Consider the following 72089-nt stretch of genomic DNA (forward strand, 5'->3'; position numbering starts at 1 on the left):
AGACAGGGATTAATGTTGGGTGTATTTATGCAAATCTTGTAGTCCACTTAGTTGATTGTGTGCTTTTGGATTAAGCTTTACTAATAGATTAGTGGATGACTAAAATACATATTAAACATTTGCAATACAAAAAGTCACATCCAATACTGCAAAAAGCTTCATCTTCCCATGAGATTTCAACAAACAAGGAATAAATGCATGCAACTTATGAGAAATGCTTTTGTAACCAAAGTAATATGTATCATACTAGTGGTTAAAATCTTTTGGTTAATCAATAAACTGAACTGAAATAATAGCAAGGTTTCCACACCCCATTTTTTTCAAGACTGTGCCCAAATTTCAGACATGCCACTCAGCCCTGGTTTGAGACATTAGCTGGCCTAGATTTTCAGCTATCCTTGCACAAAAAGAAGTCTGAGGTCCTTGCAGAATCAGTTTTTGTTTAGCTTTCAGTAGCTTGACAACGTATTTACTGAGAAAGAAGCCTAATCTTCCACTATTCTAGCCCATGTTTATCACAAAAAAATAACGTAGGATATTTGATCAAAGATTTCTTGTTATTATGCCTTGTTTAGCCCTAAGGCACACTGCAGAGATACATTTTGAACTCTCCCTAACATATTGTTATGAGCTTCTGGGTACCAGACTCCCCTAAATTTCTGGCTCCAGAAAATGTTGATTTCTCTCACCTTCAATTCCATATCATAATTGCAGAGCCCCTCTTAGAAGCTCAAATCCTATATACGACTGACAACCTTCTTTGGAAATTAAACCCATGTTCAGACATTTACTACAGAAACTTACAGATGAATTTAAACATAATATTTACTGTCACTTTCTTCTCCAAGCATGGGTTTGCAGTCGCTGCTTCTAACTTCCAAACAACTGTATTTTCCTTTCTTTCCAGAGCTCGGCACTCAGCCTTCTGTATCTCAGTTAGGCTATGCCTTGCAGCTCCTATGGGAGATTTCCACTTTTACCTTCTCATGCATCCTTGCTGTCTTTCAAGCTGAGAAGAACTCCAACACTCTATTCACTGTGTTCACAGTGGATTATAAAACACAGCCATCTTGCTTCACATAAAATGGAATCTCTCCTTCACTAGACACCTCCCATGTGACCAGTGGTAGCCGATTACATGAGAACTAGAAAACTCTTTAGAATTCAGATCCCAACCAATCATATTTAAACACATAGCAATGCATACAATCAATTACAATTTCAGTGAATTAAATTACTATACCTAACAAGGCCAGCATAGCCAATGGTCAGGAATGATGGGAGTTGTACTCCAGCTACATCTGTAGGACAACAGGTTCTCTACCCTGGTAAATAGCTTCACAACTTGACATGCTGGCCAATGTGGAGTTACGCTTTTATGTCATCATGCATGCTTCTGGTTGTTGTTGTTGTTTAGTCGTTTAGTTGTGTCCGACTCTTCGTGACCCCATGGACCAGAGCACGCCAGGCACTTCTGTCTTCCACTGCCTCCCGCAGTTTGGTCAAACTCATGCTGGTACTTCGAGAACACTATCCAACCATCTCGTCCTCTGTCGTCCCCTTCTCCTTGTGCCCTCCATCTTTCCCAGCATCAGGGTCTTTTCCAGGGAGTCTTCTCTTCTCATGAGGTGGCCAAAGTATTGGAGCCTCAGCTTCAGGAACTGTCCTTCCAGTGAGCACTCAGGGCTGATTTCCTTCAGAATGGAGAGGTTTGATCTTCTTGCAGTCCATGGGACTCTCAAGAGTCTCCTCCAGCACCATAATTCAAAAGCATCAATTCTTCGGCGATCAGCCTTCTTTATGGTCCAGCTCTCACTTCCATACATCACTACTGGGAAAACCATAGCTTTTACTATACGGACCTTTGCTAGCAAGGTGATACTCTAGTATCACTCTGGTACTCTAATATAAAAAACATTTCTCAACAAATGAGACCTTGCATTTAAGGTGTGCATAAATGTAGGATGTAGTTTTATATTTTAAAAATTTCAACCATTTACTATGCATTATTATTTTCAAAACTCATCTGTAATTTACATTCTTTCCTCCACCGAGATGCTGCAAATGATAATAATTTAGCAGCTGATTTGAGATTTTATACATATATTCATACAGGGAAGTACACTCATTTTTAATCAGCTTTGTACTTAACGACACACTTCGCTCCAAGGATATTTGTTAAGTCTGTTTAGCATGGGTGACAACATACAGGCTGCAGGTACCATCTGCAGCTTTCACGGCTGCAAAGAAAATCTTGCAAACCTGATTAATGAACATTTGACAGAAGAAGCATGCACTGAAACAGACACACAATTTCTCTGCAGCCTTATGGTTCTTCCAGGTGGCACATGAGCATCATCTTACCTGTGTGAACTTAGTATGCATCTGTGTTGCCCACACTACAAGTGATATGAAGGTTTACAATCAGGATGGTGCAGGATTAAGGCCTTCCAGAAGCTGAGTAACAAGATTAGACAAGATCCGGTTTCCTTCTTCTTAGTAAATGATATTTAAGTTTGGAAAAGGAGGAGAGAGTCTTGAGACTCTTTGAAAACTATCTTATTCCCCTTAAAATACTAACTTTCCTAATACAAGATGAGCACGGCTTTGGACTAGAGCTATAGTCCTTTTCAGCTTCTGCCATTGTGTCCCTAACAAGAGATTCAAACACAGAAATTGAGCACATTGAGCTTTTCTCATTTGTAGGAAAAGCTTCAGATTTTAATTTTTTGATTTCTGCATGTCGGGTTGTTGGGAAAGGCAGGATTCTTCTCTGTGAAAATAGGAGATATTGGTCCCCATTTTAAGTACTAGCCCTTTTCAGGTGTTCAGTGAAGATAATGGAAGCTTCTAAGACATAACAGATGACTTGTATTTTAAAGTTTTAAGTGTCTATACACTTATCACATGTATAAATTTTAAATTTACTGTTGTACATTGGTGTGTTTTATAAGCTGTCTCCGACCATAATAAATTATCTATCTAGATGACTTGTAGCCTTTTTATCCTCTTATAACTGTATTTAAATTTGACAATTCTCCTCCCCCCCCCCCCAAAAAAAATTAACTTCCCAGAGAGAAACCTTGAGGATGTTTGTTCAGCTGTAAATAACACTGAATTCAATAGAACTTACATGCAGGCAAGTATACATGAAATCGCAGCTTCAGTCTTCCATTGGTCCTGCACTTGAGACGGATCTTGTGATCCCATTGAAGTCAGAGTAGATAAAGAAATGATTCAAGTAAATGGGATACAAGTTATACAGATTCCAGCTGAGTGGCTCCCTGCAAGGATTAATGAGAAGCTTTTAAAAAGTACTTTATAGTATACCATCAAAAAGCTAGGAATTGTGGAGGAAAAATTGGGTAGGAAAAAAATGTATAAATTCCAGGTGGTATTCAACTTACTCATCGGCATGATTTCTGTTTGTACCATGGAACTTTCCCCTCTCCTCCCCGTGTGCACCCCTTAAATCAGTTCTGGGGGTTCCCCTCAACCATACAGAACAGATCTGAGGAGAGTGCAAGGTAACTGTAGTTTTTTAAGGGTCCTGAGAGTTATTGGAAAACCAGACCCTCCAAGTGCCCCTATTTTCCAGGGACAGTCCTGGATTTACAGAAGCCATCTCAGTTTCTGATTTGATCCCGGAATGTCCCATGTTTTCTTAGTCCCTATTTTCATCGGAGAAATGTTGACGGGTATGGGAGACCCTACTGTATTCCCCTCACAGAGCTTCAGTTCTCAGAGTGTTTAAACAGTCAATCTCCTCTTCCCAGTTCCCTGGATTCTTCGGAGGAAGCCAAGACTGTTTACTATGATTCAGCTTTAAATGTATAGTACAGGCGAGACCAAAAATGCACAGATAACTTGTTTTATTATTAGCACCAGGAGATATTCTGCTTTCAGTCTTCAACCATAGGGCAATATGCAGCACTGTCACTTTTGTATGCCTACAGCAGCAGAGTCCCTGGCGCCCTGACGAAAGCTAATGAAAATTTCAAGCTACAAAGCTCTTCTTTAGGCCTTGTGGAAAGTGATGGGCCTGTCAGAAACAGGATCATAAACAGGTGTAGCTAAGTAAACCCAGAGAGGGGAAATGAAAGATGCTCCCTCCGTAGCCGAAATAAACTAGCTTAAAAGCCAAGCTTTAGAAAATAAAAGAAAACCTCTGTTTATTTAAAATGAAGCCATCTTCTCCCGCACTCAGAACGTGTCTTCCCTGTGAAAGAAGCGGCAAACGGCAGCAAAGTGAAAAACTTTCTGAAGGTCGGAAGGAAAGCCTTTCACATTAAACATTTAAAAGTCTGTCAGGCTTGAAGAGAAAACATACAAATATAGATGGCATTCTGTGTCATGCAGCATAAATGCCTCCAATACTGAGACATTTAGTTATACCAGTTGGCCTCAAAAAGAAAGGGAAAAAGAAACCAGAAGTATAAGGAAGGAGGAAGGTTTAATTTTCATTCTGCTGATATGAAAGGGTTTAAATCTGAAATCCACATTAACAAGAAGAGTTAGGAATTTGAATTCCTAAGGCAGTACTTTGAAATACTATCACACACACAAAATGTCAGGGACTCCGGTAGCTCCAGTAATTGATTTCAACTATTGGGGCTCATGTCTTTAATATATCACACTCAAAGGCCTAGTCTTGGTTTTGCTTGAGAAAAAGAAAAACAATCACTGTGTTATATAGTACAGGACAGTTGCAGTTTTCAGCAGGGAATAGCTCACAGAAGTTATACATCCTCATATTTTTAGAACTGTTACTTATGTGTCCATCAGAGAGGGAGCAACGAGTCATGCCCAGAGCAAGGAAGGTTTATTACTGCACAAATTAAATCATGGATTATTGCACTGCAAAACATTACTCTGCATACTCTGGATGTACAATAAAGATATAACAGTAGTGATAATGCCAGCCAAAGGAAGCGAAGGCGTTTTCTTCTCTTGTCTCCCTTAAGAGATTAAAACAGAGGGTAAGTTGTTTCCCAACTTCATGTGGCATCATATGCAATAGGAAGGCGACATTTATTTATAAATGTTTATTTAAAATTGGAAATGTTCATCGAAGAAGAAAAAAATTACCCAATTTAAAAGGGTCATCCAAAATATATCTAGAATGTCCACTCAGTATCATGTTTCAAATTACTTCTCACTGAAACAAAGGAATAATAAACTTGAAAAATATGTATCTATGGGTTTGATATACCATTTGCAATATGAATCAGCTCCCAACATCTTCAAATTCTAGCATCTTTACAAATATACAAGTTGAGAAATTTGGAGAGCAAGCAGGCACATGAAGAATTTATGCTTTTGCAGCAGTAATTCCCAAAAGTAACAACATACCCCAGTCCCTCCTAAAGACAAATTTCTTGCTAGCCAGCTGCAAAAATAAAATGGTTTATGTTGTTGTTGTGCAGAACGTTCACCTCCACCCTTCATTCGGATCAAGTCCAAAGCTCTTTCGGCTTTTTTCCTTCCATCCAGGCAGGCAGGTGAGTATGCCATCCCCAACTAGCCTTGATTGTAACTGATTATTGACTGTTTGTGAACATATGCAATTCAAGTGCTTCATCACTTAAATGCTGGCGCTTTCCATAAATAAGAGCCGTGTGTCATAAAATATGGATTCGCATAGCCACGCCAAATTAAGGAGAGAGGCTAAACGACAGAAATCTGGGATTAGGTGAAACTAGAAACACTGTTGTCTTTGAATGTGATTTTAAGTAAATGTTGCCCTTTGGTCATTCATCAAAGATTATTAACTTCAGAGTCACTGGCCCATGAAAATACAGGGAATTTAATAGTTTAAATTGATAGTTTAAGAACAAGATTTTTTTCCCCTTCCAACCTTCTTTGTTGTTGGCTCATCACTGGTTCCATGGTGGAAAGGGATGCTAATCTTTTCTCTATTCTGCACAGCCTTCAACAACAACAACGACAATGTATTATTTATACCCCGCCTATCTGGCTGGGTTTCCCCAGTCAATCCGGGCGGCTCCCAACAGAATATTAAAAACATGATAAAACATCAAACATTAAAAACTTCCCTAAACAGGGTTGCCTTCAGGTGTCTTCTGAAAGTCAGATAGTTGTTTATTTCCTTGACATTTGATGGGAGGGCATTTCACAGGGCAGGTGCCACTACCGAGAAGGCCCTCTACCTGGTTAAATAAATCAGATCCCTTGTAACCAGAATGTTCTAATATACATTTTGTATCAGTCTTCATGACGTGGTAATCATTCCTAATTCTCTTTTATTGGATTCTTAATATGTACAGCCCTTCCAAAGAGCTTGATACACCATACAGATTCCCTCCACATATCGTTTTATCTTACAATGAACCCTGTGAGGTAGGTTGGGTTGACAGATGATGGTGGTCAAATCATCTTCATAAGTGTGTATGGATATTAACCTAGCCAGGCTAAAGATCATTCAGGACTTATGTGTGTACTCGCTTTGGTATTTTAATCTTGCCATGTCCTGAGAAGAGTCTTAACTTGAAAATTTAAAAGGGTAAACACAAGATAGTTTAAACGTAATGCAGATATAGATAGTCCACTTTGCAGAATAGATAGATAGATAGTCCATCTTTGGCTATAGATAGTCCACTTTGCAGAAATAGATAGATAGATAGTCCATCTATGGCTATAGATAGTCCACTTTGCAGAAATAACGCTCAAAAACCAGCTGAAAGATTGCTGAGAATGTGTGTCTCATTTAGCAACAGCCCCACTGTGTGGCCTATGTGAGGAAATGCTTCAGAACATATAATAAATAAGGTATGATCCAACAGCCTGTAATGTTTTCAGACCCAGCTTTTAACCTCAACCCCAATCTAAGGCCCATTTTCACTATTTTACTCTGTAAAATTTTCACTATTTCATTTTCACTATTTCACTTTCTCCATCGCTGTCTAGAATGATCAGATGCAAAGACAAATAGGCCTCCTCCTGTATCTTTAGCAGTTGAGTGAAAAAAGGGATTTTGGCAGGTCCTTATACCTGAAATTTCTATTGAAAGTAACAGAACTTTGTCTATTGAAAGTAACAGAACTCTGTATATCATTTGCATCTATTTACCATTTCTATTTGTCTCTCTCTTTCTAAAAAGTATCCTTTGGCAGGGGCAGTTCTCCAGCATATCTATGTGTACTGTGCAAGGTAGAGTGTGCATTAAAATGCATATTTTTGAGAAAACAAGATACAGAATTGTATTACATTAAGGAAAACATAAATACTGAGGAAAATATGCTTTTAAAAATGTGTAAGGCAAAATTTCATCCACAGATACATGTCTCAGGAGAAATTCACACTAAAATGACTATGAATTTTCATGATGGTTTGGAAATGTGGAGAACAGAATTTAAGATTGGAAAACTGGGAAGCTGAAATTGACAGTCACCCATCTTCACGTCTTACACCATGTATTTTACACTGAGTTCCTGTTCTTTTCACACATCTGCAAACCTATTTATAAGCCTGTTGCTTCAAGGGAAGCAGTAGTGTTATTAGCATTAGTTTATTCATTAACATGGAGGCAGACATGTTTTTATTTGCACGTCTCTTTGAAAGCAGCAGTACATCACGTCCATTTGCTCTTAGGTGAACATTGCTGTGTTGTTTTTCAACATGCACCACTCACCTAAGGTGGCTATAATTACTTGGGGGGGGCAGCCTTAGCACCACCTCGTAAATAGTTAATTAATAACAATCCATTCCACCCCATTTGTTCCTGTGTGGATTTTTCAACGACGACAAAAATCCACACAGAAAATGGAAGAGAGTAAGCTTCACTTCAGTCCCATCCAAAACAGGGGAGGAACGGATTATTATGTACTCATCCCTAGCCGAGGGTAAGAGAAAATACTGTAGTTTGCATGTGGCCACCTAGCGAACTGATGGGGACATTAAATGAGCTCTCATTACATATGTAATGTGTAGCACAAGTGACCTTTAGCAACCTGTAGAGTTGAGAATGCAATGAACATATGAAGCAACAGTTTAAATCCAGGACAGGAAATAAAAGTGCCCAGGACACATAACCCTTGAATATTTGCAAATATAGTTCACCTGCTAGCATGACAAAATTAGACCTAGAAGGTCAATAATAATGCTTTGTGTTTTGGAATCTCACCAAGGAGCCTTTGATGCTGTTTGCTAAAAGTAACAACAAAACATAACACTAGCAATGGGGGGGGGGAGTGGCGTGCCAAGTTTAAATACAGAAATGTCCCAGCAGAAATGATCGCTTCAACTATAGCAGGTCACAAAAATAAGTTGCGATGTTCCCGTGTGAAAAACGGCAGTGTCGGGAATCTAGACAGGAGTAAGCATATCAACAAGAGAGCTTGTTTCTCCTTCTCGCCTTTCTCAAGAAGCAGAAATCAACCAAGGGTTGAAACAACAAATAATCTGGAGCCACTTCACACTTATATTACAACTGACAGTGCAATTAAATCTGCGCAATTAACTGCACAATTGACAAGCCAATTAAAGCTGATTTTTTTTATATAAAAAAAATCCAAACCACAAAAATCCTGTTCTGTTAAGAGACAAATCACTTAAAATTCCTTCTTTGTTAGTGTCCTGCCAGTGAGGATCTCCTTTTACTATGCAATCAACTCGAGTGCCAGTCCAGAAATCAGAGCGAGAAAGGGAAGGCTTTGTGATTTCAGCAATACCATCCATTTCTCCACACAGTTCACCAAAATCATGCGTAGGCCCAGTATAACTGAAGGAGCATCTCCACCCACCTCGTTCTACCGCGACACTGAGGTCAAGCTCTGAGGGTCTTCTGGCGGTTCCATCCCTGCGAAAAGCCAAGTTACAGGGAACCAGGTAGAGGGCCTTCTCGGTAGTGGCACCCACCAATGTCAAAAAGAACAACTACCAGACTTTTTGAAGACATCTGAAGGCAGCCCTGTTTAGGGAAGCTTTTACTATTTCATGAATTAGTGTATTTTAATGTTTTGTTGGAAGCCGCCCAGAGGGGCTGGGGAAGCCCAGCCAGATGGGTGAGGTATAAATAATAATAATAATAATAATAATAATAATAATAATAATAATAACAACAACAACAACAACAATAATAATAATAATAATAATAATAATTATTATTATTATTATTATTATTATTATTATTATTATTATTAGCAACGGTGGCAGCTGGTCCCCATTCTGACAGGTAGGATGGGAGGCAGGGGAGTCCAAACTGTAGGTGGAATCAGGGGCAATGACATGGAGAGCCAACTAATTCTGCTTTTTTTCTCTACCCTCCTCCCTGCTGAGTTATGCAAGGGTAACACTGATACTAAAGAATAAACTGTCCCAGACTCATCTGAGATTCTTCTCCACATGCCACCTCCATGTGAGGTCTGGAGGGTGGCAACACGAGAATGTGCCTTTTCTGTAGTGGCTCCCTGTTTGTGGGATGCTCCCCCCAGGGAGGTTCACCAGGCAGCTTCATTATATATTTTTAGTCGCCAGGCAAAAATGTTCCTCTTCAACCAGGCCTTGGGCTGATTAATATTCTACAGCCTTTTAAATGTATCTGTGGGAAGGGGGTAATTATTGTTTCAGTGTAATTATTTGCTTGTGTTTTATCTTGTTTATTTTGTTCTGTGAAACACCCTGGGATCTCTTGATGAAGGGTGGTATATAAATTTAATAAATAAATAAATAAAGGAAGGAAGGAAGGAAGGAGGCAGGCAGGCAAGGTCTGTCTGAGGACCGACAGAGGCTAGGGAAACAGTGTCCCATTTCACTGAAGGACCATCCACCACTGGTAAATAACGTCCCGTGGTAAACAATGGGATTGTAGAATTGAAACACTATGGATTCTGTCAAAGCGCATTCTTGAAATGTTTGTTAAGCAAGAGAGATCAAATGTCACTACCCACGATAATTGGACAGGATATCACTCAAGGCCTCATAGAACTGTAGAGTTGGAAGGGGCCCTAGAGGGTCATCTCAAGTGGAGCATCCATGGCGTAAGATAAATTCAAAAGATCCTGAAAAGATTGAGTAAAGCACTGGCGCATATCATTCAGAAAGAAGCCTTTTTATGCTGTGCTGTACACCAAAGTGTGTTGCCTAGGTTCCTTTAACAACTACCTACACTGAGTAGTGAACTGTTTTGCTTTGCAGTTTCTTCCCAGGTGTTTTACAACGCGGACATTTTCACAATGGCTTAGTCTAAACCAGGAATGGGGAACCTCAGGTTGGTGTGTATGCAGGGCTGTCTTAAGCATATGCGAGTGCAAAGATCTGCTTGGCGCCCCCCCCCCAGGTTGCCCAGTCCCAGACGCGCAGGAGGGCAGAGCCAGCCAGCTGCCTCAGCATCTCACTGGTTCGGTCACTCCTGAACTCACGGCGCAGAGCCACCTGCAGAAGAAGAGCCCACCGCAGCGCTCTGACCGAAAGACGGGCTCTTCTCCGGACTCAACTCTCAGGCCCCGGACTCTTGGCCTGGCGCCCCTGAGAGCCCAGCGCCCGGGTGCCCCACACCCCTAGTGCCTATGGGTAAGATGGCCGTGTGTGTGTGTGTGTGTGTGTGTGTGAATTTGGACCTCAAAACTCATCCTCCTGAGTCACACCCCTCACCACCAGCCCTGTTCGTCACCCTCCCTGAGGGGCTTTTGTCTGACTGGAATGTGTCCTTGAACTCTCCCTCAATGGAGGTAGAACAGGTACAAAAGTGCAAAGAAACTAGTTTATTGCTCTTCTCACTTTTGCCTCGCCCCCCACTGACCCATGGCCCTCAAAAGGTTGTCCATAAAGGACTGTGACCACTGGACTGAAAACTTTTCCCCGCCCCTGGCCTAAACCTCTAACCAGGGCGGAACTAGTGGAAACCTTCCCAGAATGCCTCCCTCTGAGGAAGGACCCCCACCAATTTTAAACCAAGGAGGGCTGAGAGGACGAGGTGTGAGGACTGTGGTGGGACCTATGCAGTGTGCACTCTGGGGAGTTCTGCAGTAAGGGATGCAGATGAGTGGCCAGTGAGTGCAATTGGCCCCAGGCCCTGCATTGCCATGCTAATCCCCTGCACACAGATATGCTCCAACTTAAATCTAAACCAATTCCTTCCACTCAAAATATATTGCATTTCACAAGATGACTGTGCTTTTCATTTTCAAGGGGCAGCATTGCAAAGCCAAAGAATTACAGTTAGCAGTGATCCTCTTAAAACAAACAAACAAACCTATCTGGTTTCCCCACTATCACTAGCAAAAAAAAAGCTTTGCTTTCAACGCATAAGTCAAAAGCACATCGGTGAGCCATTTGTGTGGGCTGGGTTCACACATTCCCCGTGTTTCAGGAACTAAACCTCTAAAGGAGAAATGCATCTTTGGGTCTTGAGCCAAGAGTCGTAAGGTCTCTGCATAAACAGCCAGACCTTGCTAGCATGGGGAATTAGAAGCAAGATGAGGAGTAATCAAATAACTCGTTTGTGACAGAAATAGAAAAATCAATTGATTGCACAGAGTATGCTCTGATTGGGCTTACAACAATTTGGTTGAATCTATAGAGGGGATCAGGACAGATAGGAAAAAAGGACTAGCATGCTGGTACTATAATGAGGATGGAGAGGTGGCGGCAGTGTTCAGAGTGAAGTGAATCACAGCAATGACAAGAAAATGCCTACTAGGGGTGGTGAAGGTTGCAAGATCTACTTCCAGTTCCTAACACTTAACATGCCATGCTAATTTAGTCATTAAAAATACACCTTATATATCCACATTTTATGGGGTGAAACCCAGGGTAGCTTCCAACAATCAACTCAGGGTAGAAGTTACCAATGCACAACATGGCTGACTATCTAGCCAAACCCAATAAATGCACACCTGGGTATGATACATGACATTCACTCAATATGTGTGAACGAAGACAAACTAATTCGAAACTAGTTTCAAAGTGTTGGTGCTGAACTTTAAAGCCCTAAACAGCCTTGGCCCAGTATACCTGAAGGAGTGTTTTCCACCCTCCATCATTCAGCCCAGACACTGAGGTCCTCCTCAGAGGGTCTTCTGCTGATTCCCTCACTGCGAGAAGCAAAGTTACAGGGAACTAGACAGAGGGCCTTCTCGGTAGTGGCCCCCTCCCTATGGAACACCCTCCTTTCAGATGTCAATGAGATAAAAAAATTATACAACTTTTAGACGACATCTGAAGGCAGGCCTGTTTCAGGAAGTTTTTAAGGTTTTATGTTTTTATATACTGTATGCTGTAAGCTGCCCAGAGTGGCTGGGGAAACCCTACCAGATAGGCAAGGTAAGGAGGAGAAGGAGAAGGAGACGGAGAAGGAGAAGGAGCAGTCAGTCATGAGCTTAGCTTGGCAAAGTTGACAAACTGGACTTTAGAATGGATAAACATTTAAATTCCACTTAATCATCTGAAAGGATCTGAATAAACAAATGCCAATTTTGTCCATTAGATGGCAGCCTAATTCCATTTTCAGGCACCTCTAAATCAGCCGGGTACAGTTTTAGGTTTGTTCCGATCTGCTTTTATAGCACCTGTTCCTTGGCAAATACTCAGCCGATGACGACCGCTCAGTCCAGTAAAAAACATTGCATGAGCCTCCGGTCTTCAAGTGGTGCTTCAAAGAATGAACTGTTTCAGGGGAACTGCATGTTTTCAGCTGCTTTGTTACACAAGGGAGTAACACTTTGCTCTATCAATGGGTGGCCAGATACAAAGTAAAAAACAAAGCATAACAAAACAAAGCAAAGCACCTTACAGGGCTCCTGCACATTTAACAGTTGTGTAAAAGGAAGGGACTTCAGCCTGCGCAGCCAAAATGCTGCTGCAATTTCATGGCTACATAATGGTGGTCACTACCAATGAAGTTTCAAAATAATAATCATTTGTTCTATTCTTATTATTCTTGAGGCATTAATCACCTTACAAACCACAATCTCAAGGTGATTTATGAGGAAGCTGACTACAGGCAGGCTCAATTTTCTGGTCATCAGAGGTGAATGAAAGCTTTGCAATTGGCTGATCATTCAGCAAACCAGATTTTCAACACCATCCTGGGACGGTGGCCGCAGAGCTCTGGGACATCCTAAAGTGTACAGTGGTACCTCTAGATGCGAACGGGATCCATTCCGGAGCCCCGTTTACATCTAGAAGCAAACGTAACCCGTGTCCACGAGTCTGCACATGTGCGGGTCACATTTCGGCACTTCTGCACATGCGCGTGATGTCATTTTGAGCATCTGCACATGCGCAAGCAGCGAAACCCGGAAGTAACGTGCTCCATTACTTCCTGGCTGCCATGGAGTGCAACTCGAATGCGCTCATCCCGAAGCACATTCAACCCGAGGTATGACTGTACATGAACTTGGACAAAGATACCAAAATGGGAACATGTGGCTACTGTGGACTCCAATTTAAGCCGCAGCACTATCACTGAAAATTGTCTTTATTATACTATAATATTAAATATATACATTTTTTAAAAACCTACAGAAGACAACTGAAGGCAGTCCTGTATAGTGAAGTTTTTAATGTTTAGTGTTTTATTATGTTTTTATGTATGCTGAAAGCCGCCCAGAGTAGCTGGTGTAACACAGTCAGACAGGTGGGGTATTATTATTATTATTATTATTATTATTATTATTATTATATCAAATTTAATCTAATACAGTCTCCACAGTTTGTGAAATTGGTGGGAGAAATTTGCTACTTCACTTACATAAGAAAAGAAGGGGACTGGGTATCTCTTTATAACACCTTTCGATACCCTAAATAGAAGCCTTTTTCATAGGGGAAAGGGGGGACTTTTGATATATTGGATGCAAGATTTTGGCACAGCCCTAACTACTAATTGCAACTACGGCTTGTGCTGGAACAAAGCTGTGTTAAGCAGCATTACCTTGTTAGAGCATGGCTAGAACTAGAAAACTATTAGTTGTGTAATCATCTGATTACTTTGTCCAGATGAGCCTCTAATCATTGTCATAATGAGGTTTTCAGTATGCAGGTTTCTAATGGGCTCTGTGTCACATTTTAGGACTCAGAGAAGGTGGAATTTGCATACCCCAAGCCAAGTTTGGAAAGAGAAAAAAGAAACTTGGAGGTAAGAGTGTTGCAGTGATACCAATATGCCCAGTTAAGGAGAAATGTTAGTAACAACTCACATGAGATGGGCCGGTTACAATTTCTGAATTGACTGAATTTGAAAGTGTAGTTTATGTCAAGTCTAGCTATAATAGTTATCATCTGATATGAGAAAGTAAGCATTTTAAGTAGAGCTATGAAATTATACTTCCGTTCCTAACCGTGTCTAGCGAACAATTTGTATCAAAGATCCTGCATTCGATTGTGCATAATCAATATGCAATGTTTTATCATCGAAGTTTTAACACTTCTATAACACTTTGTAAATTAAGTGTGCAATTCTAGAAAGGAAGGATCTGTCACTTCCAAACCCCCACCAGAGCAAAAGATGAGATTGCCTCTCTCTCTCACACACACACATACCCAATGGGGTGCCAACTTTAATAAAATATTGGCGGGCCCAGGTAAACCCCAACCTACATAATCAATCACACAATGTGTTGCACACACACCATTTCAATGGCAATGATAAGCAACTTGGGGGGGCTCAAATATTTTGGGGGGAGCAAAGGGACCCTATGCACCCCATTTTGGTTATTTTTTGCAAAAAGACCAAAAACCCTCAATTTGTTCCAATGGAAATTAGTTGTGTCAGCTCCAGACTGGTATGACACCCCCAGCCCCCAATTGTTGGTCCCCTAAGAGCTGAATCTGGTAGGTATCCTTCAGTTGTCATGCTCCACTACCACTTGACAGGGATAGCATAGCTTCCGTTGTTTATGCTCTGGTTGTTGGCATCAGTCCATCTGGAGAGACGATGGAGTGTGCCTCCAGGGGAGAAGTCAAACTGCGTAGTGACCTCCCTGAGACACAAGCCTGGGCAGTGTGTATGGAGGTCTGAAGCTCTCACAAAAACTAACAGGACAGGAATAGCTAGCATTTCTACCTTAGCAGTCCTGTTGCTTTTAGTATCTGTGTAGGAGATGAAAATTCACCAAGTGCAGATTGTCATGCCAGAGGTTCAGTGGTTTGAGAAACTGCACATACCAAAATTCTCACTGCTACACAATGTTAAAAGTTGAGTGTGTGTTGGAAAGCTGTCAATTCTGCCAGAGAGAATACGTTTAAATCAAGACTTATGATAGAAGAAAAATGTATCAAAAGAAGCCAGCTGGCTGAAAAATGGCAGCAAAACAATGACTACATGTTTTATCTCTGCTAAAGTGATTCCAGTAATTTTCCAGTAATTCTTATTTTCATATATACAGTATCATAGCTATATAGATATGCACAATATTCATTTTGTCCCTTATGTCATTTAGTCATTCTTTCCAACTTCTGCACAAATTCTTCAACCCAAGCACACCCAAACATAGGAATTTTTTTAAGTCCCATTAATCTCACTGAAAGGGATTTGAATGCATGCTTGACACACCCACTAAAATCAATGGAACCCAAAAGTCCTTAACTTGGGTTGTCTCAAGGTAGCCGAAAGAGTTTGCTTTATATGCTCATCCTCAAGTCATCAACACTGATTAACTTCTTCAGGGCCTGAATAGCCAAGGAAAAGTGCAGGTGCCTGGAAGGTTTCTTTTAATCAAGCACAATTTGTAACAATCACCACAACTTCACAGAGCACATCTGTTAAAGCATCATCCTTCAGATTCCACTTTCCTGGGATTGAGGAGCCAACATGAGGCAGCCTCAACTTTGATCTTAAAATGACAGCATGAATTTGAAGTTTGGCCTGAAGCCTAATAATAATGTTCATATTAAACTATTAGAAATAGTGGCATCTCATTGCTGGCAGTAAAGAGAGAGAGAGGGAGAGACTTTAAATCCCATGCTTTGGTCAAGATCTGGGAGCCACCTCCAAAACCTAGGAGCTAGGACCAATAATTGACAAGAGGTATATTGCCCCCAATATAATCCATTCTCTCTCTCTGAATCGGTTAAAAAATTAAGATCTCATGCCTCTATTTTACACACACACACACACACACACACACGCACACCACTTTCTTTGGCACCATTACTATATTACACTTTTCACAACTTTCCCTTACCACCACTACCCCTTTTTTCCCATCCAAGCAAACAATACAGTATCAGAGAAAATGATAATCTGATCTCATCCACCATTTAAGATTGTCACCAATGTGCCCCCCACCATGGAGTTTCCTGAAGTCCTTAACAATTCCTGATGCCATCAGGACACTTACGCTCAGCAGAAGGAGGTTCGCAGCATTGGGGGCCTCATTCAGAAGGCCCCAGAGCAGGCAGTGGAAATGTCCCTTCAGTTCATGTTAGTGACACCCATTTTAAAACCAGCATATCCACAGAGTGCAACGAAGGAAGAGATTTTGAGTCATAGGTAAAATTATTGGAAGTGTGTGAATAATAATAATAATAATTTATTATTTATACCCCGCCCATCTCGCTGGGTTTCCCCAGCCACTCTGGGCGGCTTCCAACACAATATTAAAATGAAGTAATGCATCAAACATTAAAAGGTTACCTAAACAATAGAATAAAGAAAGAGCCATGTAAAGAGAAGTGAAGGCTAACAACACATGTCCTTATCCTCATTTTCTTCCAGGACTGCCTGAAAAGTTGTATGGATGATCATGCCACAGAAGTCTGAGCCAAATTCTGGCTTAACGAAGCTGGAGAGGACAATGTTAGACTCTGCCTCCTCTGAGTCTTCCTTGTCCCATTATCCCTCCTGCCTGCAACTCCCCACACTGAGCTTATCCCGGAGTTCTTCCCCCAACACCACAACCCCATCCGTTAAAGACACAATTCACCTCAACTGCAGAAGGGCTTCCAGGGCCAAGACAAGGATCATGGGGTACTCTCCAAATTGGCCCAGTTTCCCCAGGAGAACAGAGGAGAAATGTTCTCTAGGACAGAAAATGGGAATGCAGGGAGTGTGGAGAAACTGAGCTCTTCAGGAGTGAAATGACTTGCCAAGATGATTTCAAGGGAGCCAAGGCTCTGCAGGAGACCCTCACCCCAGGAGACAAAGAGAAGGGGAAGAAATCCTACTGACAGTCTGAACATGCTGTCCAGAGAAGTCCCCCCTCCTAACTAGCTAAAAGGCCCACCCAAGCCTAACTTCAACCCCAGCCCTAAGCCTACACCTAACCCTAACTATCCCTCTATATGTAAAATATATACAGAATGAATATATACAAAGTATATAAAATATGCACAATTATGCACAAAAATAAAAACGTAAAAATAAAAATATTAAAGAATAAAAAATTACAATATTAAAGTAAAGGGCAACGGATATTAAAACAAAATAAAGCATATTTAAAAATAAAAATAAAAAAATCAAATAAAAGTCAAAGTAATCAAAAAGCAAAAAAGCAAATAATAATCAAAAGCATCTCCTGAACCTCCTTTCATGAACTCCAACCATCCCTCTGCTCACTAACCCACAATGGACCCCTGCACTTGGTAGCTTTTAAGAGAGAAGCAAAAGATGTCACAAAGGAGGGCAAATCATTCCTAGCATGGCAACCCACCCATCTTGACCCTGGGCCTACCTTGCTCCTCCTAAGCTGTGATGCTTCTTCAGAACTTTGAGGCAACTTCTGTTCTATCTGCAGGTTTGCTGAATCTTCTCTTACCTCCATTCCCCAACTCTAACCATGCCTCTCTCTCCTCTGACCTCTCACTAACCCACAATGGTCTCCTGCAGTTGGTGGCTTTTAAGGGGGAAGCAAGAGATGTCACAAAGGAGGGCAAGTCTTTGCTACCGTGGCAACCCACCCACTTTGACCCTGGGCCAACCTTGCCCCTCCTGAGTTGTGATGTTTCTTCAGAACTTGGAGGCACATTGCTGTTCCATCTGCAGGTTTGCTGAATCTTCTCTTACCTCCATTCCCCAACTCTAACCACGCCTCTCTCCTCTGACTTCTCCTCCCTAACCCACAGTGGACCCCTGCACTTGGTGGCTTTTAAGAAGGAAGCAAGAGATGTCACAAAGGAGGGCAAGTCTTTGCTACCGTGGCAACCCACCCACTTTGACCCTGGGCCAACCTTGCCCCTCCTGAGTTGTGATGTTTCTTCAGAACTTGGAGGCACATTGCTGTTCCATCTTCAGGTTTGCTGAATCTTCTCTCTTGAGGTTCACGTCTTTATTTCAGCTCATTCTTCATTCAGCCACTTTTCTAAAGGGAAACCATCCCCATGTCCTTTTAAATATAGTAGAAGACTCCCAGGTCTAGGGGTGTTCATAGCACAGGATTCGACAATCTGCTTTCCATGCAGGTGTTCAGGCTTGGGCAGCAACTCCAGGTGGCACTGGTGATGTCCACTCCCCCATCTGAAAATGCACAGGAAAACTATTTATGTATGTGACTTCTTCAATGAAAGTATTATATGCCCCAATATGGTGTGAGGAAGCAGTACCTACGAAGGAGGAGTGGTAGTTGAAATTGATGGAAAATGCTGAATTAGCAAGTTTAATTAGTAAAATTGGAGAACAAAATGAAACAGTTTTCAAGGAGGAATGGAAAATGTTTCTGGACTATTTAAAAAATGATTGTAAATCTGTAAGCATGCTCAGAGGTTTGGATTAAGTTCAGAAGTAAAAGTTATTGTGAGAATAAAATTGAGAAAAGAAGGTATAGATTAGTTATAATATGCAGCAGTAAAAGATAATCATGAGAAAACCATGGAAGGGTGGCAGGGAAGTCAACTTTTTAAATGAATATGTACTGGGAAATGTTGGCTCAATTGTATTTTATTTGTGAAAATTTATGAGTATTTTTTTAAAAAAAGGAAAGAGAGCTACTGCCGGTCATTTTAGATGGTGCTGAGATAGATGGGTCAATGGCCTGACTCTGTCCAAGGCAGCTTCCTATGAATATTCCCCTTAAGTAATTTAGCTGAAGACGAGGAAGTTAACCACAAGACTGACCGTTCCTTTTTTTAAGAGACAATATTAAAAAGTTTCTGTTCTATATACAACAATGCAAGTACAAAAATCCTGAATAGGAGGCGGTGGCAAAATTCCTACCTCTGTAATAAAGCCATATAGGCAAAGTGACCTGTCCCGATGGACTAGATGACACTTGAGGTCCCTTCCAACTGTACAGTTCTATGATGTCAACTGCAACAGATACTCCAAAATTACAAAGGGGAAAATTTGAGCATCTGAATGCAGCTGTACCTTATTCTGAGTTCCTGCACAAGCCTCTGTAGCCCCTATCCTGTTGTCACACACACACAGCAAGGGGTATTCAGAGGTACCCCCCCACACACACACACCAAATATGGAAGCTCTCTATTTTATTTATTTATTTATTTATTTTTATTACATGTATATATCACCTTTATCTTTCAAGGATCTCAAGGTGGTTAACATAGTTCTCCTCCTCCCCATTTCATCATCGCAACAGCACTGTGAGGGAGGTTAGGTTAAGAGATGGCGACTGGCCAGTAGCATAGCTAGGAAGAGGTAGAGGGAGTGGGACATTTCAAGTGGCACTTTTTTGAATGTGGCATCACCTCCACAGCAGATCTGGAAGTGAGCAATAAGCACCCATTGCATTCAAAAGAAACGGGCGAGCCCTGAACATCACCACAGGAAAGGAGATCCCATCCCCACCCTCCACAGCTTCCTCTTTCCGCCCCATTTCAGAGGCAAAACAGTTGGCCGGTGCAGTGGATGTGCACCTAGGGAGTAAGGAGGGAGGGAGGGAGGGAGGGAGGGAGAGAGAGGGAGAGGGAGGGAGGGGGAGAGAGAGAGAGAGAGAGAGAGAATCTGTGAGCGCACACTTGGACACGAGGGCTTGGGGGGGGAACTCGCAGAGGGGAGACTGTTCTCCCAGAAAGTGGGGTTGTGGGTGCTGTTATGGAAAGGCAGACAAGCAAGGGTGCCAACTTGGGCCCCAGACTGTAAGATATTGTATTTCCCTTTATGTTATGAATGGACAAGCATTAGCAAAAAAGTGTCTGGCTGGTTTCAGATCTTGTGTCTGTCATTCACCACAGCCAAGACAGATTCTGTGTAAAAGGTGTGAAATTCAGCCTTCAGGGTTTAAAATATAGTTTATTACTTTACGGTATTGTTGCTGAGTGGGCAAATTTAAGTTGTATGTCTTTCTAGTGCCTTACTCCATTATTGTTAAATGGGCAATCCCATAGAATACAGTAAATCACTATTGTTTCTCTTCAGCGCCATGTAGTGGTAATAAGTCAGTGACCTGTAGTTGCAAGTCATAGACCTTGCCCCTTCCCAAAAACCTATTCCTGTGGACTGTCATAGTCTAGGAGAGCAACAGTGGACTGTGTTGGTGGAGCTATAGTAAAGGAGGAAATAAATCTCTTTCACAGGGACAGAGAACCTGTGACCCTTTTATGCTTTAAGCATAAACCCTTTAAGCAACTTCCAACTGCTTTGTTCACAATCAGTAGATAACCCACAAACTTCTGCTGGAATCCCACAACTTTTTACACCACAAATGTTCTGGTTTATGTTTGTCCCACTTCTGTTGCGCTATAATCCCTCCAGAGAGCAATATAGTGTCATAGCATTGGGGAAGCTTTGCGGAACAAACTAAAGCAATTCACCACTCACAAATGATGATTGTGTCCAGAGCATATTGCAAAATACACCTGCAAAAAAACACAGCAGTCTATAGTGCCCTTTCTATCAGTTCAGGTATGACTGCTATGTAAAGCCATCTGTCCAACTCATGCACCCTTTGCAAGAAGACTGGATTGAAAATATGGGTGAAATAATTTTTCAGAAGTTAATCCCTTTGAATTCAGTGAGGCTTGCTCCTAGATAAATGGGTCAGGATTGTTGCCTTTACCTCTTCAGTGCACTACAGCAATGTTCCTCCAAGGCATACAAACTTCTCCCACAACAACCCTGTGAGGTTGGTTAGGCTAAGTAAGAGACAGTAACTGGCCCAAGGTCACCCAGTGACCATCTTGGTGGAGATTTTAATCCTGGTCTCTCAGACCCAAGGCCAACGCTCTAACAGCTACACCACACTGGCTACTAAAACTCCATGCCCTCACCCCACCCCCAACATCCAGTTAGGAAAAGGGCAAGCAGAAGAACTTACTCAGTTTTAATGACCTGGAAAAAGACAGAGCAGATTCTTGGCCAGGATGGTTCAGTCCATGGAGGGCATCTGGCATGGGTATTTTTCTCAATAGACTGCATGACCTGCAATGCGGAGGAGAAGAGTTCAGAACAGGTCATTCCTCCAAAAAAAGGGGGGAGGGGGAAAATAGTATCCTGGTCCAACTGTATAAAGGAGGATTGGCTCCTAGAACTTCCGTGCACTTTTGCAATAGACTACTTGTTCATTTTCCATTAAATAAGCATTAAATAAGGCTGGCTGAAAAATAATAATTAAAAAAGGCTGAAGCAACATCAAGAGTTTTGCTCTCCAGACTGAGCCCTGCAGAAGGGAGCTTGGCATTGCTTAGTCAGAACAAGACACAGCCTTAGGAGCGCATACCTTCTGGAAGATCTCCAGGCTGCAGTTGGGGGCATGTTTCTTGATATCTTTGATCAGCTGGTGGAGATGGAGCCATTTCAAGAGCTTCTCCAGGATACATTATCTAGCAAGGCAACATGGACATATGGCATTTAGGGGTAGGTGAATCTCTGAAGTGTTGGTTTCTCTCGGTTCCTCATTTTTCTAAGAATTGTCAGCTGGCAACTCTGGGCGGCTAATGCTAAAGCAGTATCTGAAGCTGCCTGGGCAGCTTATCCACTGGCCAATGAACAGGGCTAGATGATAATTTGAGACCAGTTTACCTACAAAATCATCTTATCCCATACCTGCCCACTCCACTGCTTTGATCGATGGAACAGGCACTGTTATAAGTGCTACATAATACTTGTTTGAAACATACACACCATGTGCATTTATGTGTGCACACACACAGGCTGGCACCCATCTGAAGACTTCACCCAGAGCAAAAAAAGTGGCTAGCCCCCACGCCACCTTGTAGCTATGGCTCTGCTCTAACATGCATGGATCTGTGTATATTAAAATAAATCACTTCATTTAGGATGGGGGGGGGAGTTCCCCTCCTTTATCCCAGGCCTCTGTTCTGTGCCATTAATAAGTGTGTAACAAGCAGAAACTCAGTAGATCAGGGGTAGCCAAAGAAGTGCTCACCCCCCATGCTTTGGACTAAAATGCTCATCTTCCCTGATTATTTACCATGCTACTTAAGGCTGATGGGAGTTGTAGTACACAACACCTGGACGGCACCACCTCTGTGGTGGTGCTCGGTTGGTATTGTTGTTGTTGTTTACTAAATTTATATACTGCCCTACATCAAAAAATCACAGGGCAGTTCACAGATTAAGAACATGAGACTCTTAATCTCAGGTAGTGGGTTCGAGCCGCAGGTTGGGCCAAAGATTCCTGCATTGCAGGCGGTTGGACTAGATGACCCTGGCCCCTTGTGAGGCTTTCAAGGCATAGGAGCTGCGGAAAGAGGGTGGTTCAGGAAGGGCTCTGCATCTCACGTTTCAACGGCAGCTTCGCAACGCCCCTTCCTTCCCTTTGCAGGGTCTCCACCAGACGGCGGCGTTTTCCCCACCAACTCCTCCTCCCTGTAAACCGGAGATCACCCGGCAGCAGCTGCAGTTGGGGAGAGAGCTGCAGTTGCCTCCGAGGATACATCTCCTTGCTGGAACTGAGCAACGCAGAGGGTGGAGAGGAAACAATGAAACAGGGCAGCAGAAGGAAGCCACAGCGAGCGCTGCCGGGGAAACAGCTGCGCCTCTGCTCGTGCAGGAGGAAAGGAAACCAAGTGCATGCAAAGCTTAAAGGAAACGAACAATGGACAGGACGTGGGGACCTACCCTTCTCCATCTCTCCAACGGCAGCCAGCAGAATTCCTGGCGCTTTACGCTGCAACCCTCATAAACACCTTTCTCTGGGAGTGAATCCTGCTGAACCAGTCAGGCTTTACTGCTAAGCAGACTTGTGGAGGATTGTGCTGCAAATACCAACAAAAAAAGTGCACGCGCCGCTGTAGGTACCTTGCAGCTCCAATGCAAAGTGAAGTTTGCTTTCCTTAAGAGTTTCTTTTGCTTTCTCCACCCCCGATTCCGATAACAGGGAAGGAGCCCAGGCAGGGCAAAGACAGATAGTGAGATGCAGATGGAGCAGAGGGATGCTTTTGCTTTTTGTCCTTAAGGAAGCTAGATCAAAGGAAGGCTGGTGCTGCATTTTTCAGTGCCTCAAGGAAGGCTTCTCTGAAAAGACTCAGAAATGACTTTGCTTTCTTGGGCTGAAAGCAGTGACTCTGCAGGGGAGTTCCATAAAAAAACTTTCTCCTGTCTGCTCACCAAAGTATCCATAGCAGTCTCTCCACACGGCCGGTGTATTGCTGTTCAAAAACTTTCTGAACTTTTTCTCAGCTTTGCAGGGCGTTTCCTATCTTTCAGTGTTTTCATTGCTATTCCCAACAGGCGCCCGTTTTTCAAACTGTCTTGACTGCTTGTTCCAGATTTCTCACTCTCTACTTCTCTCTGTCTGCAAGGAGAAAGATTAGCTCACCATTTGAATCTCCGCACCTCTATGTTCGTTGCTGCCAAGGCAGAGTTGATCCTAACAAGACAAGCAGGTTAGCTGCGGCTGCTCCTAGAGTTTTGTTTTCTGCAAGCTATGCTTAATGCTCCTTATTACCTCCAGCACCCTTTCCAAAGGGATCATCAGCTGCAAGAACTGGGAGAAATATTCTTACCTAAACACGACATCCAGACCTGCCTCCATAGCGTCTGAACACTTCACTTTCTAACTCCCCTCTGCTAAACTCCTCCCTCCAAACAGATTGAAAAGTAACTTTAGAGTGACTCAAACCCCATTCTTTTAGGTGAAAGTTTTACACCCATTTCCAAATAAAAGTAGCCTCAAACCTTTTGAATATCTACATAGCCTCTGCCTTTTTTTCATTTATTTATCTGAAAGTTTTAAGCAGCCTTTCAAGACAAGAGCGTCCTCTTGAGACAGATGGCATAAAATGAATTATATATATTATATACATAATTTAGTGAAAGGTTTTCACAGGAGCTTGAAAAGAGCTGATTATCTTTTCATGGTAAAAACTGAAGTTCTGCACAAAATATTAAATAGCCTCAACCCCACACTTAAAAAAACAACACCTTAAGATATAATTCTGGAGAAATAGCTGTTGGGTTGTCCTTGGGTATGCATCATTAACTATAATTGGATTGTAGAAATATACTTTGGTTTTCAACTAAGGCTGAACCATGGGCATAGCTAAGATTTATTTTAGGGGGGCGGACTTTAAGTTGGGGAGGGCAGAACTGAGTTATCTGTAATATAATTGGTCAGTTAGTTAAGCTCAGCAACTTTTTGCGGCAATCTCCCCTAAAAACAACTTTTTGCGCCCCGCTGATAGCACTACAATGTCAAAACTGGCAAAAGAGGTTTCTTGCCATTGAGCATGTCTTTATTTTTAATAAACAAATAAATAATAAAAACAAATGTTGCCAATGTGTCATAGTGAGAATAGACTCATTGAAGTCTATTTATTTCAGTGGGTCTACACCTAGTATGACTAACAATGAATATCACGCATACTGGCTATTTATGTTATCAGTGTCTCTCTACATATGCCCAGATCATGAGGCCAGCCTTTTAGGAAGGTGAAATCCCTTTAAAAAGGTTGACTATTCTAACAGTTACAGTATCAATATGTTATCATGCTTTCTCAAGATATGTTCCTCTAAATATGCCTAGTAACAATTTCTCTGTGTTCAAGAACTAAGCCGTTCTGTAACACGTTTGGGGAAATTTAACACAAATGGGATGATAGGAGAAAACTGCAACCCTGACCCTAAACCACCAGATGACAGCCTGGTATCACTATGGTGAAGTCTTGACTTTCTAGTACTGTATATGAACCAAAACACCTAGTGTGGATAGGCATTGTTTCATATAGGTATGACCTTACTCAGGGAGCAATGGAGGTAAGTCAGGGTCTTTCTAGAATGGCACTCCCTGAAATAGGATAGCAAGTAACTGTTCAATGAGGAGGCTTTTCTAGAACAGTCACTAGCTTTTTAATTCCTAATCTGAAAAAGTCTATACCTACCTTTCATCCCAATCTTTTTTTTATCCTACGAGTCTTACATCCAAGTATGTCTTGCATTGGATTACAGTATTATGAATACACATGACCTATGCACAAGACTTATGCCAAAATATGCAGCAGTTCTCGTGTCTTAAAACAAATCTTGGGAATCTATTTCAATTTAACATTCAGATTTAAATATAGATTTTGCAAAATTGCCATGAAAATAAGTAGTTTTCACCAAGTCATATTTCACATCATAATTAATCTTTAGACCTTCAGCTTTTGCAGCCTTCAAATCAATTTAAGTAAATCTGTACTTGCAGCAAATTCATTAATTTTCAATCCTGTGCAAGTTTCATTTCCGCACTACTTAGACTGACAAATTCAGATATAACGCCAAAGTGGAAGTGTTATATTAAATCTGTATCGCTGACTGAATAATAATCATGTTTAGCAAAGAAAAGCAACATCTGTGAAACTCTGGAGCCACCAACTGTTCATATTCTGCAACAGCTAGTCTGCTTTCCCACTCAATAGAAGTAGATACAGCAAACGTTTAGGTGTTAAGGCTGATGCCTTAACAGAGGTGCCTTGCGATCAGCAACAATCACAAACTGCTTTCTTAGAACTTATCCACTACAGTGGTACCTCAGGTTAAGTACTTAATTTGTTCCGGAGATCCATACTTAACCTGAAACGGTTCTTAACCTGAAGCACCACTTTAGCTAATGGGGCCTCCTGCTGCCGCCGCGCCGCCGGAGCACAATTTCTGTTCTTATCCTGAAGCAAAGTTCTTAACCTGAAGCACTATTTCTGGGTTAGCGGAGTCTGTAACCTGAAGCGTATGTAACCTGAAGCGTATGTAACCCAAGGTACCACTTTATGTGCCCACACTTTTCCTTGATCTTTCAGGTCAGGCCCAAATCCAGATGGAGAAGATTGGTATGTGGCCAGAGAGGATGTCCTATATTGCCCTGGTTCCCTGTTGCCTCTGACACATCTGGGCCTTTCCAAAGAAATCCTCTTGACCCATGCTTGTTTGTTGCTTACATCGGTAGCTGGAAGAATAGATCAAGGAGTGGAAGAGAGCCCTTTTCTATTACTCACTATCCTTATGCAGAGCCAAAGCTACCGGGGGGGGGGCCTAGCTGAGCTTTTTGCCCCAGATGAAGCATCTAGAGGGGTACCATTGAGGCTCCCAGCCTGTGTGTATATGCAAATGTGCATGGGGGGGGGGCAAACTAGGTCTTTGACGTGGGTGAAATAAAGCCTAGTTTCACCCCTGCCTTATGCCGCTTCACCACAGAGGTGGCTTCTGTGTGGGCACTATAGTAAGACTGAATCACATCATCACTTCATCTGTAAGCCGCCTTTCCATAGTTCAAATCATGGTCAAAGTGGCTTACAACACTGAAAAGATCATAAGTGATAAATAAAACACATCAAAAAGTACACAGCTATAATTGATCTATTTGCACATAAATCATTATAAGATACAAAAATAAAGATACAAATATCAATAACAGCAACAAAAAAAATTCCCAGCAAACCACCCTAAAAACCCCAGACCACATGTTTTTCAGCAGTGTCAGCTTTTGCAGCCGGATTCACTTAGGGACCCACCCTTTCAGGACAGGTGGGAGAAAGTCAGCAAAGCAGGGAACAGGTATTCCAGAACTCACAGCCAAATGGTCTCTGACTTCTTTAGCAACCTCTGCTTTTGTAGCTAGAGTGAGTTCAAATGTCTTATTCTAGACTAGAACTGCTACCTGAAAACAAGAGAAAAATAATCGTTCACTACCATGTTGAATTTTCCACTGACTGGCATCTACAAAACATCTAGGGTTGTTTTGTAAACTCAGGTGACATAAGGGAATGTGCCCACTGTCACCTACTTTTTCATTCGTTTGGTGGTCTGGAGGAAGACTTCAAGTTGATAGGCATTATACTATTATCCAGTCCTGGAGTTTATATTAAGACAGCCCTAACCCTTTAAGAGCCACCACCAGATGGCCAAGGAAATGGAAATGTATTATCAATGGGGATTCAAAAGGACCCAGTCACATGTGTCACGAAGGCCTGTATATTCACTCAGTGAGGCACAATTGTCTTGTTAGAGGCATGTGATTTTTCAGATTGCAATTTATTTGGCTGAGGCTTCCAACATAACAATTGCAGGTGACCTCTGGACCAGCACAAACAAGAGATCACACAGTATATTCTCATTTTTAGAGATAGAACTGTGGGATTGCAGCTCAGCCACTCTTCCCTTTGGATCCTGACACCTTCTCCTGCTGCAGGAGCAGAGGTAGGGGAATATTTATCAAGTAAGTAAGGCCCTAAGTATATTCACAGCTCTAACAGTCCCCCACTCCCCTGTAAGACTAAATTATCTGTAACAGTTGAAGTGGATCGTAAGAGAATACTGGGAAGACACAAATTATTCTCATTACTGTCTGTATGTTGCATTTCTACAGTGAAAATGTAGTTAGCTTGAGATTTAGACATGCCTTGATGCCAACAGTTCATGCACACATTGAATCCCAAACGAAGTATTCTTCTATGGTACCAATCACTATGTGACACACACAGAGCGAGCAAAGGGGGGGTACAGCAAAAATTCAGCCTTCCTATGCATCATTTACTAGAGCAGCAACTTGTAAACACTCTGTGACATCAAGGCCACTCACCCAATAGCTAGGGAGGATTCAGATTTCACCACTTTCTTCAGGTTTTGTCCTCTCCGGTTTACTACATTTATTGGCAAAAAAAGAAAAAATATATGAAAAGGTGCATTTTAAATTTTGTACTTCATGCATATACTAGCTTTCTGAATCACACCGACTGAATCCAGAAATAGAGGTAATCCAATAGCATGTCTTGTACTCAGTTTTCAGTTTGCAAATAAAGTGGTACCTCAGATTAAAAACTTAATTCGTTCTGGAGGTCCGTTCTTAACCTGAAACTGTTCTTAACCTGAGGTACCACTTTAGCTAATGGGGCCTCCGGCTGCTTCCGCATCTGTTCTCATCCTGAAGCAAAGTTATTAACCCAACGTACTATTTCCAGGTTAGCCGAGTCTGTAACCTGGAGCGTCTGTAACCTGAGGTACCACTGTACAGCTATTCACATAATGGTATTCAAATCTGTGGCTGTGTTCAGTTTGTGATGTTACTGCCACAACCCAACTTTCTAAGATCAGTTTGCCCTTGCTGCTTTCTGTGCATGTGTGACTACAGGTAGAGATTAAAGGGCCCCAATAAAAAAATCTAGCTGCTAATGACGACTGTATTACAAGTTGTTTTGCTTATTATACAAGTGCTTAAACTCAGTTTATTCTCTGCCAGGACACAACACACCATTAGCATGAAGGAGGCTTTGCTTTCCGTAGAAGTTGGTGCGCATTGGGACTGGTAGGGCAGAAGGCAAGGAGCCCAACAGTAGGTGGCACTAGAACCAATGACAGGCAGAGCCAAGTGAGGGTAGTTTTTGCCCCCTCCTCCTTCCTCCCGAGTTCTAAGAAGACAAAACTGACACTGAGGAGTAGGAAACTGAATGTCAATGCCATGCCCAAACTTAAATAAGGAGGCAGTCAGGTGGGAGCTGGCCGAGGGAATCTGGCGATACTGGGGCAGCACCCTATTTCCCCTCATGGACCACCTTCGTTGTTTGCTTATGTATGTTAATGAAACCAATTTCAGCATCTTTATCAAGACAATATTGCATGTCTTTTTAAAATGCAGTCTACTATTTACATATGTAAAGCCTTCAATAAAATTGCTTTAAATCACAAGCCTAAGGTTGGCGATTATTCTGCTTAGTCACTGAACTGAGGTAGAACGTACTGATTTGGCTTGCAGGGCCGGACTAGAACGCTTGCTACTGGTACTTCCCTATTCTCAGATAAATAGCCGAAGCTCTGAAAGACCTTCTGGCTTTGGAACAATTTAGCAAAACCGGGGGGGGCGGGGGCGCAATGGCAGTATCTGGTTAATTCCTTTGAGAAGGGTGCATTTCCCAACCAGCTTCCCTTGCAAGGAAGATAACTTAAGTGTCTTTTTTTGTTACAGCTCTTGCACGAGATAATTTTTCAGCTGCACTTTCTCTTCTCTCCACACCCCAACAAGGTACCGTATTTTTCGCTCTATAGGACGCACCGGACCATAGGAGGGGGAGAACAGGGGAAAAAAATTCTCCCCCTCTCTGCGCAGCGCCCCTTCAGCGAAGCGGCAGGAGAAACGGAGCCCCTTTCATTTCTCCTCCCGCTTCACTGAAGGGGCGCTGCACAGAGAGAGAAAACTGTGCAGCGCCTCTCCAACAAACGAAGCCTGGAGAGCAAGAGGGATCGGTGTGCACCGACCCCTCTCGCTCTCCAGGCTTCAGGCGGCTATCCGCAAGCCTTTGGAGTGCAGCGGGAACTCCTGCTGCGCTCCGAAGGCTTGCTGATAGCTGCCTGAAGCTCCCGGAGTGCAGCCTTTGAAGCCTCCGCAGAGCAGCGGGGTGCCTTCACCCCGCTGCCCTGCGGAGGCTTTGCACAGCCATCCCCAAGCTAGAACAGCAAGATGGAGTGCTGCGCAGCTTTTGTGCAGCTAACCCCAAGCTAGAATGGCGAGACAGAGTGCTGCGCAGCACTCCGTCTCCCTGTTCTGGCTTTGGGCTTAGCCGCGCAGCCTGCATTCACTCTGTAGGACGCACACACATTTCCCCTTAAACTTTGGAGGGGGAAAAGTGCGTCCTATAGAACTACAGGTTGGAATCTAAACTAAAAGCAATCTTCCAAGTAGGTTTTATGTAATTAGAGCATTTAGAAATGTGGCACTATCCAAAAAAGTCACTAGCTCCACACATTCAATGGGATATTGGCACAGAATTCTTACTTAAGAGGAAGAATTGAATTTGGAATGCTTTGTTGTAAACTTCTTGTATGCTTGTACAGTATAGCAAGTCTTAGGAGCGCAGATTCCCTCTGAGTGTGCTAACAGACTGGCCTGCAAAATCTATGTGCCCATTTCAGAGAATAGTATTTGCAGAATGCCCTTCAGCTCCAGGCAGTTATACTATGGAGTGTTGCAAGGCACAATTTTATCTCCATTGTTTTTTTTTTGTTTTTTTACATACTGCTGCTAGCAGCATTCATTAGATTTAGGGCAGGGTGTCAACAGCATTCTCAGCTCTTTTTCCCCACATCTGAATCTGGAGAAACCCTTGAACGTAATGGCGAGATGGATGAGGGAAAATAAGCTGAACTAAAGTCCTTGGAAGACAGGTGTTGTATGTTTCCACGTCTGGCATTTTGGCACATTGCCAGCCATGGATATCAAAATTCCCCTAAAGGAGCAGGCTTATAGACTGTGGTGGGCCACTCGTGTTTCATTTTGCGACTGGAAGACTAGGTCGCCTTGCCGGTTATGAGCGCCTTTTACCAGCTTTGGCTGGTACAGCAGCTGTAGCCATTTCTGGACTGGGAGAACTTGGATCATAGTAGCCCAGGAAATAATTGCAAGAGCGGACTACTGAGGTGCACTCTACTAGTTAGTGTAGAATGCTGCAGCATGATTGCTGACAGAGTAAGACCGTCAGCATCTTAACACCCCTGCTCAGAGATTTGCACTGGCTGCCAGTTTGTCACTGGGCCAAATTCAACGGCTTGAGACCATTTACCTGGCAAGACTCTCTGGGGTTCAGTGTGGAAGATACATGATTAAAGACTGCAATTGAAATGTGATTCCACTGTTTCAGTAGGTGGTACTAAAAGGGCCTTTCCTTACCCAAATGATCCACTCAAACACTTGAATCTGCAGAACTAAGTGTTTTTCAAGTGCCACATTTCTGTATTGCTTTTGGAAGGAACTGAGCTTGACAGCACCTAGTCTGGAATTCCTTGCCTATTAACATGAAAGTTTTTGCTACCTACTTTAAAAAAAAAATCTTATGCAAGCCCTACTCAATATACAAAGTGGGCATGCATTTTATTATGTAATTTTAAAATATATTTTAATTTTTTAGGCTTTTTTTCTATTCACTTAATTGATTAGTAGTAGCAGCAAACATTTACCACACTTGACTGGCCACCAGAAAGCACCTGCCTCCTGTTAGGCCATGACGTAATTGGCTGGATAATAACCTGCTAGAAGGCGAAGTCAGTTAACTCTAAATTTCTCTAAGAGTGGTCATTTTTTGCCACTTCCTCAGTGTATCAAAATCAGCTCTGGGCAGGATCCAGCACCCTCCAGAACAATGCAGGAATAAGGTTGGAGAGCCTAATCAGCAGCAATTGCCTTGTTTTCTCCACTGTATGCCGCTAGCATTTTTGCATCGCATAGTATGGGTACAACCAATTAAATATTACCTACCATTGTTGTTTTGATGAATTATGCAAGTTTATTTCTAACATGTTTGATTAGTTGATTTACTTTTAACCTATAGCTTCCTTACTAAGAGATGTGTGCTTGCTACAATCTAAGATCGCAATGAGCCTGAGCTATTCAATGTACATTAAGCCTGAACAATATTCAGCTACATTGGCACATCTTTCTTAAATAAGTCTTTCATATTTAACATAAGATTTGCAAGCATTCAACCCAAGTTGCCACAACAGAAGCAATGCTGTAGCTTGAACAGAAGGAACCAAAGCAATTGCCGTGATTTCAAGCCAATGGTTGGAGCCCCAAGTAAAGCTCACATCCCATCACAAATGGCCTCACCTAAGGGCTTGCTGAATGGGGTGGCTGTTGCAGAATTCCCTAAAATTGTGCAGAGCATTCCTGCTTTCCCCATCCAGCAGGTTCCCATTGACGATCAGAAAATGGCTTTCCCCCAACCGTATATCTGTATCTCTCTTAACTGGTGTACTATAAAATAATAGTGCTTGGTCTAAAGCACAGCACACATCTTCTTAGGATGCTGGACACTGATGTGGTATCAAAATACTTATAGCTGGGTATAAATTTAACTATTTTATTAAATGTTTTTTCTTCAGTAAAAACCTTTGACTTGAGTGTACTGCATAAATTGTAGCAATAATTTAATGGCAACAGAACCATTTGCAAATTTGTCTTTTCTTTAGTAGCATGTTTTCCAGCAGCAAAATGGCATGGCAGTGAGATTGTCAAAATACAAGTGGCATAGCAGATGCTGAATCCGAGCATAGCCTGAGAAAAAGCTTTATGTGCATGAGGTTCCAGATTTAATTCCCGTTATCGCCCGTTTAAGAAGCATCTTAGAGCTGGAGAACACTTCTCTGCTTGAGACTAGAGTGCTGCTACAGTGGAGTAAAAAGTATGGTTAGGTGAACCAACTGTCTTAATGTAACACAACTGTTTACAGTGGTACCTCAGGTTAAGAACCTAATTCATTCTGGAGGTCTTTTCTTAACCTGAAACTCTTCTTAACCTTCTTTTCTTAACCTGAAACTCTTCTTAACCACTTTAGCTAATGGGGCCTCCAGCTGCCGCCGCCGCACGATTTCTGTTCTCATCTGAAGAAAAGTTCTTAACCAGAAGTACTATTTCTGGGTTAGCAGTCTGTAACCTGAAGCATCTGTAACCCGAAGTACCACTGTAGTTTAAAAATACCTACCTACAAATCCCTTAAACTGTACCCATTACTATCATACATTACATTATACTTTTTTTTTTTACACAACACTAATAGGGATGGAGGAAATGCAACTCAAAGACATATATTTTAAGTTTCTATTGAATAAGCATTATTTTGTTAGCAAATATAGCCCTGAACTCTGAATTTTTATTTGGACATTTAGCGTTCAATAAAGTGAACTTGCATAGTTCCTTTGCCTGACTGAAAGTAGCATGAAGGCTATCTATCTGCAACTAGAGTGCCTGGTTGGTTACTTGTAGCAACCAGTTAGAATGCCCACTTGTTCCAAGTTTTTTTTCTTATGATTTAGAATCAACATCTTATTAATTAACAACTTCCCTTTGACTTTTTTGAGGGGGATATGCTAGCAGTTAAAAGTACAGTGGTAACTAGGTTTAAGAACAGCTTATTTTATGAACAACTTGGATTAAGAACACTGCAAACCCGGAAGTAGGTGTTATGGTTTGCAAACTTTGCCTTGGAAGCAGAATATGTTCTGTTTCCTGTTGAGTGTGCTCCATTTGTAAACTGAGTAGCCCGCTGCTATGGGAATGCATGCCTCGGTTTAAGAACGCTTTGGTTTAAGAATGGACTTCCGGAATGGATTAAGTTCATAAACCAAGGTACCACTGTATACTGTTTCACTGGTCATAGCATTGCCAAGATAATCTAACAGACATGCGGACAATAAGGGACAAAGCAGTGTCATACTGTTGCAATGCCACTTTCTCAACTCCTGTTTTTGCCAGAACCTTAAGTAAATACCAGAGTTACCAGAGTACAGTGCTGCCTTAAACTAGAAATCTAGGATTGCTCATACATAAACCCATTAGGTAAAAACATAAAATGTTTACTTTTGAATCTTCTATAACTTAAGCATGCAATCACAACAGATTTTCTATTAAAGTTTGTTTTCCCTCAATTTAAATACCATATAATAACTATTAGAATGTTATATCGCTAACAAATGCAGATGTTTCAATTAAATTCAACAAAAATACTTTGCTTAAGTATGTTACGTACAGCAGGAGGTGATAGTATTTCTTATTTTCATACCGAGAAGGAATTACTTTATGTATTCTGTATTAGAGAATACCCTTAATCCAGTGTCAGGTTAACTACCACCAAGCTAGTAATACATTGCATCTGCTTCACTTGCTCCCAGATTGAACAGCAAAGAAAAGCACCTATCCAAGTACTGTAAATTTTTCGTCCTTAAGTTTACCAACTACCTTAAATAATTAGTGATCTACACTTTCAAAGTATGCTGCCATTTAATTAATCCTAAACCTAGTATACTCAAAATGATTTATGGTTTATTTCATACAGAGCGATTTATTCACATCACTACTTATCCAACATCCCATTTAACACTCTTTACCTTTGCCACACACCCGGCATTTTTTCCTTGAAAAAGCAAAGCTCCGAACCACAAATGACCTTAAGTCAAGCTGCAGTTAAGGGTGCGTAATATAAATTTGAGTATTAGCAGCAAGGTCAAATTATAGTTGGGACTGTTTTAGTAATGCTTCCAAACCTATCAAAGAACTTGCAGTCAATACATGCACACATTCCACATGGCTAGAAAACTGTGAGCAGCAATCCAATCCTAAATAATTAAGGAAGAATCATGTGTTGTATTACAAGATCAAGGGGGCAATCCTGATTCAAGATTTGGTGGGATGATTTTAGGATGAAGTGGATTTCAAGAGCTGGAATGCTTCTCGCTCAACTAGCATCAAGTCTCCAACCCTGGATTAGTGGAGGATACATGGGTGTAACTTGCTTGATCTGGCACAGCAGAGGCTAGTGCAAGCCCCTAAAAGGGGACATTCCAGGGGAGAAAGGCTGGATCCTAGGTTTGTTCAACTCTGTTAACGTGACACTGCAACTCAGCATTAAACACTATGCTAAAAGCTAATTTTCCTTCTGCAAGGTTTAGGTGGAGCTGCAGCAAGCAACCTCACTGCCGAGTTTTGCAAGTTTAAGTAGCTTTACACAAGCTCGCTTTATGCCAGTTTCTTGTGCGTTCGTTTGCACTCACAGTAGCCTAGTATCTAAGCATACTTTATTTCAGTGTTTTTTATTGCAAAGGAAAATGTACTTTTAGTAATTAAGGAAAGTCTTAATTAAGAGTAATTTAAAAATTCATTGTAGCATTTAAAACTACTTTGGACATGGCTCCATCTTTTAGTGTAGTTATAAAATTAAGCTTACGTACATGGTAAATTTTATTATTTGAGGTATTCTCCAGTCTAAATTGTGACTTCAACAATTTAAATTTTGGCTGATGGTAACTATGGTTTTGAGTAAAATTTACAAAGTTCCACAAAAGTACAGTGGTACCTCGGGTTAAGTGCCATATTTTTCGCTCTGTAACACGCACCCAACCATAACACGCACATAGTTTTTAGAGGAGGAAAATTCCCTCCATAACACGCACAGACATTTCCCCTTACTTTCTAGGAGGAAAAAAGTGAGTGTTATGGTGCAAAAAATACGGTACTTAATTCGTTCCGGAGGTCCATTCTTAACCTGAAACTGTTCTTAACCTGAAGCACCACTTTAGCTAATGGGGCCTCCCGCGGCCGCCAGAGCAATTTCTGTTCTCACCCTGAAGCAAACTTCTTAACCCAAGGTACTATTTCTGGGTTAGCAGAGTCTGTAACCTGAAGCGTATGTAACCCAAGGTACCACTGTAAAGGCTTCTGACAGTTTAGGACAATACAGTATCAGATACAACAAAAGATATAAAGGATGACCAGTATTTGCAAGTTACTATTTTTTCTTGAAGCTTGTAACAGCACTTTTTCTGCATATATTATGGAATTTAATTATATCCATGCAAATATCACACAGCATGTAATTATTGACTAAATCTTATGAACCCATGTGCTGAGGCAGTGGCTTCTAACAGCCATATCAAAGAACGAGAGGATATTTCATACCCCCATCCTGACATTCTCTCCTCACTCTTGACATAGGAAGGCTGCCAAGCATGTGCCACTGCTCCCATGTAATGTGTTTTGGTAGGTGCTTTGAAAAACTGGACTGGAAAACGTCCGATTGTTTCAGCTGCTGTGGCACAGTATCTATGGTAGATAATACATCAATTAAATTTCAGAAACAAATAAGAACACCTGTTTTGATTTTCGAGTGCAAAGTTGGTGATTTATTTAACACTATCATTTACAGGTTATGCAAGTTGCTTTGTGTGGCAAAACTTTACTGATTTTACAAGGAGAATTTTGAAAACAGTAATTGGTATACCACAAACATGGAACAGTACAACCATGTTACTCCACTCAAACACAGCAAGCAATGGGAAACTATTCCATTGCTAACTGTTCTGTGTTGCTCCAGGACCATCAGCTGAGAAGGAAAGTTGTTCCAGGCTCTAGCCCCACCAACCTCAACAGGCCGGGACAAGTGCAATACCACTGACACACACAGCATTGCAACTTATCCCAACCTGTGTAGAAAGGGGTACAACCTATCGCTTATTCATTGATTTTTCACTGCCACAGTCAGTTTTGCATGGATTTGCACAGCAGAGTATCATACAGCTGGATGCAAACCTGCAAAACTAACCAGAGTACAGTGTTCAACAGACACATAGAAAAGCAGAACACAGGAAAAATCTGGGTGAAACTGAGGTTCTACAGCTTGTAGAACTTCAAGTGCTCCTAATGCAGTAGATTATGAATCACTACCTGCACTATAAGCACTTTAGCGCTACAGAAGCTGTTTTGACTGCTCTTCTGGAGACCTATGTTAACTTAAAAGTGAAATCATTAAAATGTTGATATGTAGACAATAACAGGCCACAATCAGTTTTGCATAGATTTGCACAACTACATTCTTCTTGTAGTGCAACTATGCAAAACTAACAGAGGACTGCAAAACATTACTAGATTTTTTATTCAGTGTGAATGACTAGATGAAAATACAACTTCTTATGCCAGAAGGAGCACTTAGGGCAGTAGATGCTAATCTACTTCACTATCTGCACTAGATGCACCTTAGAACAAAAAGCAGTCACCATGTGGCGGCCATTACAGAGTAACTTTCCAAAACCTTTGCTGCAGTTGCCAGCATAATGCTACAAGTGCCTTCACTGCAGTAGGTTCTATATATCACTACCTGCACTGTAAGCACTTTGACATTACTCTGGCATGAAGAGGATGTTCTCATTTCCAAAGCTTCACCTGGCAAAAAAAGATAAAAAGTTCTATTAATATCCAGTATTAGCAGGTTTTTCAATAGTAACAATGGTAACAAATCTGCACCAGATGAGGCCTACCTCTGTTGGTTTTTCATCTACCACTCTCTAAACTACTAAATGATCATGAAGAACAATAATTCAGTTACCAAGATTAGAACTATGGCCAGCATAATGTGTAAGTAAAGTGGAAGGCAATTTTATCATAGTGGGATGCTGTTGATTTGTTTTAGAAAACAGGAGATTAAATAATCATGCATGAGCATGTTCTTACCAATGTGTATCGAGGCATTATTAAATAGCAACTGTTGTGAAACAAAGTGCTTAAAGACTTCAAAATCCCATAGCTAAAAAAGTCACTATCGACTTCCTGCTCCAATTGATATGAAATTATTTACACCTTACCATTTGAATTAAGCTGAAGCTTTTTTAAAGCAGTTGGGAGTCTGTAAGCTATAGTTTTCTCTGAGGATCAGCACATCTCTGTCTTTCGATAGCACAATGAAACCAATTCCCTCTTTCTTGGACATGTGCATGTTCCATTTCTCCAAGTACCCAGAAAGATGCAGCGAGTCGAAAGTTACCCCCTTAGACAAAGGGAAACTTTCCTCTTGGGGGGTGCGAAATAAAATAAAATGAAAATCTACGTCCCAAACTCCTCCACGGGCCCGCTACCGCGGAGAGAGAGCAAACAAAGCAGCCTTGAGCACCCAAAGAAAACAAAACCAAGGCTCACTTTCCCCGTCGCGTGTTTCCCCTCCCCCGCCCCACCGAGCCACAATGCGCACACGAGAGAGCCCGGGTCCTTTCTCGGAGAACTACCTGTTGGTAAAAAGGCGCGGGAGCCGCCGAAGGAGCGCGGCGGCGGCAGCAGCAGCGCGGGGTCCGCGAGGGCAAAGGTGGCGGGAAGCAGATGGGGAGCACAATGGCGCCCCCGAGCCGGGCCCGCGGCTTCTCCGGAGCTTGCACGTGCTGAGCCCGCGAGGTGCCTGGGCCCAGCAGGGGCGCCAGGGGGCGCTGTGGCGGCGGGTCAGGGCTCGGCTACTGGAGCGGCGTATTTTCCCTTTCTCGCGCGCCCCCTCCTCCTCCCCCCCCCGCGAGCCGGCCAGGCCCGCCGTCCCTTTACTTCCTTTATGCCCCAGGCCTGGGCCGCCCTCGCGCTGCTCTCCTCCGCCCCCTGTTCCCGAAGGGGAAACCAGCACGGCCCCCTTACCGCGCTTCTTTCCCCCCCCCCGTCTCCCGCCTCTTGGTCTCTCCCTCTTTCCCCTCGCGGGTGGTGGCGGCGGCAACGGCGGCTCCCACATGGCCGCGGCCTAACTGGGAACAATCGGCCTCAGCACGCGCAGCCGCCGCCATGTCCCGGCCCCGCCCCCCTCGGCAACATGGCGCCGCCGCCGCGGCCCCGCAACAACCGCCACCACCGCAGGGCGACTTCGCGGCGGGGGAGGGAAGCCGTCCGCTCCCTACATCCCCCGCCGCGACCCTCACCTCAAACACGCGCTCCTTCTCCGCCCCCCCCTCCCCCGTTTTCGGCGGGAACCGAAGGGAGAAAAGAAATAGCGCGAGAGGGAAAGCGGGCGAGGAGGGGGATTAAGCCGCCTCGCACGCAGCCCCGGCCAGGGCCCCGCTGAGGCAACGGCGCCGCCCCCGCCCCTCCCACAGAACAAAAGCCCACGCGGGGAAGCGCCCCCCACCCCACCCCCAAACTTTTGAACCGCGCTTGAGGCGGTTAACGGCCGCGTGGTGAGCTCGGCCGCTCCCCCTCCTCTCTCCCCCATGTGCCCGCTTTTGTTCCGAGGAGTTGCTCGGACCGAGCCGGCCGGGCCGCCTCCTCCTCCTCCCCTCACCAGCCGCTACCTCCATACGCACCTTCCCCGCTCGAGGTCCTTCCTCGCTCGCCGGACGCCCTGAGCGAGCGGCGAGGAAGAGAGGCGGCGACGGCGGCAGTTGCGAGCGGCCGCCGCGCGGCCTTTTCAAATCTCCCTCATTCCGGCCCCGCCCGCCCCCGTGCGCGCGAGCGAGGAGCCGTCGCGCGGGAGGCGCCGCCGTTACGCACGCAGAGAGAGAGGGACGCGCGTGCGCCGCCTCGCCATGCGCTGCTGCTTCTCCCATCTCCGTCGCCGCCCCCGCCCCCCCTCGCGTTCGTTCGTTCCCTCACGGCCGCTTCTCCGGGCCGAACCCACCTCTTTCCAGACACGGCCAATGAGGCAGAGAGCGCGCTTTCTCTCTCTCTCTCTTCCCCCTCACGAAGCCGAAGAAGCGGCCGCCGCAGTAGCCGCCGCGCGGGCTGTGGCGCGTGAGGGGGCTCTCGCGTAAAAGGTGGTGGTGGGTGGAGTGGGGAGGGGGAGGAACACCTCACGGCCAACCGACCAACCAACCGCCGCTCCCGTTTTCCCCGCCCCACCCCCTCTCCCCTCACAGAAGTGGCGGGAAGGAGGAGGAGGGCGGCGGCATCAGGCGAGCTGGGGAAGGGGGGGGGAGAGAGAGAGAGAGGAGAGAACCATGTGGATAAAAGCGGAGGGGGGGTGGAGAAATGAAGGGCGGCGGCTCCCGCCTCAACGTAAATATCCACAAGCCTCCGCTCCGCCCTCATTAGCATAGAAAACAAAGTGCTTCCGAGCGCCGCGGCGGCCAATCGGGAGAGGCCGCCCCGCCCACGCCCGGCGAGGCTCCGCCCCGCCCCTCCCTCCCTCCTGTTACTACTTGCTACTATTATCGCCGCTGCGCCCGCCCTTCCCACGCTAAGGCGGGAGAGGCGATTCAGTGGCAGAAGAAGGCTATTGACTGCGCTCAAATAGCAGCAGCATCTTTTTTTTTTTTTTTTTTTTGCTCCAGTGCAACATTCCCCAAGAAACGTGCCGGTTCCATGAATGAACGCAGATGCGAAAAATAAAAATAAAGCCTAGGCACATTCCGATCAAGAGTTGGAATCTGGAAATCGCAAGCCCCTCCAGTTTTGTTTCCGCCCTAAGTTTCGAAGGTTTTATGCAATAATAAAGATGCTCGTGCTCCCAACTGCCAGCGATGCTCAAGCGTGGGAAACGCTTGCGAGGGGAAGGGCGAACTGCTGGCTTCGCTGCAGCATCTTTGCAAGAACTAAGTGCCTTGGGTTGAGCTGCTGCTGCATCTCTTGCCCCGAATCAGGCCCTCCTGGGTTAACTTCGCGATGGCTTCAGAAAGGCTTGCCGGTGGCCCGCAAACCTTGCGAAGGCTGCTGTGCAGTTGCTTTCGTAAAAAGGTCCTTCGGCGCACAACGGCCTTGCAAGCACGAGCCTAGCTATAACGCTACCTTAACTCCCTGGAAAGTGCATGAGGTTAGAGAGAGGGGTAGAGGTGGCTAAACCCGTTTATCCCAATGGCGCTGGGGAAATCAGCCTGCACGGCATGGCTTCCTTTTGGTGTCCGAAGTTTCTTTTCAAACACACACCCATCGAAGTCGCCTCGCTTCACCAAAGGCCCATCTTGCAAAAGCGTGGGTGGCTACAGCGCGTAACAACGCAGCGCCAGGAGGGAAAACGAGGTTACTCCGGAGTAAGCTCCCTCCTGGGGTGAGGTGGGGGGAAGAAGAGGCGGGTGGTGGTTCTTTATTTGGTGAATGGGGGGGCGGAGGGGCTTGCTAAGCTCCTGCAAGAGGAAAGCGGGGGGAGGGGATGCTGAGCGGTGGTGGCTCTTTAGCATCGAGCTCCCACCCCCTTCCTGTTGTGTTTGCTCACTCCCGTTAGTGGCCCATTCACTCTTTCACGGTTGTTTTTGTTAGATTGGCCAGGGCGAGGAGGAGCCTGGTTTGGGGAAGGGGGGGGGAGCTCGGCCCTCCCCCCACCTCGCTACGAACTCACACCCTCTCTCCCTCCTCGGCTGCTTACACGCACGGTTAGCGTTTCATTGTAAGGCATTGCTTACCTCCCCTGACTGCAGCAATTCGGTGCCTTCATTAGATCACGCAGAAAGTGACTCTGCGCGAGCGTTACAAAGAGGAGCCGGAGCGCACAAACAGATGCGAGCGCGGGGGGCTCGCTCGCTCTCCCCCATCCCCCACCCCTCTCCAAAACAAAGTGATTGTTTTCCCGATCGCATCGGCTTCCCATTCTCCCTTTAAAACACACACCCCTCGGAAAGGTTTCATAGTTTGCAGCTTGCAGGAAACTCGAGTCAACTGTTAACCTTACATTAACACTTAATCCAGGGAAATCCTCCTTCCGTGGACGCGCATTTCCAACTTCCAATGTCATGCCGGAGAGCTGGAAAGAATTACGCCAGTCCCGTGTTTTGTACCATTAAAAGAGTTTTAAAACATCCCGCTGGATTGAAACGGTCCGTTTTGGTTGTTCGTGTACAAGTTTCAAAGCCCACCGAAGTTTTACCATTTAACAACAAGTCTGATGGTGGTTGTTTTTTTTTAAACCGAGCATTTACATCTCTTTTAATATAAACTGCTAGAAACGTGTGTCCAAACTAAAGCGGATTCTTAAAAGTTAACACGGTGTTGTAGTTGCTTTTGACTTTTGAATGGTTACCAAAATAATCACTAGCCACGCATTTTTCATTGTACTTTTAGCACTGACTCCAAAGCAGGGAGGAAGATGGCCACCAACATTATACACACTAAAGCAAACTGTTGATCTGGGCTCAAGTGCCAGGATTACCTTTGAGTCTGCATAGAAAACGTCTAAAAAAAAATACCAAAAGGAAATAATAGTAGCTAGCAAAAGCTGACCATTTTTGTTGAGAAAAATGGAGAAAATGTTAGCATTCCAAACATTGCTAAGGTATTTTTGCTTAGCATTCTTTTTTGTGCTGATGTCATCTCAGTCACTTAAACCCGATGAATAAATAAGATGACTTAATTTATTTTGTGCCATTTTATACATAACAAAAAGCTTATGCGCAAAGTAAGTGCAAATGTTGCCTTGTATCTTGATGAGCAGTTCTGCTTTCTATATCCTAAATATCTTAACATGACTTCATGCAGTTCAAAGAAATTCCTGAGGAATATTGTTTCTAAAAATAGTTTCCATAACTTTAAATGGTACTTTTAATTTGTCTGGTAGGAAAGATATGTAAAGCAGTGTGTGTTTAAGATGCAACCATGATAAACTTTCCTGGGAAGACACAAACTTACTTCCAAGTCATCATGCATCAAATTACACTGCACCATAATATTACTAGCCTGGAACTTTTTCTTCTAAGTGGAAAAGAAAGTTGAGGAATACTTTTAAACTGTTTTCCATGGTGTCCAAGTATAACATATTTTTTTTACATGTGAGCTTTGAACCAGATTTTAGAAGAGGGGATGATGGTGTGCAGCTTTAGAATTTAATAAATAGCATCCATTAGCAAGGGAAAATCAAGTTTTATATATGTGTGTGTTTGTGTGTGTGTGTGTGTGTGTGTATACACACACACACACACATATATATATATTTAACTGATGATGAAACCAATCCAAGTGTCCACAACTCATGTCACTCTAACTTTAAAATGAAAGTAAAAAATTAGGTTGACCACCAGAATATTTGCTCACTTTCAAAATAATCATTGGTCCAAAAACACATCTACTCAAGGCTGAGATCTTCCAGGCAGTACGTCCCATTGAAACCTGAAATGATGCAGCTGTTAGTTTTTGCTCCTAAGTATATATATGGACTGAAGCTAGCCATGTTTACTCATAAGTAAATCCAACTGATTTCAACAGGTCTTACTCTCAAGTAAGGCTATAATTCAATACACATTTATCTGAAAGTTATCTCAGGATACTCTCCTATAAGTGCCACAACTTGCTGGGGCTCACCTCAGAGTAAACATAGGAATAAGTGGATTGTAAAACTTGTGGATGCAGAGTTGAGTAAGTGGTGATTGCAAACACACAGGTAGACCTGTGGTTGGCAACTAAATTTTAAGAGAGGACCTCTTTTCAATGGAACAACAAGTGACATAAGATCAGTAAAATTGGCTCTTTTCTTCCACATGTGTTTGGTCATAGTCCAAGGGCTCTTTAATACCTTCTTTTAAAAAGACTTTGGCAAACCTCTCTCTTCACTTGCTGTTCAGTATATTTCCCCATTTCCTGGCCCAAACCAGTGTCTGAGCTGTATATATTCGACTGCACAAATTCTTTTTCATTCAAAAAATACAAGTCCTGGTACATGCAGCTAGCCTAGCCTAGTATGCTAGACAGCCCAATTCTCTTCAAGTGGATTTTTTAAAAAATTAAAAATGATATGGAGAATCCATGTGAATCGAGATTGGAACCAGTCTGAAGTAGTTCAGTAAATCCATTTTTGCCACCTCAGCTGTTGTTTGTACAAAAAGGTGTTCTTTACGTGGGCTTTTCTTTGTAGAAATCTGAGGGGTGTTCTAACTCTAGAGTAATTATATTTACTTGTTTATTCCGGAAGAAAGCTACCCAAAGTACCAGAAACACTGGAGTTAAATACATTTAAGTTTGTGAATCCAAGCACACATGATGGTAAGGTTCTTCTGCTGGAACCATTATGATGTGTCATCAGTATATTTAAATGCTCCTTAAATTCTTATTTCTATATTTTCCATGGGCAGTGCCTTCCAAAAGAATGTTAGAATACAATAAAGACTATATGGGTGACAGTTATTTTGTATATGTGTAAGAGTTGCTTACCTCCAAGGAAGTCGGAGTGAGGTGTATGGAATCGATCCTCACACATCTTAAACTGAAATAGTGATTTGCCTAGTACATCCAAGCACCTTTGCTGCTGAGTGAGTGTTTGATCCAAACATTTCTCGTTTTAAATCGAACACAAGCCCACTATGCAGCACATGCAGGCAAAGAGAAGAACCATTGCAAAGAGTTGTGTGGACATTGAAAGCTTATTTCTTTTTCAAGTATGCTCTGAAAAGTATGCTTTATATATATATTTATTTGGGGGGCGTGTCAACAATTCTTTCAGCTATAAACATACACTTGTGTACCTCTTGAGCTGGGCTTGGTAATCTGTTTCCCTCCAGATGTTATTCTAGAAGCTGTTTAACTACAATGCCCAACATCCCTCACCACAAAGCCATGTTGGCTAGGACAATGGAAGGTGGGAGTCCAAGATCCCTGGAGGGACACACGTTGCCTCCTGCTGCAAGAAAACTCACAATTAGTCAAACTTACCACAGTGCTTCTTATTAGTAAACAAAATTAATACCATTTCAAAAATTAACGACCATGGCCAACAGTGGTACACAGGATACATTTCACCAATGAAAATAGGGATGTCCTATTCCATAATAAGCAGGGACATGGGTGGCGCTGTGGGTAAAACCTCAGTGCCTAGGACTTGCCGATCGTATGGTCGGCGGTTCGAATCCCCGCGGCGGGGTGCGCTCCCGTCGTTCGGTCCCAGCGCCTGCCAACCTAGCAGTTCGAAAGCACCCCTGGGTGCAAGTAGATAAATAGGGACCGCTTACCAGCGGGAAGGTAAACGGCGTTCCGTGTGCTGCGCTGGCTCGCCAGATGCAGCTTGTCACGCTGGCCACGTGACCCGGAAGTGTCTGCGGACAGCGCTGGCTCCCGGCCTATAGAGTGAGATGAGCGCACAACCCTAGAGTCTGGCACGACTGGCCCGTACGGGCAGGGGTACCTTTACCTTTACCTTATTCCATAATAATAGTAATAATTTTATTATTTATACCGCAACCGTCTGACTGGGTTGCCCCAGCCACTCTGGATGGCTTTCAACATATATAGAAACATAATGAAACATTAAACATTAAAAAAAAAACCCTACTCTGCCTTCAAATGTCTTCTAAACGTTGTATCTCCTTGGATCAGGGGTCACATAACTCCATACCCCTCAACATTTTTCCGCTGTAAATAAGGACGTCCTAAGGAAAAGGTTCAAATTAGAAAACAGGACAACTTCTGCAAATCTGGGGCTGTCCCTGGAAAAGTGGGACACCAAGAGGGTCTGAGGTTATCCCATATTTTACAAAGATGTGATATTCTCCGTTTCCTTGGAAAAATAATCAGTTCCAAGAGTTCTCTGAGGGGAAATTTCTACCCACAACGCAGGAGAGCTGAGGCAGCCTGAAAAAGGAAGCTGAGTGAAGTCTGCAAAGCCAGAGACCACCATCACCATGATGGAAATAGTCTCTCTGCTCCAATACAATCTCATGAGCTTCTATAAAGCAACTTGAAGAATGACTTGGGCAATAGGAGGAAAGTTGTAAGCTGTAGAAACCCTCTTTCCATCTCATCTCCATCCGGTCATTGAAGGGAGTTCCTTCCTGCCTTCCTTCCTCACACTTGCCCCTTTGACCCTCTGCTAGTTCCCCTCCATTTTCTTGTTCCAACTCTACCTTCAAACGAGGGCATGATGCTGTTTAGAAATCACCGTCTTCTTCAGCTAGTTGCATGACACAGCATTCTTTATCTTTCAGCTGCAGAAGAAAATCCCGCTTCTCTTATCTTCACCGCCTTTTGACAGGGCGGACAAATATGGGCAAATGAAGTCAACAGCTTCTGACAATCTAACCACCTTTTTCCTTGCCTCCTCTCACATGTTAGGAATAAGGGAGAAATGAAGGGATGCAGCCAGATTCTTTTTTTTTTTGTTTTATTTATTTTGCTTGTTTAAGATGACCAGAAATAATAATAATAATAATAATAATAATAATAATAATAATAATAATAATAAAGATTGAAGAATTTTTAAAAAGAATTGCCCCTGGAGAACAGAGTAATACCTTGAAGACCACTGCAGTTCTTCAGTGAGTCTTGTCCAGAAATGCAAGAGGTAAATGAGTTCACCGTTTTGTTGCCACAGTCAAGTGTCAATATTTTTGAATGTCATTAATACATTTAACCTTGTAGATTGTTTTGCCATTTGCTGCATCAATTCAGCAAAATGCATAAAACATCAAAGGGCTTACTGTGGTCACATTTTAATCCCGGGTATCTAGTGACATAGTTGCAATGACTAAATACTGTATTGCAGAAAAGGTCAGGAATAGCACTTTCGTTTTTAGAGCGGGATGATGAAATCACACTGCGTATTGTGTTTCTGCAAAACAACCTGCCCCTTTTAGAAGGGCGTGAAATCCATGTATAAATTTATAGCCTCAATGCTGCGAATTCTACATGTATCCAGGAGTAATCCCATTGAAATGATGTAAACGGTCAGTCCGCAATCCTCGAGACCCATTGAACTATTGCTGAGTAGATATGAAGAGGGTTCTACCTTTGCGCAATTGGATTTCTTGAATAAAAACATTTCTTATTGACAAAAAAGATGCTGCTAATCGGGCAGAATACTTAATTTAAATATCAGTTTTCATACAAATACTTCGGTAGCACAATTCTCAAGAATGCCAAGGTTTTTATTTGTGTAAAGAGAATATTGATAGTGAAATCCTATTCGTGTCTTCTCAGAAGTTAACTTCATTGAGTACAATAGTACTTGAACTCAATGAAAACGTAAGTTTAATTAAATTGCCTCTTTTGCAACCAGCCTGCGGGAAGATATCGCGGCAAGAAATTATGAGACATGACAGCAATTTTCTTCTGTATGATTAAAGGTTGGCAGTATAGATTTTAAATATCTAAAATGATTAGTTTAACACTATTCTTTCACATTGGAAATCAAGTCATAGTTTGCACTTATAAATACTACTTTTTTAACTCCATTACTGCAATCTGATCTAAAATTACCTGCAGCAGAGTGTCTCTTGGTGAAGTCATACAGGAAACACCAATGTAATATCACGGTGAGAAAAAACTGTACTGTCTCCTATGCATCCTAAGCATATATTCACTGGAGAGAAAAAGCTCATAGCCAAACTACTGATCAAAGCATTCAAAAAGTTTGTTCTTTAAGTGGGTGATGTAGTCACAGCTACATTGGTTTAAGTTGGTGAATTGGTTAGCAGTAAAGCATGTGGTCATATGTGGTGGACTTGTAGTAAGGTTAAAGTTTACTGGGAAATGATATAGAATGAATTGAAAAGGATGTTTAAAATAAACTTTGTAAAAAAAACCCAAACACCTAGAAGCTTTTCGTTTGGGAATTATAGGGACAGAACTGCCTAAATTGTGTAAAAATTGATTTATGTATGCTACTACAGCAGCAAGAAGGCTACTCGCCCCAAAATGGAAAGAAGCAGAAGTCCCAGCAAAGGAAGAATGGATACAAAAACGTATGGAATATGCAGAAATGGCGAAACTTACTGGAAGAATTAGAAATCAAGATAACAAATTTTTTTATAAAAGAATGGAAATGGTTTATTGAATATTTACAGATAAACTGCAAACAGATAAAAACATTGGCAGGATTATTGTAGCGACCTGCAGTTTCATAAGAGTATAGATTTAAAGAAGATGAATAATTAAGTAAATTAAGTGAATTTGGATATGCAGAAGATATTAAAATAACTTTAAGGAACTGCAGAAAGAGGGGGAAGGAAGTCAAGTTTTGAAACGTTAAAATGATTGTAAAATTAATGTAACATATAAACCTGAATAGTATAAATATATACAGGGTGAGTCCTTTAAAAGAGGCCCCATGGATACAGAGTATCCATGTTCCATGGGGCCTCTTTTAAAAGACTCACCCTGTATTTATATATTTTAAAAAGCATGTAGTTCTTACGCTGAGATATTCTACTATTTCAGGGTGAAGGACATAACGTTTGTCATTATTCTAAAGTTTTGCACTGAATCTCTCCCCTGCCACATCTGCCATGCGGGAGATTCACTGCGTTAGCGCTGAATAAAGTTGTGTTATTGAAGTGGGCAAGGGCACAGATGGAACGATATAAGATTTGGTGCAAGTGTCCTTCTCCCCTATTCGTACTGAATGCTCTGCTAGACTTCTGCCATGTGTGGAGGCACATCTATTTTGATTTTTTTTATCACACGTTATCTCCCACCTTTTTCTCGTGACGCGCTCAAGGTGGCATAACAAGTTTTCTCTCCTCCCCCCCCCATTTCACCCTCACAACAACCCTGTGAGGTAGGTTAGGCTGAGAGGCAGTGACTGGCCCAAGGTCACCCAGCAAGCTTCATGGCTGAGTGGGGATCCTAGTCTGACACTCTAACCATTACACCGCACTGCCTCATTACACACGCATCTGGTAGCTGGGTGTAGCTGCTGTGGCTGGGCTACAAAATCCTATATCCCCACAAAATCCTTTATCCCAACAGCCACGAGCTGCATTTTATCCTTGGTAGAATATATTCTGCGCGTGGATAAAGCAGTGGTACAGTCATGCTACTGGCTGCTAGTCAGTCAATGGGAGCCAGCTGTAGCTATTTTTGCTAGCCTAGCAGCTCATAGGATCTACATGTAACAGTGCAACTACGGAAACCAAAACTGTCTGATGCAAAGCAATTTTGAACGCCGCTGTTTTTGCATTTCTCGCATCTGCAGTTTTAATGAAATCTATCTGCATTGCCTATAAAACAGTGGTGCTCAATTTACAAACAAACAAACAAACAGCCAAACAGCTTCTTCTCCTTTCTATCCCCCATTTACAGCATTCACAAGTAAAGTGATCTGTACTTAAAAAAACACCCACACACCCAAATCCTAGTAAATTCCTTTCAAGTGTTGAATTACGCATTTAAATCCCACGGAAAACAGGCATGGGCTAGGGATTCAGCTCTGTGAATGTTGGTTTCCCTCAGTTTCTCATTTTTCTAGTCTTCCGTTTGGTTCTCCACTTTTCCACATCAGTTACAGCGGAACCTCGTTTGTCGGACATCTCCGTTGACGCATGTTTCGGCCTTCGAACGTCGAAAACCCAGAAGTAACTGCTTCGGTTTTCGAACAATTTTCAGAAGCCAAACGTGCCATACGGCTTCCGTACTGAGTTTCCTTATTGTATTGAGGCTTCCGCTTTCAGTTTTCGAACGTTTCAAAAGTAAAACTGTCTTCTGGAAAGGATTACATTCGAAAACCGAGGTTCCACTGTGTTTATTTTTAAAAGTCTGCATGGACTGCATTTAATGGATTGGGCTCATTAACTTTTTGCATACTGAAGGAACAAAGCAGACGTTGATCACTGATACTCCTTTGCTCCCATCCATTATCTATAGTAAAATCAGTAATGCAAATGGAGTTATTTTAAAGCTACCTTGGTTGATTTATTCATTCAGAAATAAGCCATGCTGTTTTTGTGTTTATGTACATCACTACAGAATGAAAGACTCCCAAAAAGGACTTGGTAAAATGCACTCTGAAGTTGTTCTGGATTTGTTCTGAATTTGGTGTGGGACTAGGACAAATTTAAAAAGTTGAGCTTCCATGTTGGGTTAAGCGCCGTTACACCTTTATGCTTAAGTATTGTGATGAGAGAGACAAGAAGGTGATGTGAGCAGCAGTGTTTATCTTTCCCTCTGCTGGTTTTCTAAAAAAACTTTTGCTGCTTCTCTATTGTAACTGGAAAAAATGCCTTTTTCAGTTAAATAAAACTCCAAAAGAAATTCCAGAATATACTTATGACTTTAAACTACTGTCAGGTTTTTTTAAAAAAAACTCTCAGTGAAATTGAAAGAATATATTGAATGCCCAACTATAGTCTAAGAACTTTTTTTAAATGTATGAATATATATGTATATCTCTTACCTAAATTATGTTTCTATTTATTGGACATTACATTAAAGAACAAGAAATGAAAATTAAAAAAAAGTCCGCATGAAAATTCTTCAACATTTTACTATGCTAATGTACACAGTTCTGTAGACAATTTTGCTCAATCAATCAATCAATTTATTGTATATAGCCAAAGGCCTTTACAATCCATAGCAGGGGAAAAAGGCTGAAATCACACAACACAACCAGCTTCTTAGAGGAGCAAGTGGCATTCAGCCACCCGAGATTTAGCAATAACAGGTCTGTGATGTCCTTAGATGTCTGGGGCTGCATGCATGTTACACTGACTGGCTCAGTGTGTCTACTGAACCCCATTCATGAGGGGGATCGGGGATTGCAATTTTGCTCAATATGCATATTTTAAAAGACCAATGCTCCCAAATATTAGGAATTTTTGCATATTATTTTTATGCTTATCTTCACCATGCATTTTCTTTTCTCTTTTTATTAGGAGGGGCTGCTTCACAAAATTCAGAGATGCACGAACTTCAAAGGAAAGCTGTGTTTTGATTTGTGCGTTGCTTCAGAAAGCACAAATTAACGCGGTTCATTTTTAAATGCAGACTTAATAGAGAATTTCCCTCCCCTCCCTTGCCTTTCCTGAACAACTCTAGAAGTCTTCCAGTCCAATCCCGCTTCCCTGAAGATCGCTTCTTGCTGTGTACTCAAGTACAAAATACATTTGCAATGTGTCAGTTTTGACAGGTGCACGCGGGAAGAAATCTCCCACTTTCCCTTTTAAAATATAGTGATCAGGGAATCATGTTGCCACCAGCAGCTATTTCGACATGATGACACCTTTCATCTGTTGACGTGCCCAAGGTGTATTTTGTATTTAGGTATCTGAAAGCACAAAATGTAAACGTAAGAACAGACGTTTATGGAACGGGTGGAATGACTCTCTTGAAACAAAATCGGATGGTTGCCATGTATTAAACGGGAGTTAGAACAGCATATTAGTTTGATTGGGATGGGGAAAGGTTTCATGACCAACCCTAACATGGCGACTGGGACATGGAAACAAAATCTATCAAACTAGTTTTTCCTTCAAAGTATATTTTCACAGGGTGTCAGTGTACAGAAGTGTGTTGTGGAGGGAACAAAATACACAATCTTCCTTCCTCTACAACACACTACTGTGTTTTTTTTAAATCATATATTTTGATTAAAGATTTCTTGGTTTGCAAAAGTATGTGCAATGTCTCTTTTTTCAAGTTACATTTTCTACAGATCAGTTTCATTTGTTGGGACATCAGTGTTACATTATGAAGAAAAGGGAGAAAGAGGTGATGGGTTGAAATTGATGGCTGTTAAGCATGTGTACTGTGCAAGGGCTTACAGAACGGCACCCTTAAAATGCATCTTTAAAATTATATTTTGTTTGTACGCCAAGAAGAGGAGCACAAAATGAAGTTTGCAACGCGACTGCATTCTGCTCCTCCCCACCCGTGACCCTATTTGCACAACCAAATTGTGTATAACCAGTGTCAATTATAACTGATAACAGAGATTACTCAACCTTCTTAAATGGAGGCATGTGATATTCCATCTTTCCCTTTCTCCCCAAATCGATAATTTCTGTCTTCCTCACGCATTTGATTCCTTTCTGGTGATGCATTGCAGGAAATGGAAGCCAGGTGCATGATGGGATGGAACCCCATATATGGGCAGGAGGACAATGCTATCATTTGTCTCCAGAAAGGTGATGGATGTTGGAGTGATTTCTGGGTGATATGGGCAACTTCAGTGTGCGCAGACAGTGACAAATGGCACACATTAGATAATAAATGCCACCTGCTTATTCTCTCAACTTGCACACTCTGAATGCCGTAATTAGAGCCGGTGGTGATATAATGAAAAGTAAATTATTATCAGTAGACTATTAAAGTTAATTGCAGAACATTTTAAGGTGAGCATATTCTCAGCTTTAGTGCAAATTTAAGAGCCTGAGAACGCTTATTAGAAATGTTTTACTACATAGCACCGCTTCCTCTCCCCAAACCGTCAGTTATCCATTAGCACTACAGTACTTATAATTTTTCATCTTACAGTCATGTCAAAAAGTATGTGACGTTATAAGGAATTTAAGCATTGAAGGATAATGGTAGTTCATGAAAAGGTTGTGCTGTGTGTGGGGGGGTATTGTTTGGTTTGTTACTGTGGTATGTATTTTGGTGTTTTATATTGTAAACCGCTCTGTGATATTCAGATGAAGGGCGGTACAGAAAGTTAATAAACTAACAGGAGACTTTGCAGTTTTTAAAGTCATAACTAGGAAAAATTGTAATAATCACATATAAAAGAAACAGTATACAAGAAGTAAATAAGGAGGCCATTGACAGGATAAAGGAAGTTTTTTATTTTTGTGTTATGTTTTCTTTATGTAAGGGGGTAGGAGTTTAATTCTGAAAATTAAATTGTCAGTGGTGGTGGGTTTGTTTGTATGTATGAGTTGTTGTGGACTATGTTGTAAATAAATTATTAATAATTTTTTTAAAAAAATTAACTTAATAAATAGCAAAAGATGGTCTGGAGTCTTTTCTTCCCCAGCTGCATTAAAGTCCATTTCCAAACCCTTGTAGCGAATGTTTTCTCAGAAGTAGGTCTCAATAGTGTTCACGGGTCAGTGTTCGTAGGATCACACCTCAAAGCTCATAACTTTGATGTTACAACCAAATAATTAGTTTGGGGAGATGCCAATGAGAAGAAATAAAAAGAAATGAAAAGAGAGCGATTTTTTGGTTTAATGCACTAAAGCAGGCACAAACTGAAAAGTGAGAATTTTAATATATGAAATTCCTTGATCAATATAGATTATGTAATCCTTCAATGCTAGCTCTACACAATCTCTCTCCAGCACAGATGTTGGTGGGAGAAGCAGTGTTCAGTTTTGGAAAATAATATTTGAGCTAAGATGTTTTGACTATTCTTGAAGGCTTGGTTTTTTGTCTACTGTAATAGAATTCAGACTGATACTGATCAGTCTCTTTGAGGCGAGTTAATTTATGTTTGGCTGATGTGTGCTAGAAAAGTTTAAGGTTTACACAACATTTGTTTTCTGCAGTTATTACCCCATCCCACAATAATTTACTTGGACATTATGTCAGAAATTAAAACTAAAACCGATTGTGTATGGTAAGTTAGAAACAGGTTTTTTCAAAATGTAAATATCCAGATGTCTCTGTTTAGAAGCTACAACACCTGTACAACTACACACTATTTAAATCACCTAAAAAGTGCTATTTATCAATCAATCAAGTTATCTATCGAACCACACTTAAAATCTTGGAATCGCTTTTAGTATTTAAAGTATAATAAAATATTTAATAATATAAACTATAAAGGCTTATTTTCATACTGTGCCTGAGATACTAATTTCCTTATGATGTTGATCTGGTGTGTGTCAGATTGCACTCACACATGTATTCTTGAAATACATGTGTAGTCCTGGGTGCACATATAAAAAAGAATTTTTTATTATTATTTATGAGATGCATATTTACACTTACTTTACAATCTCTGTGAACTGATGTGTCCTATAGCAGCTGAAACCAACTACTTTTTTCAATTTTATTTATTTATTTATACATTTCACAAATTTTATACACATCACTAATTTTACATTCATTTTGACATTTCAAAACTTGACTTCCATCCCCTTCTTTCTGCCATTCCTTAAATTTGTTTTTAACATCTTCTGCATATCCGAATTAACTTAATTTATTCATTTATTCGTCTTCTTTGAATCTATACTCTTCTAGAACTGTGGGTTTTTACAATAATCCTGCCAATGTTTTTATCTGTTTACAATTTATCTGTAAATATTCAATAAACCATTTCCATTCTTTTAATTTTTTAAAAATTGTTATTTTGATTTCTTATTCTTCCGGTAAGTTTCACCATTTCTGCATAATCCATAAGTTTTTGTATCCATTCTTCCTTTCCTGGAACTGTGGGAATGTTCAGGAAGGAAGGAGAGGATATATTGTTTAATTATATCCTTCCCAACTTGTGTTAACAAGTTCTATAATTTAGCAGAGTAACATTCCCCCTTTTAAACTTACACAGCGGATAACGTTTTTGCCAGGCTTGTTTAAGCCTCTAAAATAGGTTTCTTGGTAATTCCCCCTTTATTCCCTCCTAAAAAGATAGACACAACACAGTCTTGTATAAAAGGTATAAAATAGTTTACTCACAGGTTCATTCAGTTCACAAAAGGATCCCTGAAGGCAGACTTGAGTTACAAAGTATATACATGTGGAATCTATCCCAGAAGGAGATAGTTCCTTTGTCCTCTCTTGGCTGGAAGCCAAGAGCACATCTCAGGTCACATGACTAAAGCAACATTGAGAGAGAGATGTGGTGGCCAGTCCTGTGCTTTTGTTACCTGCACAGGTAAAGTCACGCCCACCTCTGGTCACATGCAGAGGAAGTTTGTCCCAGCACAGGAGGAAACAGGAAGTTTATCTACTGGCTGGACAAACATCCCTCTTCATGTCTAAACATGTCCACTCTAGGAATGTTGTATTTGACTGCTCTGTGTTTCACACCCCACAGGGACTTCTGCTTATTTCCATTTTGGGTCAAGTAACATTCTTGCCGTGGCTGAAAGCAACTACAAATGTAGACGTGGCACATTCCCCCTTTCTGTAAGGCAGCCTTGAAACAGGTAGAAAAGACCTTGTGAACAAAGATTTTGGTAGAAGCCTATCTTCCATTGCTGTTAACCCAGACCTCCACTGTGCCGCTGGAACTAGGGGAAAAAAAGATCGGTGAAAAGAGTAAATACGAGGAAATCATGGGTTGAATTGAAGACAATATGCAAAACGAACACAAAGAGTTCCATTTCACTGTATGTTCTTATTGCCAAATTATTCTGTAGTACTCTGTATATTAGTTGATCTTCTTAAAAGCATATTGGCTCTCCTTCCTTGGAGGTTTTTAAGCAGAGGTTAGTTGGCCATCTGTCATGGATGCTTTAGTTGAGATTCCTGCATTGCAGGAGGTTGGACTAGATGATTCTCAGAGTCCCTTCCAACTCTATAGTCACTGAATATTCTTTGTATCATTACTGCAGATTGTTGCTAAAGTTCAAATGCCAATAAGTGCCTACCATTTATGGGGATGCCTTTAAACCTAATCCACTATAAAATTCAAACGAATTTCAAGGAAAACTATTATTTATTTTTAAAAATACGTTATGTCTTTTATCACAGTACATTCCATCTTGAGGCTGTTTGGGAAGCTGTAGGATATCTGATGTTATTTTTTTGTGATTAAATGTGAAGTGGAAAGGCAGTTTCCCCAAATAATGCAACCGGTTACATATTTGTCTTCTCATTTTAGAAGCTGAAATTACTCAGTTTTGTTTTAGGATACAAAAAGATGAGAGTTGCAAAAGATGTCTTTTTTTTTTAAAAAAAAGCTGGGAATCCACTCTGACCAACAAGACTTCATGAATGCTACAAAAAATGTTTCTGTAGCCATTCGATCAGGTTGCAGTATAGATGGAGAAAAGTATTGGATCTGCTGGGAGACCAGGTCGATTTGGCACTTCCTCCCTTTTAACTGCTTCAATTCATGGTGGTGGTGATAGAAATCACAACATTGTAGAGTTGGAAGGGACCCCAAGGATCTAGTCCAGGGGTCAGCAACCTTTTTCAGTCGTGAGCCGGTCCACCATCCCTCAGACCATGTGGGGGGCCGGACTATATTTTTTGGGGAAAATGAACAAATTCCTATGCCCCACAAATAACCCAGAGATGCATTTTAAATAAAAGAACACATTCTACTCATGTAAAAATATCAGGCAGGCCCCACAAATAACTCAGAGATGCATTTAAAATACAAGGACACATTCTACTCATGTAAAGATTGATTCCCGGAGCGTCCGCGGGCTGGATTAAGAAGGCGATTGGGCCGGATCTGGCCCCCGGGCCTTAGGTTGCTACTCCTGATCTAGTCCAACCCCCTGTAGTTCCCTCAGCATGATCCCATGGCCCATGATCCCACAATTATGATTATTATGACAGAAACCAGGTTTGCTTCCCAATGACCTGTTTACTGGACATTCACCTTGATTTGCAGGGAAATTTGATGGTATTATTTATTGAGTATTCCTTCCAATCTGTTTGTGAGGAGTTTAGACAATGCTGTGCTGTGTTATCCTGCCCCATTCTGGTGCATTCTTCTGTCATTTTCCTGATCACAAAAGACTGATGGGGTTGGACAAGTTTGTTGTGCAAGAGTTCCAAATTAATTCTGCAGTCTGAATTTTCTAGTATGTGACTGAGTCCCCTCCCCCATCTCCCGCCCACAAAAATCAAAAGTTTAAAAGCACCAGTTTCTCTCTTCCACAAATATATGTTCCACATACACCTTAAGTGCAATCACCACAATCATTCAATAATAGCAATAGTCAAAATTCGGATTCACAAAAGTACACTTTTTGTTGAGAATCTGTGTCCTCTGATTTGGACATAATTTGAGCGTGTGAAGTGCAAGACAGGCTTTTTGTGGATTTAGAAGAGAGCCAAGTGTTTGATATCTTTCAAAATCAAGATGAAAAATATTACAACTTGAAAGCCAAATTCGAGCTTTAGAGGGTATTTTGTATGCATCATACATTTCAATTTCTCTTTCTCTAAAATGAGCACTTTTTTTGTTGGAACTTGGTGTTTTAGTCTGATATCCGGGACGAAAATTTAAAATCCATTGACACTAAACTAAGATCATCAGTCAGTGTAAGAACAGGACTTGCATTGACTGCTGCTCTTTGTGTTTATTCAGAAGCAAGTCCTGTTGAGTCAAATAAGGATTATTCCCCTAGCTAGCCTAAATGTATTTATATACGCCCTGCCTTTTTCTTCCAGCATGAAAGTTGCATGTGGATGTGGTTCCTAGGTGGTGTAACCAGGAAATACTATGTTGTTAATTTTAAATATCAGTAGCAAATTGTACTATCTAAACCTCAGCCTTATAATGGAAGCATTGGAGGGAAAGCAATATTCACATTTTGTGACTCAAACATATACCCTTGGGATAACATTGATACATTTTGGAGTTGCCCACTTTAAAATAATTTCTAACAACAACAGCAATACACACCCTCTAACACCTCACAGATGAAAACAGGGAGACAATTGTGTGTACTTGTGTAACACACCCCTAGCCAAATCTAAAAAAAAAGTAGTATAAACACTGAGACATGGGAAACACTGGCCTGCGAGCACTGCAATTGGAAAACAGCCTTTACCAAAGGTATCATGGGCTCTGAAGACGCTTGAACTCAGGATGAAAGGGAGAAACATGCTAAGAGCAAGACATACTTGGCTAACCCTCACCGTGACCAATGCCCACCCAGAAACCACTGTGGAAGGACGTGTGGATTCAGAATTGGCCTCCACAGTCACTTATGGACTCACTGTTAAAACTGTGTTCATGGAAGACAATCTTACTTGGCTGCAAGTGATTGCCAAAGAAGAAGAAGATGCTCATACCATGGATTATTGCTCAGATCTTCTACTATGGATCTCCTTGAACCACACATTTCTCATCTACTGCATGTTGTATTCATGTTTATGGAAGACAATCTTACTCGGCTACGAGGTATTGCCAAAGAAAGAAGAAAGGTGAATCTCTACACAAAGGTTGAGATCTAAAGTTTCTTGTGTGGCAGCAATTTTTCACATGCTCCTCCCTGCCCACTGCCAGCATCAGGAAAAACTCAAAGCAGGAATAACAAAATCTAACGCATACCCTAATTCGCATACAACTCTGTCAATGTCCAGAAGGAAAACTTTAATGTGGGCAGGAGTAGACTTAACCTACAAAGGAGGAACAGCAGATGAAATTAATGGAATATGCAGAATTAGCAGGTCTAACAAGTAAAATGAGAGAACAGGAAGAGACATTTTAAAAAGGATTGGAAACTATTTGTAGATTATTTAAAAAGTCATTGTAAATATGTTAAGACGCTAAAACGGTTTGGAGTAAGCCCAGCAGTTAAAAATGTTACGAGAAAGATTTGGATGGAAGAATGATTAGAAAAATTAGAATATGCATCAGTAGTAGATAATTTGAGGAAACCATGGAAGGATGGAAGGGAAGGTGACTAAAATTGGTCGATTAAATGTACTGTATTTTTTTCTTTTCTTTCTTTCTGTTTGGGTGTATTTGAAAATCTACAAATTAAGCTATAAAAAGTAGACTCAACAGAGCTTCCCATCATAAGACAGCACAGTTTTGGTGCACTATAAAGTTTCCTGCTTTTTTATATATATATTTTTACGACAGCTATTCTCCAGAGGCAGCCGGTGCCTTGTTCCTGTTCGTGGAAGAGGATTGTGGTTTTCCTGTTTCTGGAAGAGGAGCCACAATCTTGCACAAATTCCTTCCTTCTGCATTTATTTATTACATTTGTATCCCATACCCCTTCAAGGAGCAATGCACTTTGGGCTCCATGCAATAATCCTATGAGTTGGATTAGACTGGGGCAGGGTGCAGGAAGCAAGGGATTCGTAACTAGTAAGAGCAGCTCTCAGAATGGAAGTGCAATTGTCACTAAGGAACTGAAATGGGGGGAATTCTTTCCCTCCTCCCTTCACAGCTGCAATCCAAATTGCTCACTGTACACTGCCATTGCAGAGGTTTCAGGAAAAGCAAAATGTCAGAAGCTTTCTCAAACAAATTAAAAAATAAATTGGCACAGGACATACTGATGCAATAGTTAATTCCAGCTATCACAGTGCATCATATCTCATGAATGTCTTCATGGAATCATAGAATTGCAGAGTTGGAAGGGACCCCAAGAGTCATCTAGTCTAACCCCTTGCAATTCAGGGATCCTGCCCGCAGCTGTCCCTGGGCGGGCGTCTTTCTTCTGGTTAACAGCCAGACCCACTGATACATATAATTTTATTATTTCAAAAAGAGTTCTTCATAAAAAAATACCATGCATGTAAATATAAACACCTATGACTACACAGAAGCATTTAATCTGATTTATTAATTATGTGAGATCATCAGTCCCAAAGAAATCAGTTTGCGAAGGTCAATTTGTAACTAACCAGAAACATAGTATTTGCTTTGCTAAATAGTTAAGATCCCAGAAAATCATACTCTAAAAATCTTACTACGAAAAATAGTTATAAAGAAGTTTTCTTTGATACTTTGAAACGAGGCTAAGACTTTTCAGATTGTTTTGAATGGAGAGGAGGAGGGGAAGAGGTGACAATTTTTATTAGAATTATCCCGAACATAACATTCGCAAACTAGATAAAAGAACCAAAAATTTAAGCAGGATTTTCTCACCTAGGATGGACAAGATAACCACCAAAAACATTCTTAAGAAATATTTCTTGGGGTTTTCTCTGGGATTTTTGATAGACACCTGGAGGACACTATCAACCTAAGGAAAAATAATGTCAGGAGATCGACCCACAGTTTCTCTCAATTCACTTGTAGTTGGGGGGGGGGGGAGAGAGAGAGAGAGAGAGAGAGGGAGAGAAAGCCATCACTTTGTGGCCAAGCAGTGATTTAAAACTCAAGTCTTCCTGACCCAAACTTGCCGCTCTCTTGACTTTTCCATTGTGGCTCTTAGCTCATGTTACACAGATCACACGAGGAGATGGCTTCAGGTTCTCATAAAATGCCCTTTCTCACCCAGCTTCTCTGCTAGGCCTTTTTCTGTTCAGTCTTCAAGTTGCTTTGGGGCTTCTGCTGTGACTTCAGCTGTGACAAACATGATACTCAGTCAGGATTTTGATTCACAACTCCACCACTTGTGAGGATGGAGTCTGCCCTTGATGCTTCATGACTTTATTCAGAGATCGTGGCACATTTTTCCTTTTTCCTCTCTAGCCTTCTGTTTCCTTTAACAATTGCTCCCCTTTCCATCTTTCTTCAATCCCACGAAATCTTCATTCTCACTGCATGTAGCTCACTTGCAACCACACATCCCAGTAGGACTTTAAATGAATGGATTCAGGGTCCCTGTGCTGTCTTATACAGTGGTACCTCGGGTTACATACGCTTCAGGTTACATACGCTTCAGGTTACAGACTCCGCTAACCCAGAAATAATGCTTCAGGTTAAGAACTTTGCTTCAGGATAAGAACAGAAATTGTGCTCCGGCAGCGCGGCAGCAGCAGGAGGCCCCATTAGCTAAAGTGGTACTTCAGGTTAAGAACAGTTTCAGGTTAAGTACGGACCTCCAGAACGAATTAAGTACTTAACCTGAGGTACCACTGTAATTTCTCTGAGGTCTGCAGGGATGGGCGTTTACCCCAGTTCCGGTTCTGCACTAACATTTCCATCAAATTTTGGCCAAAATAATAATTAAAAAATCAAGAATGAGGAAACCCCACAAAAGTGGCAAGAGAAATTGATAAACTATGCAGAACTGGCCAAATTGATATACAAATTGAGAGACAAGGACAACTGTGACTTCAAGGAGGAATGGGAACTTTACACAAATTATTTAAAAACACAACAATATGAACTGGACTCCTTGGCAGGCTTTGAATAAACATACACAAATTTATTGTTGATAACATGATGGACAGATATGCAAGGATATATACAATTTTATAATATGCAGAGAAAATATGTACAGCAAAATCAGGGAGAGGAACTGAGGGAAGTCCTTGGTGGGAAATTATGTAGGTGATTATATGGTTTGATAATTTGTTATGTGGAAATTGAGCAATAAAAAAAAGTTTAAAAAACAAAACAAAATAATAATTAAAAAAACATTCACAATAACAGAGAATTGACGACGTAGCAATGTTTGCCAGGCTGCATGGAGAGGAATTTTTGATACACAGAAGACCCCAGTTCAGGAAAATTCAGTCCAAAATTGCACATTTGCAACCAGAACTTTACAGAGTTGAGCTAAAACTACCTGTGAGGCTCCTGGAAAACAGCAGGATTAAACAGTCTGCAGTTGATAAAAGCAGAGTGTGTAACATCATGAGCGCTCCCAAGAAACTGCAGCTCTGTTAACTTACCTTATACTCCTCATGCAATGCTGTTATATTGATGCTGCCCTCTAGTGACTATTTGAAGCTGTTAGTCAAACGGAATGGCATTTATATGCTGGAGTTAGCCACATGAAGTCTTTAATGCCGCTCTTCCCAATATTTCACAGAAGAAAATACAGGCATTCTTGAAATACCAGCACAGCCAATCACTGCTTGAGCATCACCGACTGTTACACATTGCTAAAGTCTCTTCTGTGTCTACTGTATTCATTAATGCGGCAATAATCTATTTTGCAATGATTTAGAAGCACAGATGGGAGTTAAACATACATGCATGTGCAATGGCGTTTGGTAACATTTTGGTTTGGTTAGGGCTGCAATTTGTTGTTTTAATCACAATAGGACTTGTACAGCACTTATTTAATAAAGCGTGTTGTTGCCCATGTGCAGAGTGCCATTGCCTCTGAAACAAAACAAAACAACCCTCCATCAATTATCCTCTGCACATTTATACACAGGGAAAGAGCTTCCACAAAAGAGGTTCCAATTATGGTTTTCAGACAAGATTGACTCCACACCTCTTACTTAGAAATGAAGCCGTATCAAATGATGCTGTAATAATAATATTAATAGTAGTTTTATTATTTATACCCTGCCCATCTGGCTGAGTTTCCCCAGCCACTCTGGGTGGCTTACAACATATGTAAAAACATAGTAAAACATGTTAGATTTTGGCTACACCTATTGTTAAAACCTACACATTTGTTGCCAGAAAACTAAACACACACAAACTTTTAAAATGTGAGGAAAACGTGTGTCCAGTTGCATGCAGTTTTCCTCCCCACCAAAAAAAAGCAAGTTTAACTCTTCAGTATCCGAAAAAACCACCACATTTTCCTCTACATTAAAAGAATAAAGTATTCCAATCAGTAGACACACAAAGAAAAGTTTCGTTTGAGCCAGGGCACATCAGCACATATTTGTAATTGATGGTTGAGTCCTGAAAATGTGAAGTAATAATCTCTGCTCATGCATAGAGTTCATAATACAGTGGTATCCTGGGTTACAAACACTTCGGGATATAAACGCTTCAGGTTACAGATGCCGCTAACCCGGAAGTAGTACCTCGGGTTAAGAACTTTGCTTCAGGATGAGAACAGAAATCACGCGGTGGCGGTGCAGCGGCAGCAGGAGGCCCCTTTAGCTAAAGTGGTTCCTAAGGTTAAGAACAGTTTCAGGTTAAGAATGGACCTCCGGAACAAATTAAGTTCTTAACCAGAGGTACCACTGTACCAGGCAAATCACAATCAACCTCTCTTATGTCTAGGATCTAGGATAATGTCTTCCCGGCTTGTTGAAGGACATGGAGTCATATCCAGACAGAAATAGAACCCAAACTCTTATTTTTAGAAATTATCTAACAAACCAACAATGAGCAATGTAGAAATTACAGTGACAACTTTTCCTCCATTGTTGCGCATTCTTGTGCTAACAGAGGGGCTTGCTGGAAGCAGATCCACACACCTTTTCCTGGAAAATATGCTCTGGAAATGTCCATGATCCCAGATTTGCTTGATCTGTCCTTTCCCGTCCAGCTGCTGCTGCTGCAGTTTTTAATGACCAATTGGAGGGAAATATCCTCATTCAGAAATTAAATGCAAAAGAAGAATATATATTTATTGTAGAAAGCGACTTCTGTTGTTGCTTGCTAGCTCGCTCCGTAGCAAACGTCACAAAACAAATACTAAACGAAACAAGCAAGCAGGCAAACAAACAAACAAAAACAAACAAACAAAGCTCCTCAAAATAAGAATCATTTCCTGCTGCTTCTCTGGCCTTCAGGGAAACAACTCGGGTGGTCCTCCGTACCCAGGTCAATGGGGCTTACTCCCAGGTAAGTATGTACAGGATAACAACCTGGGAAGAACCAGTGGCGTAGCGTGGGGGGTGCAGGGGGGCCGGCCGCACCGGGCGCAACATCTGGGGGTTAGGGCAAATCCACGGGTTAGGGGGCGCAAATCCACGGGTTAGGGGGCGCAAATTACTTGCCTTGCCCCGGGTGCTGACAACCCACGCTACGCCACTGGGAAGAACACAGTCTTTTTCACGACTTTTGTGACACTTCACAGATCAACAAATGGTTTCAAAATGGTATTGTATATGTTTATTCAGCTACTCAGGGCTCACACTGGGACAATCTGTTGAGGGTAAGAGGCACCTAACTGATGCACCAGCAGCAGCAGCAGCAACAACAACATTCTAAACTATTTTAAAACTCACTTAATATTTGTCTGCATTATTTACATTGTTTATGCATTGAATTTTCTTGGGGGAGTATATGGGGATTATTTGCTATATGTATTTTTAGAAACTGAAAAATAAAGTGAAGGGGGAAAATGAATTTTTGCAAAAGCATGTATATACGCAAGAAATCCCTATGACATGCATCCCTTGCTGAACATCGTTAGCCCCCTGAATTCATTCCATTTTTACATGCATATGTGCATCATGTGATATAAAAAGCAGTCCCAAGAGGGAGATTAAATGTGTGAACAAACCATGCTTGTTAATTGTAGCATATAGTTAATATGCATATATTCATAATGCCATAACTTTGAATGTATTTATTGTTGTACATAAAGCCTTTTTTTGGCGGGGGGAGAATCCTGTATTCAAAGAAGTCTTGGAAAGGTCTTGTCTGGAATCCCTCTGCAGAAAATTCCCATGAAATCATTAAAAAATGACACTGGAATCCAAAATCTATAAGGGATTTTTAAAGGAACAGGAGCAGTCAAGAATCTGTGTCACGTATCTTTTCTGCGAATGCAACCATATGGCTCAGTTGAATAAAACACAGGCTCATAGCGCTCAGTTGAACAGATCCATGAAATAAGAATATCAGCAAATCCTAACGGCTTTCTAACAGCTCCGTCCCAAATTCAGCACCTTCCTCTCCCCTCTCTTTGCTTCTCAGTCACCTTGTTCCTTCTTTCCTCTTTCTCAAGTATCTGAAGATGATTTCCCATTTCCAGTTCTCCGTTTAGCACCATTTAGCAAACACATCCTCAGAAGATGTAGAGATTCGTATGTATTCTATATGTCAAAGGAAGCCACCAAATAATGACTGCAGCGTAATTTATTGTCAGACTTCAGAGAATCTGATCCCCCTCCCTCACAGCTGGCTGCCAGAAAAGGGAAAACAAGAAGTTCTTACTGTTAAGTTTTTGGTGAACATATCAGACGACACAGCGAGTCTTCAAACAGCTCTTGTTTATTCAGAGGCCAGAACAGAACAGAACTGAAGGGTTCAGTCAGCCTGCTTATATAGAACTCCAGTACAACGTATCTGTAACAATTTTCTAAAACTATCCAATCACTGAACGTCACTTTCGATCCCTTATTTGCATAACTATCTACAGTATCCCCCTGCTGGCCCAGGGTGAGAACTTCAGTACATAACACTTACCAGTGTTCAATATTCAAAGAGAGAGACGTAGGATGTCGCCTCGGATAATGGCGTTGCTCCGAATAAAGTCCCACCCCTCCATCTCTCCTATTATACATCATTCCTATGTCAGCTAATCTGTGCTTTCTGCCTCTGAGCTTTCTGTTCTCCTACTCTCAAAGCCCACCGGGTCTTGGGGGCGGGGCAGGAATGCTTTCTAAAGACACTGAGTCAGCAACCAAGACCTCCATATATAGGGAGGTATATAAATTCAATAAATGAAATAAAATAAATAATAAAACTCCATATATAGGGAGGTATATAAATTCAATAAATGAAATAAAATAAATAATAAAACTCACTGGGGCTTTGTTCTGAGAAGGCATGCATTGGATTGCACTGATAATCGTTTGTGGCTAATCCAGTATTTCAAAGTCCCACAACAATTTCAGTGGGAAAATTAAGCATGTTCTTAATTATTTCCTGTGGGATTTAATAGTGCTTAGCTGTGGCTCTTTTTCACGGCCCTTTCCCTGCGTTCAAATGTGTGCTTCCTTATCATAACAATGAGGTCGACAGCAGCCTGTGTCTTACCATGGTCATAGATGAGGAAATCAAATGACACAGATGAGCACAGAGCGTTGAAGAATAACTCTCTTTTTTTGGTCTTGCTAAACTTGAATGTTTGGCAAGACCAGAAAAAGAAAGAAAGTTATTCTTCAACGCTCTGCATTCATCTGTGTCATTTGATTCTGTTTGATTACGAATGCAGTTTCTGAAACTTCACAGCCAACTTTCTCCAGCTCTGGTTTCAAGAAATTAGCTGCTTCCACAGTAATGAGGATGTCATGGAACGCTCAGAGTATTTTAAGTGCTCAAGTCGGCAGCACATAGGCTTAGGAAAAGATGGAGCTGTGATATGTCATTGGGCAGGGCAAAGCTGTAGCACATGCTACCAGCGCCTGGGGCAAGGCAAGGACTGCACCCCCTAACCTCATTGTTTTTAAATTTTATTTATAGTTTTCACGTTTATATATTTCACTAATTTAACAATCATTTTGACATTTCAAAACTTGACTCCCTTCCCCCTCTTTCTGCAGTTCCTTAAAGTTATTTTTTATATCTTCTGCATATCCAAATTAACTTAATTTGCTCCTTTATCCATCTGCTTTAAATATATACTCTTATGAAGCTACAGGTTATTACAATCATCCTGCCAGTGTTCTTATCTGTTTACAATTTATCTAAATATTCAATAAACCATTTCCATTCGTTTATAAAAAGTTCGTTATCTTGATTTCTTATTCTTCCGACAAGTTTTGCCATTTCTGCATATTCCATAAGTTTTTGTATCCATTCTTCCTTTGCTGGGACTTCTGTTTCTTTCCATTTTTGGGCGACTAACATTCTTGTTGCTGTAGTAGCGTACATGAATACCATATTTTTCGCCCTATAGGACGCACTTTTTCCCCTCCAAAAATGAAGGGGAAATGTGTGTGCGTCCTATGGGGCGAATGCAGGCTTTCGCTGAAGCCTGGAGAGCGAGAGGGGTTGGTGCGCACCGACCCCTCTCGCTCTCCACGCTTCAGGAGAGCCGCAGCGCCAGCCCCACAAGGTCAGGGGACAGCGGGGAGGCGGAACGCCGCCATCCCACTGTCTCCCGATGTGGTTTGGAGGCTGACGGCGGGGAGACACGTGCTTCTCCCCGCCGCCAGCCCCGCAAGCTCCGGGGACAGCGGGGAGGCGCAGCGCGTCTTCCCGCTGTCCCCGGACCTGGTCTGCAGGCGGGCGGCGGGGAGAAGAGCGCTTCTCCCCGCTGCCGGCCCCACAAGCGCCTGGGGGGGGAAAATAATTTTTTTTCTTTCTTTCCCCCCAAAAAAACTTGGTGCATCCTATGGGCCGGTGCGTCCTATGGGGCGAAAAATACGGTAAGTTTCTATAAAGTTTCAGTAGTTCTGTCCCTATAATTCCCAAAATAAAAGCTTCTGGGTTTGTTTTTTTACAAAGGTTATTGTAAACATCCTTTTCAATTCATTTTGTATCATTTCCCAGTAAGTTTTAACCTTACTACAAGACCACCACATATGATAAAAAGAACATTCTTTCTCTTGTCATTTCCAACACTTATTTGATTTAGATTTATAAATTTTTGCCAATTTACTTGCTGTTAGATACCACCGATATACCATTTTCATATCATTTCTCTTAAACCATAACATGCTGTAAATTTTATATCCATATTCCACAATTGTTCCCATGCTTCCATGTCTATATTATGACCAATATCTATTGCCCAATGTATCATTGAGGATTTTACTTGCTCATCCTTTGTCTCCCATTCCAATAATATTCTATACATTTTAGCAGCACTTTTACATTACATTCCAACAGGTCTCTCTCCAGTTGTGATATTTGTTCCCCAAACCCTCGTATCCTATCTTTCTTACATACTTCATTCAAATGATGATATTGTATCCATGTTTCAGGTGCTGGCACTCCTTGGCAGACTTGGCAGTGTCCTAGCAGTGAATCCGGAGCTGGTTGAAGGTTTATCAACCACCATCCATTCTTTCTTCATATCAGGCGGGCATCCCTGTACTGGCTGCAAGGAGAAGGAGGCACTGCCACAGCCCCTAAGGCCCAGAGCAGCTGTGGCTCACCTCTCCATGGGTATAATAGGCAGCAGACATGCAGCCTTGGTGAGGGAGCCTGTTGCTGGGGTGCCAGGTTGCACCTCTTCAGAATTCTGTGCCCCGGGCCATGGCCCTCCACGCTATGCCACTGGGGATGGGATGAAGAGGGCCAAGGAGGCATCACTTTTGCAGCAGGAAAGGGATTCATTTTCTTCCCAGGTAACAGATTTTCCTCCCGGCAACCTGAAATATACTCCGAGTTGCGTAGTGATTTCATGCTCTTTATTGCAGCTTGTAAAACAAACCCCAAACCTCAGACTTTATATACATTATTTACACAATGGGTCCCATCTGATTGGCTGATTCTGCTTCCCTCCTGGAGCCTGATTGGGCTGCTCCTGCAGGCCAATCAGGTTGTTGCATTCTAGAATCCTACCTGCCTATTGTTCTAGGATCCAGCTTAGTACATAACACAACCAAAGAGCAAGTTTGGCTGCCTAAATCACATCTTGTCCTCCCTAAATCCTGCTCTGAGATGAAGGAAGAATGGGTGGTGGTTGATAAACCTTCAACCAGCTCTGGATTCAAAAGGATTTTATTTATTTCTCTTAGTTTATGTACCACTTAGCATAAGCAATCTCTAAGCAATGTACAAAGGAAACAAACCCCCCATAAAAGTACCACGTTGTTATTTTTTTTTTAAGGAATGAAAATTTGAAAGTAAAATGCCAATACTGTATAATATGAAGCAAAAACTGAGCAGTGATGTGAACTAAGTAAGCCATTAAGTTTCCCAATTTCATACTTGAAAAGCAACATAGATTGCTACCTCTAGATGGCATTGTATTACAAGAAAAATTGCTAATATTTTGGGATAGTCTTAAAAATCTGGATTGCGGAGGTTTCTGAAATAGTTTTTACTCCTCCATTTGTGCACAATAAATGTAGAGAAATTAACTGGCCCTCAGAACGTTCTGTCAAAAATGTTTGATCAAGGCTAGATACCAGAAGTGTAGATATATGAACACTTCAGTACACATCAGGACATTCGCAGGGAAACCAAAAATGCTTGTTTACAAAGCCTACTGTATGCTTGTGAAACATGGACCACTTATAAATGCCATCTCCAACTCTTTGAAAGATTCCATCAATGGTGACTTCCGAAAAATGTTACACATCACTTGGGAAGACAGGTGAACTAATGCCAGTGTACTGGAAGAAGCAAAGATCACCAGTGTCAAAGCAACATTCACTTCGTTGGACTGGTCATGTTTTTCGGATGCCTGATTATCATCTTCCAAAGCAACTATTCTATTCCCAACTTAAGAATGGTAAGCATAATGCTGGTGGTCAACAAAAGAAGGTTAAAGACTCTCTTCAAGGCAAATCTTAAAAAATGTAGTATAAACACCGACAACTGGGAAACACTGGCCTGCAAGCGCTCCAACTGGAGAACAGCATTTACCAAAGGTGTCTTGGACTTTGAAGACACTTGAACTCAGGATGAAAGGGAGAAACGTGCTAAGAGGAAGGCACACTTGGCAAACCCTCTCTGTGATCAACTCCTACCTGGAAACCTATGTCCCCACTTGTGGAAGGACATGTGGATCCAGAATTGGCCTCCACAGTTACTTACGGACTCACATAATGTGTAGTTTGGTCCTTAATGTGGAGGCTCCCATGAAGTCAAGGCATGTAGTGAGCCTGGTTTTTATGCTGTACAAGTTAAAGATAGCAGACAGAGGATCGGGAACAGGCAGGAGATCAAATAACACAGGAGACCAACAGAATCTGAAAATGTTACTCAGCAAGACGCGCCATGGATCTGACAATGGATCTACAGAACAAGGTAACAGCAAGGGAATGGCATTCCATACGACAGGGACTTTGAAACGAACAGTTTCTTAATGCTTTGATGCTAAAATGCTCAAAATCCTTTTAACTATTCTCTGCCTTTGATAATTGGCATAAACTAATTCTCTCACAGCAATTCAAAAAACACTTCACCTTAAAAGATACGACAGAATTAATTGGGCTTGTAATGAGGGGTCCCATAAATACACTTGTTCACATCTCTTTTGTTTTTGTGTGTGTATATATATATATATATATATATATATAGTTTTTTAAATTAAATTTTCTGTTTTACAATTTAGAATATTCATTTGAACAACCTTAAAATATCCCCTTTTCTCTTTCCATGGTTCATTTTGCACAACATAAATCCCTGCATGTTTTATATAAACTAAACCACTCAGTATTCCATTATTACATCCATCAAAACATTTACACTGTTGAATTTATCTTAACGCTGCCAACATTTTCAAGTGTACACAATCTTCTAAAACGTATGTTCTTGTTCTCTTATTCTGTGTGTTAGGTCCGCAAGCTGCGCATATTCTATCAGCTTAAATTTCCATTCTTCTTTAGTTACGACCTCACTCGTTTGCCATTTTTGGGCTAACAAAACACAGGCCGCAGTAGTGGCATACGTAAATAACCTTTTTTGACACCTGGGAATTTCAGTCTGAATTATCCCCAACAAAAAGGACTCTGAGTTTTTTTTGGAAAAGTACTTTTAAACATTTTTTTCAGTTCATTATTAATTCATCTCTTTTGTGCCAACAATTGCCAGGATAAGTGGTGACAGACTTTGGGGGTACCACCACATACCTTGGGTTGGGTTTCTTGAGAATGCAGGTCACTGGAGACCGTTGTGTCTTTGTGATACAGATGTTTTTGCTTTACACATATATACAAGCTGTGCGTAAGATGGAAGGGCTCACAGCATCAACACTTGGGCAGAGCTTGGTCCCTGCTTTGTGCTCAGCACAATGAACAAGTCAAGTCTCTGTCATTTTCCAGGCCAGTTCATGACATATTGTCCTATATTGTTCTCCTATGCTCACCAGTGACGTCGCCTGCACCCAGGGGAGGGAGAAAGGCCTGCTGCCTTAAGAAGACCCTTTATCTAGTAACTTCTGTGGCAGCCAGTCACCTGTGCACTTTAGTAATGCAAAGTAATATTTAACAGAGCGAGCCAGAGCCATTAACAAAGGGACTGATCTGATAGCCCCCTTTTCTACAAAATCCCATTTTACAGATATAAAACCACAGCTTTGGAGGGGATCACAAAGACGACATCCAGACTAATCCTAGCACTACAGTGGTACCTCTCGTTATGTACTTAATTCATTCCAGAGGTCCGTTCTTAACCTGAAACTGTTCTTAACCTGAGGTACCACTTTAGCTAATGGGGCCTCCTGCTGCCACTGCACCACCGCCGCAGGATTTCTGTTCTCATCCTGAAGCAAAGTTCTTAACCCGAGGTACTATTTCTGGTTTAGCAGAATCTGTAACCTGATGCGTCTGTAACCCAAGGTACCACTGTATCTAAAAGTCAAAGTCCAGCTTCTGACTTTTTTTTTTGCAGAGAACTCAGAGATGAGAGGGGCCTCTTACTTCCTGCTGGCCAGGAGGGGCAGAGCTTGCTTCCTTTCACAAGGTGTCTGTCATGAAGGGGTGAGTCACGTCATGCCAGGCATCTGAGCAGTGAGAAGGGCAGGAAGAGGTAGTTCCACTGGAGTGTATCCAGTGCCCTGAATAAAGTTGCACACATACAAACACATGCTCTCCAACATTCCTCTGATGAAAATAGGGACATCCTATTCAACAACAACAACATTTGTACCCCACCCATCTGACTGGGTTGCCCACCCACTCTGGGCCACTTCCAACATATATAAAAACATAATAAAACATTAAACATTAAAAAACTTCCTTACACAGGGCTGCCATCAGATGGGTCAGGAGTTGGGTAGCTCCATACCCTCCAAAATTTCTCCAATGAAAATAGGGACATCCTAAGGAAAAGCGGGACATTCTGGGATCAAATCAGAAATCGGGATGGCTTCTGTAAATCTGGGGCTGTCCCTGGAAAATAGGGACACTTGGAGGGTCTGCGCACACCTCTCCTGAATTGTCTCCCCACGCCTAAAGTCTCAGGGGAGCTGAGGCGGCAGATAATGGCTGGTCACCAAGGTCAAACGAGATTTATGGGGTCTTGCTTCAAATGACGAGGTGTACCAATTTGGTGACCAGGCTGGTCTGTGCCTCAGATTTCTTAGGCCCCAGAAACAGTACCCAAATCTCCATTTACTCAAGCACGCATAAAGGAACAATGCATCTTCTGTGTCCTTCTCAGCATGTCTTCACATTTTCTACAGCAATTGTGGCTTTTCTTCTTCTTCCGAGCACACAACTTACTCGCACCTGCTTCAGTATTTCCAGTGGCCTTTCTTCACCCCAGTATCCCAAAGTCCTTTTGAGTGAAACTATATTGCCAGTGCCCCATCCCAATGTTCTTCTCAGCGGACACCTGAGGAGACCCCCCCTGCTTTTTTGAGTTCTCAAGTATTTAATGGTCCTCTTAACTAACTGAAAGTGTGAGGCTGATGAAAGCAAAGTCTTAACTGTAGTCAGCAGTGTTTGGCTAATTGACTGGGTTTCATGCGGCTTCCACAGTGGTAAAAACTGAGCTTTTCTTTGACTCAGGGCAGCTCCCAAAGTTGCATTTCACCAACTGCACTTTTAAAATGTCAAAGGGTACTCAGAAGGGCCATTTTTTGACCTCTGTATAGCCATTTCCTTACAAAGGAGTAGAAAGATGTTTTATTTTCACAAAATTATTAAATTATTACAAGCAGGGCTTTTTTCCCTAGCCGGAACTCAGTTCTGGCACCTCTCAGGACGGCACAATTGCCATTCTAAGAGAATGAGGGAGGTCTTGGTGAATTCTGGCACCTCTTTTTCTAGGAAAACAGCACTGGTTATAAGGCATATTATCATCACATTTTTATTTACTTATATAATCTAGGCACATGTGAGGGTTGGCATTTGGATAAGCTAAAAAGGCTAATGAAAATCTAACCCAAGGAATATAGTGTCACAAGAAGTAATGATCCCATTCTATTCTACTTTTGTCAGATCTGGGGTAGTAAACACACCAATTTAAGGCTGTTGTGTACAGGAGAGTAACATAAATTGTGAGGGCCTGGAAACCAAGACTGCACACAAACACTATACATTTAAAGCACATCATTACTTCCTGGAAGAGTTGTGGGAACTATAATGTGTTAAGGGTGCTGGGAATTGTAGCTCTGTGAGGAGTAAATTAAAATTCCTTGGATTCTTTGGAGGCAGTAGAGGCTATTCCACTAGGACTCTGCTGAATCACAAACCCCCCAATGAGAATGTCAAGCAATTTTTAACAGAAATTTTCATTGGTGAAACAGGGGCACTCTGTGCATGCTCGTGCCGTTTATTTGTAAAGCTCATAATTCCTAATCAGGACTGCACATTTTCCTTCTCGGTGAGGCAATTGGCAAGAATCTTGCCTTCACACTTTCCCCCTTTCTTTTA

General features: G+C 41.9%; 1 protein-coding gene and 1 long non-coding RNA gene across 2 annotated transcripts; both read right to left on the reverse strand.

Annotated features, from left to right (window-relative positions):
* Positions 1–4434: 4434 nt before the first annotated feature.
* Positions 4435–38978, reverse strand: LOC310761258 (uncharacterized protein). Its single transcript, XM_083611172.1, has 8 exons — positions 38867–38978; positions 36945–36983; positions 35724–35867; positions 27867–27927; positions 22934–23609; positions 21168–21271; positions 9517–18412; positions 4435–7970 (listed from the first exon to the last, which is right to left on the reverse strand). Exons 2-5 carry the CDS (start codon positions 36967–36969, stop codon positions 23468–23470), a joined length of 372 nt encoding a protein of 123 aa, XP_083467298.1. The 5' UTR covers positions 36970–36983; positions 38867–38978; the 3' UTR covers positions 4435–7970; positions 9517–18412; positions 21168–21271; positions 22934–23467.
* LOC310761298 lies at positions 27985–29954 on the reverse strand. The gene is made up of 2 exons (XR_014547349.1): positions 29924–29954; positions 27985–29318 (listed from the first exon to the last, which is right to left on the reverse strand). It is a non-coding gene; the product is annotated as an uncharacterized lncRNA (long non-coding RNA).
* Positions 38979–72089: the final 33111 nt, after the last annotated feature.

The sequence above is a fragment of the Podarcis filfolensis genome (genome assembly GCF_964270895.1).
Source record: "Podarcis filfolensis genome assembly, chromosome: 4".
In the NCBI taxonomy this organism is placed as follows: domain Eukaryota; kingdom Metazoa; phylum Chordata; class Lepidosauria; order Squamata; family Lacertidae; genus Podarcis; species Podarcis filfolensis.

Coding starts and splice junctions, on each gene's coding strand:
- LOC310761258 (XM_083611172.1), bottom strand. CDS start 36,969: ATGAGAACATCCTCTTCATGCCAGA. Junction 35,868..36,944: donor AACATCCTCTTCATGCCAGA/GTAATGTCAAAG, acceptor TATCTACCATAG/ATACTGTGCCACAGCAGCTG. Junction 27,928..35,723: donor GAGAGAATGTCAGGATGGGG/GTATGAAATATC, acceptor CAATAAATGTAG/TAAACCGGAGAGGACAAAAC.